Source organism: Megascapheus bottae, chromosome 3, assembly GCF_031878675.1.
Source record: "Megascapheus bottae isolate mThoBot1 chromosome 3, mThoBot2.hap1, whole genome shotgun sequence".
NCBI classification, from domain to species: Eukaryota; Metazoa; Chordata; class Mammalia; order Rodentia; family Geomyidae; genus Megascapheus; species Megascapheus bottae.
This window is the reverse complement of record NC_143511.1, coordinates 27,330,487-27,402,575: the sequence shown is the minus strand read 5'-3', so window position 1 is coordinate 27,402,575 and position 72,089 is coordinate 27,330,487. Positions and strand designations below refer to the sequence as shown.

At 39.8% G+C, this 72,089-nt stretch overlaps 1 protein-coding gene across 4 annotated transcripts; it reads right to left on the bottom strand.

Annotated features, from left to right (window-relative positions):
• Positions 1 to 40,451: 40,451 nt before the first annotated feature.
• Positions 40,452 to 71,789, bottom strand: Vldlr (very low density lipoprotein receptor). Of its 4 annotated transcripts, XM_090329699.1 has the most exons (19): positions 71,515 to 71,789; positions 57,700 to 57,819; positions 55,106 to 55,228; positions 53,656 to 53,778; positions 51,575 to 51,946; positions 51,367 to 51,489; positions 51,149 to 51,271; positions 50,590 to 50,709; positions 50,355 to 50,480; positions 49,716 to 49,887; positions 48,973 to 49,191; positions 48,098 to 48,216; positions 47,197 to 47,336; positions 46,763 to 46,904; positions 44,635 to 44,781; positions 43,635 to 43,718; positions 43,211 to 43,291; positions 42,281 to 42,450; positions 40,452 to 41,092 (listed from the first exon to the last, which is right to left on the bottom strand). In XM_090329699.1, exons 1-19 carry the CDS (start codon positions 71,594 to 71,596, stop codon positions 41,057 to 41,059), a joined length of 2,622 nt encoding a protein of 873 aa, XP_090185825.1. In that variant the 5' UTR covers positions 71,597 to 71,789; the 3' UTR covers positions 40,452 to 41,056. The 4 variants fall into 4 exon arrangements, with proteins under 4 accessions (XP_090185825.1, XP_090185827.1, XP_090185826.1 ...); XM_090329701.1 differs by lacking the exon at positions 53,656 to 53,778; XM_090329700.1 differs by lacking the exon at positions 43,635 to 43,718 and having other exon boundaries at positions 71,515 to 71,787.
• Positions 71,790 to 72,089: the final 300 nt, after the last annotated feature.

Sequence of the window (72,089 nt, the reverse complement as noted above, 5' to 3'; positions counted from 1 at the left end):
CTGTTTTAGTTTTTTTTTTTAAGGTACTGGGATACATAATATGCATATGATGTCATATGGCAGTACAGAAAATGGTAGTTTAGTATCTGCAGCTAGAGAGTCCAAGATGTGCTTACTCACATTACTGAGTAGCAGGAGATTTATCAGTGGTAATCCACTGGTCCACTATAATCTATATCTCACACTAACCAGTTAGCTTAGGAAGGCTCAGTGTACAGTTTATGCTGGTACTAGGGTTTGAAGTCGGGGCCCCATTGCTGGTACTCTACTACCTGACCTATGTCTTTACCTTCTTAAGAATTTGTCTTCCTGGGCTAGATGGGTTTATCTGCCCAAGGTGAATGGATTTTCTGAGCTAGATGGATTTGTCTGTCCAGGCTGCCTTCAAACCAGGCTTCACAGATCTCAGCCTCCTGAACAGCTAGGATTATAGGTACAAGCTACGGCACTCAACAAGTTCAGTGCTGTGTGTGTGTGTGTGTGTGTGTGTGTGTGTGTGTGTGTGTGTGCGAGAGAGAGAGAGAGAGAGAGAGAGAGAGAGAGAGAGAGAGAGAGAGAGAGAGAGAGAGAGAGAGAGAGAGAGAGAGATAAACCTTGGAACAGATGGATGGCTCAACTTTTGGTTTTCTTTTCTCATTTGTTTTACCACAGCTCTGTTAAGGTCAGTGTTTTACCAGAAAGGCAAGAGGATACAGAGTTATTAATAAAGCTGGGGTACAGGCTTTTCCACACATGAAATGGCTTTCCTAAGGAATTCTAAAATCCGATCTTCCCAATGACAAATCCATTGACCCTGCAAGAAATGATGACCAAGATTTGTTTTTTAAAGTACACTATCGTTTTGTTTATTAGTGTTTGGGTTTTAGCTCTGGGAACTTGCTAAGAGGATTACCAAATGACCTGAAATTTGCTTGCTTGATCTTTGTATGCAACATGTGACTAGCTCTTCACTTCTTCAGATCCTCCCACAAACCCAGGGCCCGGCGGCTACTTTTCATCATATGCAGGGTGGTTGCTCTGCCTCTGGTCTTTCTCCTGTCTTGCCTGGAAACAGTGGGTCTTCATGATGTTAAAGACTTCCCATCTGGACCAAAAGACTGATGTATTACTATATTCGTCTGTAGATTCCCCAGAGATCCAGTTGCCTATATGAGGGCCTGTGACTCAGACTCAGTTGTTCAAGTCTCTGAGTCACATTTCCTTTCTGGTTTCTGCATTTCCATGACCTCTATAGTGAATTTGCTCTTCATCCCTCTCACTAAATGGTGTCTATTTTACATGACATAGCTTACAGGAGTAAAAGATCTGTTGTGTTCCAGATGGTTCTGAAAAAATGAACAGTAGAATGTGACAGGCACTTCATTGTTTTACTTGCCTTGGAACCAACTGACCATTTTGTGCCAGGTAATTTCTCAAAATGTATCTTCTATGTACCTCTTTTTTTTTTCTCTCTCTCTCCTTCTTTCCGCCCTTTCTATTTGTCATTTTCTTTTCTATTTCAATTCATGGCTGTCTTCTTCACTTAACTCATCAGAGCACAAAATGAAATCCCTGTGTGATTCTAGTAGTTTTATATTTGTGGCATGAAGTTTTATGCTCTGACTTTAATATCAGTGTAATTTAAATTACATGATTAAATGATCACTCTTAAATGCCCTTTTTACAACCTCAGAAATGAGACAAATTCAATTAAAATCTATTTTCATTTTTCCACATCTCATTGTATAGATACTCTTCTAAGGATCAAGCAACTGGTGTCTTATGCATCTGCTGCTTGTACTAATGACTGCATTTTCTTTATGATAGATGGTCTCCCCAAAATACCAATTTCCCACTAGTTTCAGTTGTTAGAAATAAATGCTAGGAATCTGTAGATTTGTGATACTGCTTGTAAGTAGCAAATATCCCACATAGCCCATACATTGTGCAGCTGAATAGCTGAGCCCAAGAAGTGGCGGATATAAGCAAGGGATGCACAATAGATTTCACATGGAAATAGATGCTTTCCTTGAGTTGTAGTTTAATTGTTACCATGTTCTGAGGTAGATACTATTCACTGACAGGGAACTGAGGCCTGGAAATACTAAATGAATCACAATTCAAAGCAATATGGATATTTCTTAGCTCTAATGATGGAACAAAGTCACATGGCATTAAGTCAACGTACAAAGCAAAACAAAACAAAAAACCAATGTCAGATTTCAGAAAGCTTCAGATTTGTGTTTTCTTTTGTGGTACTGGCTTTGAACTCAGGGCCTTGACTGGTTAGACAGTGGTCTTTGTCACTTCTAGAAGATGTATATTTGTGACATAAAGTTTTATGCTCTGATTTGAAAGACAGTGTACCTTGAATCATTTTTAAAGATCTCCCTTTTTTCTCTTTGCCAGTTTCTGGGGCTTGAATTCAGGGCCTGGACACTATCCTTGAGCTTATTTTGCTACTGCTCTAGCACTTGAGCCACAGCACCACTTCAGGCTTTTTCTATGTATATGGCACCGAGAATCAGACCCAGAGCTTTGTGCATGCTAGGCAAGCACTCTACCACTAGGCAGCATTCCCAGTCCCTGTTCATCTTTTTTAGGTGGATTCTGTGCAACTTAAGAATGAAATGAGATCAACTGATGTCTATTTTTTATTTTCCAGAGTTCTTTGTGTACATCCTTAAATAGAGTTAAATAAGTCGTGCCCTGTGATTCTGCTTTCTTCTCTTTCTGCCTTTGTTATTTTTCAAATAAGATCTTGCTTTTGTTTTTGTTCAGGCCAATCTGAACCACAAGAAAATGGGCAGATTTTTTTCAGCCACACAACTTGAACATAGGATTTCATTTCTCATTGTGTCAGATGAGCCAATGTTAATCAAACCTAATGCAAATACATGTTTAATTCCTTTTTTTTTCTATTTTTTTTGCCAGTCCTGGGCCTTGAACTCAGGGCTTGGGCACTGTCCTTGGGCTCTTGGGTTTTCTCAAGGCTAGAGCTCTACCACTTTAGCCACAGCACCATTTCTGGCTTTTTTTCTATGTATGTGGTACCGAGGAATCAAACCCGGGTCTTCATGTATGCTAGGCATGCAGTCTACCATTAGGCTAAACTCCCGGACCCATGTTTAATTCCTTTTAAAGGACCTAGACTCTCTTCAAAGCAACAGCTTCATATGACCAGCCAGTTAATGGCAAAGTCATAAAGCCTAGGGAAATAGCAATATTCCATGAACATTTTCCTGGCCCAGGACATTGAAACATTGTTAATTCTGTCATTTAAGCCTTAAAGAAAAACAAGGCTGGAGTTGACCTGCAGCTGTTATTAGCTAAAGGAACTTGGGCTAATGATTGTACCTCTCTGAGCTAGGATAATAAAATCTATTACATGACATGAGATATGAAAATTCAATAAAGTAGCTCATGTCATCCTTGCTTGAACATTGCCTGACCCAAAGATGGGTCATGATTGATGTATGATCAAATTGCTTATCTTGAAATACTTCACCTGTTAATGACACTGATGATTATGTGTTACGCATTTTCTATGTTGTCAGAATTACCAATTACATTTTCCATACAATGTATAAAGAATCATTATGGTGATTTTTTTTTTTTGGCAGATGAGGAAACTGAATCTCAGAGAAGTTTTGTTGCAGCTTAAGTCACCACAATGCTTGAACTTGAATGCAGACTATGCATTCTCCCTCAACCTGTCTGTCAGCCAAAGTATTCTCCTCCCCTCCCTTCATTCTCAGTGCCAAATCTGACCTTACAAGAAGGCTATTAAAGATAAGATTTTCCCAGAAGCAAGGTGTTTATTTCTCAGTAAGGTGTAAGGGAGGATGTGAGGGGTGAGATACTCTAGTGTATATTTCTTCTCTTGCTCTACTCTTCTTTAGAAGAGAGATTATTAATGTTTATATCTTACTTCAGATTTCTGGTAGTTGTTTGTTCCCATCAACAAGTGCAATATTGTTAAATCACTGTCACTGAGGCTGTTGGGAGACCAATGTGGTAATGTTGAGCTTTTTCAACTGTGTCACTCCATCAGTTCCAAAGTGGGGCAGGCTAGAAAGCTTAATCAGGTGAGAGAACAGCACAGACAGAGAGGTTTAGAGGCAAGGATCTTTCTGGTATGTTTCCATGTGCCTGTTATCATAGGGGTGTGAGGTCTGGAAACTAAGCTTGTGACACCAAACTCACTCCTAAAGTCGGAATCCTTATCTAAATCTAAAACAGGGGACTGCAGTCTATTAAGTCTTAAATGTTTTTCCAGCATGAAACCTGATTAGATAATCTTTCTCAACAGTTTGTCCTATCTTTTGGTCTATCTATCTATCTATCTATCTATCTATCTATCTATCTATCTATGTATCATCTGTCTGTCAGCAGTCTTCCTTTTCCTTTAACCATGATCATTTTCTAAGACCCTTTGTTCCTACAGCTCTTTTGTTTTCTCAGCTTTAGAAAGTTCAAGAACTTGAATCACCACTTTGGGTTTGAGTCTTCTTAAATAGGACCAGATATTTTTTTTAATCCATATAATGTTCCTATCTTACAAGAAAACACACATTTTGAGTAATAATGGAGGGTAACCTCAACCAACTGAAATTATAGTGGGTATAACTTTGAAGAATTGCAATTAGCTCATGAAATATTGACTGGGTGAGGTATTACAGATTGGCAAAAATCTACCTAGAGAGATTACAGCAAAAGCAGGAAGAAAATTTACTTGTTAGTCTAACAAAACCGATATTAAAGTGGCTCATTAACATCAGGAGTTGTTGAGAAGAGAACATTTACTAGGTAGCACAGAAAATGTCATGGAAATGTATATTTCTTTCTAATGGCTGGAGTTTGGAGATTTTCCCAGAAATGGTGCTGTTTTCATGGAGTGACAGCTATTTCTCTGAAGCACACTAAACTGCCAAAAACAATCTGACTCACTGGTTAGACAGGAAGAAGACCCAGCCTCACACTGGCTAGTGAAAGGTTAATTCGAATCATGTAAATAGCAGCCATTAGTTTTCACTAAGAATACTGAGAACAAAGCATCGCCATTTTCACCGTATTCAACTTGTGTATTTCTAATGGAAGACATTGAGATAGAATATTAATAAAATCTATGAATTTATTCTGAATAGAAACCTGGAAATTAAAAAGAGAATTAGGGACTGAAGTTTACTGGGGGAATGTGTTAAGCATGCAAAAAAACCCCAAACTTGATCTCTAGAAGCCCGTTCTTTAAAGTAAGAATTGGATTTCATAGGCCGGTAGTAGAGTCTTCTTAGAAGAGAGCATACGATCAGAAAGTGACAGTTCCCAGTCAAATGCATTGTTTTTTCCACCAGTGATGAGATATTCAGCTTGGTATGACCACTGCATGTCCTTTACCAATCATTGTGATTAGGAATAAATCATCAATTGCATGTAGTTTTCATTACAATCATTTTGGTAAAGATTTTTTAAAATAGCTATTATAAAGGTGATATGCAGAGGTGTTACTATTTCCTAGGTCAGGTAATGAGTACATTTTTTTTAGGACAATGTCACCTCGTCCTTTGCTCTTTCCCTCCTGTCCTTAGGCACAAGTTGTATAATTCATTTTTTAACACAGTGTCTACTGACTGCTACTGCTGAATTTGTTCATCTTTTGTCCCACCACTTTTGTGTCACCCCCCTGACCCCCCCAAAATGTCAGACAAATGAACAAAGAAGAAAAAATAAAACAACATCAAAAACTCTCTTCCATATCCCAGAATTCATTTTGATAAACATTAGTTTATATGATCAGAGGCACGGCACCTTTGGGCTTCTCACCTAAAAGTTATCTTCCTTCGGCCTCCTAGAATCTTTTATAATTTACAGTGTTCTCGTGTATCTTAGGATAATTTGATTTCTTCTTTCCCTGTGAAAATTCCCCCCTCCCTTTTTTTTTTTTTTTTTTTTTTTTTTTTTGTAGGTCATGGGGCTTGAATAGGGCCTTTGCACCATCCCTGAATGCTTCAGCTCAAGGCTACCACCCTACCTTGGATTCAAGCCCCATTTCCCATTTTCTAGACGTTAATTGGAGATAAGAGTCTCAGGTCCTTTGTGCCTGGGCTGGCTTTGAACTTTGATTCTCAGATCACAGCCTCCTGAATAGCTAGGATAACAGGTGTGAGCCATTGAACCCAGCTGCAAATTCCTTTTCTGTTTTTTTCTTGCCTTGTTTCTCTGGCTAGGAATTCCAGAACTACATGGAAGAGGAGCGGAGGGAGTGGCCCTCTTTCCTTTCTTTCTGATTTTATAGCAAATAGTGTTTTCGTTTTTCACTCTTCAATATGATAAAGGCTATTAGGCTGTCACATATAGCCATTTTATCTTGAGGTATGTTCCTGCTATTCCTAGCTTTCCTACAGCTTCTAATATGAATGGATACTGGATTTTGTTAAGATGATCATGTGGTTTTTGTCTTGGCTCTGCTAATATGATGTATTACACTTACTGATTTATGTATGTTAAACCAGCCTTGAACTTCTGGGATAAAATCCACTTGATCACAATGCATAATTTGTTCAATTAGTTGCTGAATTCCGTTGGCAACTATTTTATTGAAGAATGGTCTGTAGTTCTCTGTTTTCATTGGATCCTTATCTAGTTTGGGGATGAATGTGATGTTGATTTCATAAAATGAATTTGAAATTAATATTTCCATTTCTTTCTTTTTTGTTTGGTGGGTCATGGGGCTTGTACTCTGGGCCTGGGCACTGTCCCTGAGCTCTTCAGCTCTGCCCTACCTCTAGCCACAGCCCTATTTCCTGTTTTCTAGTGATTAATTGGAGATAAGTCTCAGTCTTTAGTGCCCAGGTTGGCTTTGAACCGGAATCCTCAGATCTCAGCCTCCTGAGTAGGCAGGATTACAGGCGTGAGCCACAGTGCCTGGCTAATAGTTCCATTTCTATTTCACAAAAGTTTGATGAATGCCAGTGTTAGTTCAACTTTAAAAGTCTTCTACAATCCATCTGTCACTCCATGAATACCTGAGCTATTTCTTGTTGGAAGACTCTTAATTACTTCCTCAATCTCATTGCATACTATTGGCCTGTTTAACTGGTTCATATCTTCTTGGTTCAGCGTGGGCAGTTCGTAAGTCTCTAAGAATCTATCCATTTCTACTAGATTTTCCATCTTGAATATAGGTTTTTCATAATCTTTCATAATCTTTTGGTTTTCTTGGATGTTTCCTTTACAATTTCCTCTGGAACCTTTAATTTTGTTGATTTGAGTATCTTTTCTGCCTTTTTTAATCAATCAAAGAGCCAGCTTTTTGTTTTATTGATCTTATGTTCATATCTTTTAGTCTTTAGTTCTTTGATATCTGTCCTATTTTTAATGTTTCCATCTGGTAGTTTGTTCTTTAGTTTGGGGTTTGGTTTGTTCTTTTTTTTTTTCTCTACAGCTTCAGATGTATCATGCGGTTATGAGCTACTTCTGTTTTTTTTTTTTGTTTGTTTTTTTTTGTTTGTTTTTGTGTGTGTGTGTGTGTGTGTGTGTGTGTGTGTGTGTGTGTGTGTGTGTGTATGTGTGTGTTTTGCCAGTCCTGGGACTTGAACTCAGGGTCCTTAGACTTTCTCAAGGTTAGCACTCCACTACTTGAGCCTCTGTTCCACTTGAGGAATTGAACTTGGGTTTCGTGTATGCAAGGCAAACACTCTACTATTAGGCCAAACTGCCAGCCCTTGTTTTGTTTGTTAAATGTATGCCCTTGGAGCTATAACTTTCTCCTTAATATTACTATTACTGTATCCCAGATGTCCCAGTAAATGTGTTTCCATTTCATCCTTTGATTTCCTCCTTTATTCTTCAGTGATCTACCTGTTGTTCCGTGTGGTTTTCAGTCTCCATCTGTTTGAGTGCTTTCTGTAGTATCTTTTGTTGTTGATACTTTAATTCAATTGTGATCAGATAAGATGCAAAGAGTTATATTGCTCATTTGCTCAGGCTTATAGTATGTCCTAGGATATGACAAATTTTGGGATATATTCCCTGGGCTGCTGAGAAGAACATGAAATGTGTGGCTGTGTGGTTGTGGGGTGAACTACTCTGTGGATGTCTAGTAAGTCCATTTGTGTTATGGTATCATTTAATTCAGAGGTTTCTTTGCTATTTGTTTGGGTGACCTATCCTTTGGTGAGAGTGGAGTGTTGGAGACTACCATGTGTTTGTTTAATGTATTTAAGTGCTCCTTTGTTTAGTGCATTTTTTTTTGCCAGTCCCAGGCCTTGAACTCAGGGCCTGGCCACTGTCCTTGGGCTTTCTCAAGGCTAGAGCTCTACCATTTAAGCTGCAGCACCATTTCTGACTTTTTTCTATGTATGTGGTACAGAGGAATCTAACCTGGGTCTTAGTGCATGCTATACAAGCACTCTACCATTAGGCCAAACTCCCAGCCCCTGTTTAGTGTATATTTATTAACCACGGTGATTTCCTTATTATGAATCATTTCCTTTATTAATATGTAATGTCCTTGTCTCCTTTTACTGATTTTAATGAGAAATCTGTTTTATCAGATATCAGTGTGACTATTCCTGCCTTCTTGTAGGATGCATTTGTATGAAATATCTTTTTTTACATCCCTTCATTTGGAATTTGTGTTTATCTTTGGCTGTGTTTCTTCGAGGCAACAAATGGTTGGATCTTGTTCTGTGGTCCAATCTGCTGAAGTTGAGCCTGTTGATGCTTATCTTTACCATGGAGACATATGTCATGTTTCCTGCCATTTTGTTGTTTGTTTTTCTGTAGCTTGCTTTTCTCCTTTTCTTGTGCTTACCAAACTAGGCATCCAGTGATTTTTATTCAATGCTGTTTCCTTGACTGTCTTCTTCAGATAGTACGCTTCCCTTTCGTATCCTTTGTGGTGTTGATTTAGTGTTCAGTTTAGTATTTAGTTTTTGTTTTTAGTGTTGCTCTAATTTCTCCATCAATTGTAAATGTTAGCTTCATTGGGTACATTAGGTTAGGGATTTTTGTCATTTAGAGCTCCCTGGTTGCAGCGGTGTTGCAGACCGGCTATCTTTAGTAGCCTTGCTATTTTGGGGTTAGAAGCCCCATTGTATCCATTGTAGTATTAGGTGATCCTCTGAGTCCATTCGCCGACTTTTGCAGTTACTTCACTGGAGTCACTTTGTATTCTGAAAATGGAGTTCGTGGTCTCTCTGCTGTTGCTACCTTATCCAATGTCCAGATTCAGCTTTTGGACTCCAGGAATGTTGCTACTATCTGTTGATGATGTTGAGTTGCTGGAGGGTAGTGCGGGGTGGGAGTGGGGGTTGGGGAAAAGGAGGTGTAGAGAGGAAGAAGAGGGAAAATAATCACGATGGCTTTGTGGCTAGAGCCTGTGGCTATAGCACAGCTGTGCTGGGCAGCTGCTTTGGTTTCTCTGTGTTTGTCTCCCCTCTTGTAGATGCTTAAATTTGAATTTTCTTAGTTGATGCCAAACTCTGTTTCTAACGGTTTCATGTGCTTTCTTGAAGTGTATTTCCATGCTAGTGGCCCTGTTCGTCTGTTTGAACTGAGGCAGCTTCGGCACTATTCTGCCATCTTGATTTCTCTCAGTAAAGATTCCTTGTCACCATCATTAACCCTAATATTCACTCTTGATGTTGATTTAGGACTATTTGGAAAAGGCTCAGTCTACCTGATTTTCACAGAACCAAGAGATGTGGGCTCACTTATCCCAGCTTCCTTCCATCAGGAATTGTCAGAAAGCCTAATTGAACTAGCACTGCTTTGTGTCCTCTGGCAAGATACTACCAACATTTTCTATAGGCTAACCTATGTCTCTTTAGAATTTACATGCTGCAGTAGAACTGTGGCCACATTGGAAGACAGGACATTTGTATTATAATCCCTAAAGATACTATCTTGAATGCTGAAGATCAAAACCACAAAAGTGTAAGCATCACCGATGATCAAAACCATGAAAGTAAAATTCAGGAAAAATAATTTTAAAAAATGTCAATTTACACTTTCAAAAGAGAAAATGTACCATCATGGTAGAATACTTCAAAGCTCTCACACAATTGAAGGATAGAGGAGGAGCAAAAGTGGGAGAATGACATGGGAAAGGGTAACAATGGTAAAGAAGTCATGTACTGGCCTAGGAGTGCTTGCCTAGCATGCACGAAGACCCGGGTTCAATTCCTAGGTACTACATACATAGAAAAAAGCCAGAAGTGGGGCTGAGGCTGAAGTGGTAGAACTCGAACCTTGAGAAAGTCCAAGGATGCTGCTCAGGCCCGGAGCTCAAGCCTAAGACTGGCACAAAAAAAAAAAAAAAAAAAGTCATGTACTCACTACCTTACAAATGTAACTGTAACCCTTCTATACATCACCTGATGATCAAATAAAGTTAAGAAAAAAGAAAAACAAAACAATTAAAGGATAGATGCATATTGTGGAAACATCCACACTCAGCTATATTAATGAGAATAGCACATGAATACTAATTAGGAGCAGATAAAATGTGTGCTATAAAATAGGTCAAAAAGCAAATTGTATCAGTCTATATCACAAGTATTGATTTTAGGGCCCAGCTTTCATGTGCTTTTAAATTTTTTTTATGTATTTATGTATATATATATGTATTATCTGTTATTATCATTATGATAGTACTTTTGGTTTATTTGCTTTGTGGTTGTTTTGGGGGGGGGCAGAGGTGGTCTTCAAGCTTGCTAAGGAAGAACTCTAGTAATGAGAAAATCTCTACCTCCAATAATATACTTTTGCATAGTTAAAAAAACACATAAAATTAATTTGAAATCTCTAAGGGATGGTTCAAGTGGTAGAGTACCAGCCTTGAGAAGAAAATAATACTTGAAAATATAAAGCCCAGAATTCAAGCTCCAGTCCCAGCACAAAATAAATGAGTAAATGAATAAATAAATGTAAATGCCTTGGAAACGATGTAAAGTGAAATATACATCAGAGCACATGATTAAACATAATGCTGACGGGCCGGGAGTTTGGCCTAGTGGTTAAAGTGCTTGCCTAGCATGCATGAAGACCCGGTTTGATTCCTCGGTACCACATACATAGAAAAAAGCTGGAAGTGGTGCTGAGGCTCAAGTGGTAGAGCTCTAGCCTTGAGAAAATTCCAAGGACAGTGCTCAGGCCCTGAGCTCAAGCCCAGGACTGGCAAAAAAAAAAAAAAAAACATAATGCTGACAATTTAAAATAGTAAGAGACAGAGGCTTGGGTACTTGGCACTTGGTACTTGGGTACTTGGGTAGGGTTTGCTCATAGGAGCTATCCAGCTTCCATGATCATTAACCACATTTTAAAGTCTTGCCTTATGAAGAACAGTTGTTTCTTTATAATAGGACATGTTTTTCCCCCCTTACGGAATAAACTTACATTCATTGTCTCCATATTATCGTTATTTTTGGAATTATATACACCAGCACAAAATTCCCCATTCCCTTTTCAAGTCTTCCCTACCCTGTTACTGTGTTGTTTCGTATCATAGAAATCCACTGCACATACGCTCATATACAGATCACAGGTTGGACAGACACAATACTGGTGATTGATTGCACTTATATAACTGAAACACAGTTGTATCATCTTATTCTGTCATGCACATAATAATTTCTAAACCAGACCGCGACTTTACTGATTTATTTAGACATGTGTACCTTTAATTCATAAAAAAAAACCCAAACTCCTGAAATTTCAACAGGGAAGTAATGCCAATTCATACACATTTTAACTTGAAGTTGCCATGGTTGTTACATTGTGTGACAACCATGAATTATTCTAGAATTCCCAGAATTCTTCTTTCTAAAACCCTCTTATATTGTTACTTGTAGGAAATTGTTTTTGAGTGATTTCTATTTTCAATGTTTCAGTGTTCAGAATATTAATTGGGGAGATTGTAATTTTCTTGATCCTAGGCTTTAAAGTTACTAAACGTTAATGATTTTCGACTTTAAGAATTTTAATATTGGCAATTATTTTGCGTGGGATTGTGAATTGTGGGAATCATTGGTAGGAGTCTAAAGAGATAAAGTAAAATGAGGTCACTAAGTGGAAACTAACGGAATATAATGGATGAATTATAAAAAGGGAAGGTTAGGACAGAGACACAAAAAGAAGAAAGAAGATTGCATGAAGATAGAGGAAAAGATAGCTACAAAGCCAGGAGATAGGCCCCAGAAGACATCAGTCTTGCTGAAACCTTGACTTTGGACTTCTGTCTTCCTAAATTGTGAAAAAATTCATTTCTGTTGTTTAGGTGACCTAGTCTGTGATAACCTCAGGAGATTATTGTAGTGCTCTTACCACCACTCTGGACTCCTGAGTATTGAGACAAGAGAAATGTGTTTTTCAGATATAAAAAGACCAAACTTGATCCACGCTACGCCTAAATTTCTATTCCTCGTTTTCTCCATCCCCTTTCATGTTTCCCTCCCTCCTGCTCTGCACCCCAAGGCTTATCTCTGGCATGAGCTTCACATGACCTTACTGTCCTATTCTCTGCATATTCTCTAACCCCTTGTAATGCAAGCTTTCCTTTGTCTTCTTCCTTCTCAGCTAAGACCTAGCTCTTGACTATGGTCGAAGTTTTGTTTCCTCCATTCTAATACCCACTCTGCTTTATAATTGGTGTCACACAATTTCAGGATTAATTCCCCCATCTCTCTCTCTCTCTCTCTCTCTCTCTCTCTCTCTCTCTCTCTCTCTCTCTCTCTCTCTCTCTCTCTCTCTCTCTCTCTCTCTCTGTTTCTCTCTCTCTCTCTCTCTCTCTCTCTCTCTCTCTCTGTCTCTCTCCTTCTCTCTTTTTAGAATCTACTCAATAAAAACAACTTTCAGGCAGCTTGCATAAGTACATAAAATGTAGCGAGATAGCCTAATTTAGTGTAGGGGAAAGGCAAAACGACAATGAAGATACAAAATGAAGCTAGGAACATGGAAAAAAAAATACAACATCTGAAAGCTGACTAATCTTGCCAGAGATTTGGCTCACTTTTCAAGAAACCATCTGAAAATGGGAGCTTTACAATTCACACGGTGTACAAAATGGAAACTGATTGCTTAGGAACCTGTAACTATTCTTGGTATTGTCAATGAAACACCCATCTCCCGAGTGTGCTAAAACTGCTTTTGCTAATGAAAGGCATTTTCAGAATGCTGATGGTGATGAGATTCCATGGAAGTTCTCACAGCTTTATACAAAAGTTTCAATAAGGGAAGTTCCACAGATGCTTTTTAAGCTTTCCACTGCAGTGTCTGATATCTGAGAGAGGCAGCTGAATGGAGGAAAGCTTCATTTTAGCTTATGGATCCAGAAGTTTCAGTCTTTCATTGTTGGTTCCAATATTTCCGGGTCTGTGGTCAGACAGACCATCATGGCAGAAGGGTATGGTAACGCCCAGCTGTTCATCTCATGATAGGAAGCAGAAAAAGAAAGATCACTTGGCCAGGCATAAGGTATTTCTTTCCAGGGCATTTCCCAGTTCCTTCTTTCCTTCAAATAGGCCCCCTGATCTACTTATCACCACATCCCAATAATGCTGAGGATAAAGAGGAAGAAATATCCTTCTAAGGAGAATATGATTTTAGTCTTAAAACTTTGCCTTGACTTTGCTCAGTGTCACAGGGATATGAGGGCATTGAGGCCTCTTCTATTCTATGTAACGTGGAAACAATTTAATCCCTCAAAAATTACAGGGCTGCAGAAAATGTCAATTTCAGTAAGAGATATAGACATGTTAAAGGGGAAGCCTTCAATTGTCTTGTCCATTCTCCAGGCTCCTGTTCTAGGAGGAAGTTTCCTTAACACTTGCAGATTATATGCAAGGCTTTTTCATGTTTCTCTCTCTCTCTCTCTCTCTCTCTCTCTCTCTCTCTCTCTCTCTCTCTCTCTCTCACACACACACACACACACACACACACTATCTCTCTCTTTTTCTCTATTTCTCTCTCATCTATTTTTCTGTCTGTCTGTCTGTCTGTCTGTCTGTCTGTCTGTCTGTCTGTCAGATCATCTATCTCCTATATCTCCTTTCAAGATGGGTGCTGGGAACTCATGCCTGTAATCCTAGCTACTCAGACTGAGATGTAAGAATTGTGGTTTGAAGCCATCCCAGGAAGGTAAATCCGTTAGACTCATCTACAATTAATCATGAAGCAGCTGGAATTGAAGCTGTGGCTTAAGGTTTTAGCAAAAATGCTAACAGACAGCCCCTAGGCCATGAGTTCAAGCCCTAGTACTGGCACAAAAACAAAACAAAGCAAAAAACCCAACTCCTTTCAAAAAATAGTTACATTGCTCATGACTTAACAAAAATTGTCACTATGTATTTATTACAGAAAGTTTATGAACCAGAGAAGGAAAAAGTCTCTAATCATTCTGTTACTATTTTATTTTAATTACTATACTTCAATTACTCCTTCAATATTTATTTGTACACTTTAAAGCCATTTTAATCATGCTGTAGATAGTTTCATAACCCATGTTTTATTTTCTTATTTTTATCTTCAATCTACACTTTTTATGTAACTGTTTTAATGATTGTTTCAAATGCCTATACAAATGTTTCCTAATTTAGTTCTACTGATAGAAATGGGTAGCTTTTTAAATTTTTGTTTAAAATAATACTAAGATAAAGATAAATTGTGTAGACACCATAAATTCAGATTTCCTATAGTATTTTCTTGCTCTTTCTGCCATTATGAATAAATTTAACAAGCAAAATCTATTAAGATAGATAGCAATCTGGTAATCATCTTAGACTATGTATAACAATTGCAAACTTTATAAGCCACGTACAGAGATTACAGATCTGAGCAGTTTTACAAAGTGATTTATGAGGATAGTAAAATATTTCTTTTGTACAATGGACAACCTCTGATTGGTTATATTGACTTTTAATTTTTGATTTTTTTCTTTAAGGTCACAGGCAAAACAATCTCCTCCTATGTGTGTATATAATCTTTGGCAAGAACAAAATTCTGGCATTCATAATCAAATCAACAAATACAGACAAAGCACCCACAGCTGTGTCATTATCTTAAAAAGGAAGAAATTCCAATTCAGTATTTGTTTTGTATCCTACCCATAGGATGAAGTCCAGTGCTAGAAGTTCAGGCCTCTGTATGATTAGCTATAGCATTATGGGAACAAATTATAGGATTAGCTGAGGATAAACTATTATTAGACCTGTCAATATTTGTTCATTACTGGAGAGTATTGCTTAATGCAGTTTCTCTCTGCTTCAATATAGCATTTCTCTCAAGCACAAACATCACACACCACACACACACACACACACACACACACAACACACACGCACACACAGAGGCATATGCATACATGCACATATGCTTTGGATTTTGAAAACACTTGTCTAAAAGATTCCTCAAATTTAACTTGCAGTTTCATTGAAATTTTACATGATTTTGTGTACAGGTATCACTAACACTGCCCTAATTCCAGAGCAGTCTTTGTATGTAAAGAGCAACACAGAACTAAAAGCATATATCCCCAAAGTGGTGTGTGTGTGTGTGTGTGTGTGTGTGTGTGTGTGTGTGTGTGTGTGTGTGTGTGTGTGTGTGTGTATGTGTGATAGAAAAATAGAGCCACTAAATGATTGTTCTAAAAGAAAAGATCTTGGAAGCCTAGTTTCAGCAAAAGAGCCTTTCCACTGAATTATATCTTCATGATATATCTGATCTGAGCTATCTTAAACTTCTTGATACTATAACCAATATTATTTACCTCATTTGCTTTTCCTTTTCCTTATCAAGTCTTCTCACCATCCATATACTTTCTTCCTATTTCTTTTAGGTTTGAACAAGTGAAAATGACAAGAGTACAAAAGCTTTCCATAGATACAAAACCTGTCTCAATTGTAAAGACACTGATTCCAGACAATGATGAAGGGTGCATTTCATTCTCTTTAGGAAGATAGGAATAAGGATTACAAAGAGAGAAGAGGGCTTCAGGATACTCCTTACAACCAGGGCCAGGTAACTTACTGATTTTATTAGAGCTGGCTGTGGAGGATGAACATGGGTTTGTTAGCTTGACTGAAGGCACAGAATGGCCACACAGAATAATTGGGCTCATCCAGTAAAAGGAAGATCATCTTTACTGAACTTTTCTATTGCTGAAGGAGTTTCTCACTTTCCTTTATGCACATTTTTTTTATCATATTCCTTCTTACAAAAACAGAGTCTTAGGGGCTGGTAGGGTGCTTGCCTAGCATGTAGGAAGCCCTGGGTTTGATTCCTCAGTATCACACACACACAAATAGCCAGAAGTGGTACTGTGGCTCAAGTGGTAGAATGCTAGCCTTGAGAAAGCCCAGAGAGTGCTCAGGCTATGAGTTCAAGCCCAAAGACTGGCAAAAAAAATATGAGGGTATTATTTGAACATTTATATCATCAGCTTTCTCAAGGATAGTCCAGGCATTAAAATTATTTGCATATTCATTCATTGTTACCTGTCTAAGTGTCTTGCTAAGTTGGTATCTTAAACAACATTCATTTATCCTAGAAAATTAAGGCTACAGAGGTTTTTGACATTAGGGAATTTAGAAGGCTGAAGGAAAAAAAACAGCTAGGGACCTAGCTGTTTCCCAGACTTGAGGGTAATTTTAATAGATATTTTCAGCAGTGTTATGTTGGTAAACTTGCTTCCAGTTACTTGCTGAGGCTAATTTACCATCCAAGTTGTAGGTTAAATTAGCATATAACTCCTGACTAGTGGGCTTTCAGTGACACACTGGAATGTGTCACTAAATATAACCAGTCCTTTATTCCTTCTGCTCTTCTCTAAAATTGAGAAGCACATGTCTTTAAGATCAATTTTCAGTATCAATTTAATATGTCCATTTTCAGATCAAACTCATCTTGGTCAGAATTACACTTCTTCTTCCCCTCTTTCTTATTTTGACCTAGAAAGTGCACTTCTGTTCTTGTCATTCAATTCTAACTGGTGCTCTACACATGTTAAGAGACCTCGGGGCAGCTATTGTTTCGTTCAACCAAGACTTTATTTTCAGATGATGCTAGTTAATGAACCACAAACCCATGTCTTTGGGAGAAACCCAGTGCTCCACTTGGCAGAGGCACTGGTACTTTTGCAGTGGCTTTCTAAAGTGCTTGCAGATTTGACAACGTACAGTATCCAGTGATGCCAGAATTAAAAAAAAAATAACAACCTAGGAAAACATAGTAGGCTGTGCTTCATATGACACGAACTTGCATGAGTCATCTTTTCCAACTTGCAGAGATGCCAGACTTGCCTTAGTGTCCTCAGTGGGCTTGGAATCCAGCAGACAAGGACTGTCTGCCATCTGTTGTAGCAGTCAGTGAAAGTGGCAGGAAGGCCACTTTTCAAGTATCGGGATGAAAGGAGATGAATGCCCTCATTCCTTGTTCTTGAAATGGGACTTACCAAAGCAGATATGCCCATACTAGAACCAACTCCTGCTTTTTCTTCCTGCTTCTTTCTGCTGTTGATCTTCTTTCTGATGGGTGGGGTGGAGGCGGAGAAAGTAGGGAGGGAGCATCAAATAATCACTGATGGCCTTCTAAAGGGTTCTGAATCTTTCACAAAAGGGCTAGGGTTTCTATCTGTAGACCTTAGGAGTTGCATGTTTTTTTTTTAGGGGGGTGGGCGGGTCATGGGTCTTGGACTCAGGGCCTGGGTGCTATCCCACAGCTCTTTTTCTCAAGGCTAGTACTCGAACAGTTTGAGGCACTGAGCCACTTCTGGTTTTCTAATGGTCAATTGGAGATAAGAGTCTCATGGACTTTTCTGCCTTGGCTGGCTTTAACCTCAGTCCTAAGGTCTTAGCCTCCTGAGTAGATTGTATTACAAGTAAGTATGAGCCACCAGTGCCTGGCCAGAGTTGCTTTCTTGAATGACATATTCTTTACCTTCTCCTGTCCAATAAAAGTCAATCTTATGATCTGGAAGTATTATGGTAAAGCTGAATGAGCTAAAGTACAACAGGTAGAATGTAAATCGAATGATAGCAGAGCTCTTTGTTTTAAAAGAAGTATCTCAAGTTCTTAGAACAGTGTCAAGCATTCAAAAAGGAGCTAAAAAATTTGTTGAATGGAGTAAAAAAATGAGCAAAAAGAGGTAAGTATGCTGATCATTATTTAGACGTTCCAGAGTACAGTAGACTACTGGGAATATATATATGTATATATACATACATACATATATTTTATTTCCACAGGCTAAAGAGATTCTAAGTAGAGTATGGATTTAATTTAATAGGGAGAGAATTTCAGAAAACTTGGACTTTAAAAAATAAATAATAGGGCCGGGAGTTTGGCCTAGTGGTAGAGTGCCTGCCTAGCATGCACAGAGACCAGGGTTCGATTCCTTGGTACCACATACATAGCAAAAAGCCAGAAGTGGTGCTGTGGCTCAAGCGGTAGAGCCCTAGCCTTGAGAAAATCCAGGGACAGTGCTCAGGCCCTGAGCCCAAGCCCAGGACTGGCAAATAAATAAATAAATAAATAATAGGTGGGGTGCCATTGACTCACACCTTGCTATTCAGGGAACTGAGATCTGAGGAAGGAAGTTTGAAGCCAACTTGGACAGGAAAGTCCATGAGACTCTTATCTTCAGTTAAGCACCAAAAAAGAGCTAGACGTAGAGCTATGGCCCAGAGGTAGAGCACTAGCCTTGAGGGGAAAAAAAATAAATGGAAGCACTCCCAGAAAAGTGAAAGCTAAATGGAGGAAACGATCCAAATACCCATTAACAGATGAATACATAAGCTAATGTGTTAAATAGTTACTGTGGAATACTATTTAACCTTTAAAAGGAATGAAATTCTAGTATGTGCTTACAACATGGATAAACCCTAAAAATATTTTACTTAGTAAACCAGACACTTAAGGAAAAATATGTGATTTTATATATGTGAGGCAAATAGAATAGATAAACTTTTAGAGAGCAAAATAACAGTTTCTAAGACTGGGCACAAAAGTAGGGGGATTTATTGTTTAATTTGTGCAGATTTTCTGTGTTGCTTAATGAAACAGTTCTAGAAATGAGTAGTGGTGAGAGTATTACATGACTGTAAGCGCATTTAATACCACCACATTGTATGCTTAGAAATGGCTACAATGATAAACTTTTTGCAACATACATTCTAGCTCAAGATGCAAAAAAATCATATTTTATTTTTCCTCTCTGACTTTTTTCCTTTTGTTTCTGTCATGGCACAAAAGACTGTCTTCAGACAGATTTGGCAGAAATCATAGCCACATCTCTACCAGTGGTCTAGCTTTGAGTTAGTCTATTTCCAGGTTTTGCACTGGCAAATGGAGAAATACCTAATTATTATGATGTAAAAGATCACTCTGTATACAAAGTGATGAACCCAGTACCTGACACAGGCAAGCTATAAATTCAGTCCCCGCTACTTTCTTTAGCATCTCTATCCCTTCCCATTCATTACCTTGTGCATTATCATTTACCACTTCACAAAAATAGGGTCCTCTGAGCTACGACCTGTATCTCAGATGGAATTTTCTCTGACTGGACAACACACAATGCCCAGTTCTTGACCATGGTGTCTGCCTGGCAAACCTCTGTGCAGTGATTTGGACAAGAGCTCAAGTTTCTTTCCTTGTGTCTCTGGCATTGCTGAAGTATTCGCCACATTCCTCTGTGTAGAGTGGGATTCAGAGTCCCACTGTTTCTTAGAACATTGTTTTATCTTCCTTATACCAAAGCATATGGGAAGTTTCTCAACTCTAACGTGTTCACACTGTTGGAACCCATGCTTCATGCTTTTCTTTTAAAATTAAATCAGTAGGTACCATTTTTAAAAGTCAAGAGTTCTATGTTATATCATATATATATATAATAAGTCATTTCCTCTCACTTTATTCTTACCTCAATCCTAGCTACCCAGAGATGAATATTATTAACTCTCACTGATTTTCTTGTTAATAATTCATTTAACTTTAAAATGATGCAATATTACTGTTGTCTTTAAATTGAGCTTGCTATTATCGATTTTACCCACTTAAAGTTCCCCTCAACTCTCTACCTCTAAGTCTCCTTTTCCATCTCTACTTTACACAATTTTAGATTCTGTGAATAGTTATTGTTTGCATTTGGATGTTTATTACATTTTAAATCCTTTTCTCAATCGCTGTGGGGAAGAGCCCACTTTTATTTCCTTAGAAATAATAATACCCTAATATCTGAAGTCTTTTTGGTCTTACTAAGACCTTGAACATGTGAGAATATATTTGTCACCACCACATACATTCAATTAATAGGTTGATAGGTTATAACATATTAGGCTATACTAATCTTAAAGATTTGAAAATATTAAATAGTAACACCATTATTCCATTTTTTTTACAGTGTCTGCTTTTGTTGAAAAGTCCAATGACATTTTATCACTTGTCTTAACTTTGTCCTTGCATGAAGTGTTGTGATGATGTGTCTTGGGGGAAGGAGGGTAACTATTTTGCTGGACTGTCATTGTTCCTTTTCCACCTGGAAACTTCTTTCACTTCCAGTACATTCTCACAGGATTTTGTTTCTCTTGTCAGTCGTCATGTGGCTTGAACTCAGGGTCTGTGTGCTGTCTATGAGCTTTTTTTTTTTTTTTTTGCCAGTCCTGGGGCTTGAACTCGGGGCCTGAGCACTACCCTTGGGTTTTCCTCAAGGTTTGTGCTCTAGCACGTGAGTCACAGCACTACTTCCAGCTTTTTCTATGTATGTGGTTCTGATGAATCAAACCTGGGTTTTGTGCATGATAGGCCAAACTCCCAGCCCTGTCAATGAGCTCTTTAGCTCAACGTTAGTTACCACTTACAGCCATAGCACCACTTCTGGTTTTCTGATGGTTTATTGGAGGTAAGTGTTTCATGGACTTTTCTGCCTGAGTTGGCTCTGAACCTTAATCCTTAGTTCTCAGCCTCCTGAGTAGCTACAATTACAGGCATGATTTCTCTGACCTCTTTCTCGAAGGCTCTCTTTGCGTACTGACTCTCTTAGATTAATCTATTAGTTATTAGATAATGACCAATTTTCTCCTTTATCGTTCGTTCTTACTTTTCAGAATTGATTTTTTTTGCAGTTTTGTCTCTGAACTGTATTAATGACCTTTTCATTTTTGATTAGAGTGTTTTTAAGTTTTAAAACAGTTTTCTCATTCTTGGGATTTTCCTTTTCTATAGTAATCTACTATTGTTTCATATAATCAGTCTCTTGTATCTTAAAACTAGAAATTAATTTAGACATTTCTTCTGTTTCCTCAATTGACATAGAATCTTCTGAAGTTTTACCTTTAGTCTAGTTTTTATGCTAAAAGACTTTAAAAATATTGAATAATCTGTCTGCTACTAGGTAAGAATGAGGGACTTCAACAATGATTAGAAATCTGTATGTGAGTAGAACTTACTGACAGGTCATTTATCTTGATCATAGCAAAGCATCTAATCCTCTGGTTGTATATAGATGGGAAAAAAAGCCCGGCTGAATCATACTGGGAACTTAAGGAATTGGGATTCTGAAAATTAATACTGATGCGCAATTTGATCATATAGTTTTCATTCTAGAGTCTACTGTTTATTTCTTCTAAAGTGTACGCATGAAACCCTCTGTTTTGATTAGGGAAAGAATAGTCTGGTTATGAATAAAATCTAAGGGACTTTCTGTTTGCTATGTTCATAGGAGAGGGTAGGAGTATTCCTGAAAATGCAAGTTTGGAAAAATTAATGACAGAAGGGATGCCCATCAATAGAAATGAAATTATATTATGACATAACAGCCTGTAAAATAAATATTTAGATAAGCATTGGCAACACTGGAAAATGTCACAATGGAAAGATATAAATGTCATAATAAGACTAACTGGCATAATGCAGGTTATACAATATGTATAATATAATATTTGTTAAAAATCTCTCAAACTGCATGGTAATATTGCATTCCTATAAATACTTAAAGCTCAAGATAAAGGCTATTTTAAGATAAGTCAGATGACAGTTCTTTAAAATTATTTTTTTCTTTAAAAATATCAAATTTGATAAAACTATAGAGGAAATCGTTTTTTCAATTCATTTGGCCTTTTGGTTTCTGCTTCTAATCAGTATGACTCATTGATGATATCTTCATGCTCCTTTGGCCAGATTGGAAAAGCAAGTATAAATTCTCTGTTATAAAATATTATTGTATTCTATAGCAACTAGCTCTGACATTGAACTATCAAGAGGTAGGCTCTTGATACAATGTGAAGAATAAAAAGTAAACAAGCTACAAATATCTTTGGATAAATCAGTTCTTTTATTTTATTGAGGGTTTCAGAAGGAATGCTTCTAGTGTATTTCTTTTGTTAAATTTCACTTCTATTATATTTCTTTACATACAGAAATTGCCTGAGACTGCTAAAAAGAGTGTTCTTATAATCTGGATTTTTTTTTACTGAGTTGTTATTTAAAATTGTCTATTGAATTTTGCAGAGTATCATTTAGATCTTCTGAAAAAGTTATAAGGTTTGTCATAGTTGATCCATTGATATGCTATATTCAATTGCTATATTAAATGTTTCTGTGAGCGCTTTAGATTTATGACTTGCCCTCGATGGGTTATGTTCTTTTTGATATCTTTGAATTTGATTTGATAGCACTAGAGTTAAGATTTTTCTTTTCCATTTGTATTAATAAATGATAAAGATTTATAGGTATATGTGTGTGTTTATGATTGTGTATGTGCACAAGCTATCACTGTCAGATATGGCATTCTAGCTACAAGTAGAGATGTAACAGACGATCCAAATTTATAGTTAGAGATTTCAATATTTCTGTCTCAGTAACTGAATAAATAAGTAGATACAAAATATGCAAGGTTATAAAAATACTAACAGCACTATCAGCCTTATTGACGTTTATGTAACACTCCATTCAGTCACAGAAGGATACTTTAAAGTTGCACATGTGGCATTTATAAAGATAGACTGTATTCTTGTGTTCAGGTCCTCTTATCATTTGTTAGATTTATATTCTGTATTTTTTTCCTACTCGTAATTGACTCTATAGCTTTATCTTTTCTAAATTTTATTTTATTATCAGAGTGATGGATTAAGGGGTTACAGTTACATTGGTAAAGTAGTGAGTATATTACTTCTTAAACATTGTTACCCCTTCCCATGTTTTGCTCCCTCTTTACCCTCCCCCTCCCCCTGCCCAAGTTGTAGAGTACATTTCCAATATAATGTCTTGTGAATATTGCTGTTATACTGGCTTATCCTTTGTCCTTTGTCTCTTCTTGTTTTTCTCCTTCCCTTCCCTGACTCAGATAAACAAATAAATGAATATGTAATACACTAAGTACCAAAAGTCAGATACTGAAACAACAGAGGATAAACCACAAGTGAAACAAAACAGAAAAAGAGAAAAAAAGAAAAAAAAAGAGTAAATAAATAACTTTACATAGCACATTAAAAACAACAACTGCAAGGCTAAATCTCTTGCTTCCCTCTCCTAGTGTTCGATTTGCTTAGCCTCATCCTGTATTGACATACGTACATAGCTTTTGAGCTATTGCTCTCCCTGCTAGGAAAAATCCTAGATGCATACTGATTATTCCAAATTAGGGAAACCATGGAGCCTATGATCCTTTGGGTCTGGAGATATTTTTGATGATACAAAAGGTTTTGTTGTTTTGTTACAGTTTCAAATTGTGGTTGAGCTTAAAGAAAAAAAAGATAAGTATTTGTACATTGCATTTGTGCTCCATAATTGCTAAATCATCTCCTTACATCTGAAGGCTTTCTTTTGTAGATTTCCTGTTATCTGTGATGTTAGCATTCCCTGACCATCACAAAAATACTTGAGATATTTTACTTAGAAAGAAAAGAAGTTTATTTTGCTTATAGTTCTGGAAATTTCAGTTCAAGGTCTATAGATCTCTTTATTTGGGCCTCTGGTGGACATGTTGGGTGGCCACAGCTGGGAGCACAGGTAGAGAAACTGTGTCACCTCACTGCATTATCCCAATGACCTAAAGACCGCCCCCCCACCCCAGCCCCAGCTAGTCTCTTTTGCTCAAGATTAGTGCTGTACCACGTTGAACCACAGCTCCTCTCCCAGTTTTCTGGTGGTTTACTGGAGATATGAGTCTCACTAACTTTCCTGCCTGGATTGGCTTTGAAGTATGATCCTCAGATCTCAGCCTTCTGAGTAGCTAGTATTATAGGTGTGAGCTACCAGTGTTGGTCCCTTCCTTCCTTCCTTCCTTCCTTCCTTCCTTCCTTCCTTCCTTCCTTCCTTCCTTCCTTCCTTCCTTCCTTCCTTTGTTTCTTCCTTCCTTTTTCCTTTCCTTCCTTTTTTATACCAGTCTTCAGGCTTGAACTCAAGTCCTGAGCCTGGCTCAGGCTAAAGGCTAGTGCTCTATCACTGATCTGTGTGTGTGTGTGTGTGTGTGTGTGTGTGTGTGTGTGTGTGTGTGTGTGATAATTGGAGATAAAATCCTTACAGACTTTCCTGCCCAGGCTGGCTTCAAACTTCAGCCTTCAATTCTCAGCCTCCATTGTAGCTAGTATTATAGGCTTGAGACCCAGGCATGCAGCTTTACGTTGGTTAATTTCCAAGTTTTAAACCAATCTTGTATTTTTAGGATAAATCCTCTTTCCTGGTCGCGTGCTCTCTCTCTCTCTCTCTCTCTCTCTCTCTCTCTCTCTCTCTCTCTCTCTCTCTCTCTCTCTCTCTCTCTTTCTCTCTCTCTCTCTCTCTCTCTTTCTCTCTCTCTCTCTCTCATTCTCTCTCTCTCTCATTCTCTGTCTCTGTCTCTCTCTGTCTCTGTCTCTGTCTCTGTCTCTGTCTCTCTCTCTCTCTCTCTCTCTCTCTCTCTCTCTCTCTCTCTCTCTCTCTCTGCCTTTCCATTCTGTGTGTGTGTGTTCACATATTTTTGGATTTCATTTGCTAGTTTTAATTATGGGTGCTGGGGTACATACCTCTAGTCCTAGATACTTGGAAAGCTGAAAGTATTGAAGTAATGGTTCAAAGCTGGCCCAGGCAGAAAAAAAAAATGTTTGTAAGACTCCCCCTCCCTCAATAAACAACTGGATGCAGCTTTGCATACTTATGACCCTGTCTACTCAAATCCTGTTAGATCATGTTCAGACTTGCTCTCTGGCAGGCAGCTGGTTATCTCAAACATAAGGAGCAGAAAGTTGGCTGAAAATTGGCTGGGTCTGAGAGTGCCTCACTAGTAAGCATACAGCCCTGAGTTTGAACCCCAGTATTACCAAACATGAAAAAAAGAAAAATTTTATATCTATGATTATGATAAATAGGAGTCTATTTTGTTGTAATGTTTTATGAAGTTTTGATATCAGAATAGTGCAGGTTTCTTGAAATAGGTTGGGAAAGATTTGATGATCTTTATTTTTTCCTGCATGAGAATAAATATCCATTTTCATAAAATTTTGATAAATATTTGGTAAATTCAAACTTTGCCAGCTTTAAAAGTTTGGACAATGCTTTGTAGCCACCAGTATTCCCCACAGCAAAAAAAAAAAAAAAGAGATGATTTTGCAAAGTTTGTTTTAGGAAGATGAATCTGATAGCTGTGATTAGTGGGGGACAGGGTAAGTTTTGAAAACGTATTATATTTTGATAGCCCAGGTTCTTGCCCGTAAAGTTTCTGTTTAATATTTTTTAAAGTCTTGGAAGAATTCCTAATAGAAAAGAGAAAGCAACCCCTTTTTGATGAAAACTGCAAGTAATCTGCAGGAAAGATTTCTTCATAGAAAGGCTATGAGGGAGCAGCCAGGGTCACTAAAAAAAATATGACTCTTGGAGCCTAGGGTTTCTAATCCAGCTACATAAATCCAGCCTGGCTCGGTACTTGCTTTATGAAGTCCTCAGGCTAGAGTTAGATGGAAGTATTTTTAAGTGACTGGAATTTTCGTTTTAGGAGACCATTTCAGATTTTCTTTCCATTATATGTTTAAACATTTGTAAAGGGAAACAGATATCACAAGGAGTTATTCATAACACAGCTCTGTAAAGCTGGAGATTTGTCATTTTGAACAAACACAATCCCCTTTTCTGGGCATCCTGTCCAGTATATTTCCTTCTGTACTGTTTATTATTTAAGAGAACAGTTATGCAATTTGATCTATCTGATTGCCACGTCCACGCACGTGGAGTTTCACGGGGTTGCATCAGCAGCTCTCGGGATAGAACAGAGCCAAATAAAAAGCTTCAAAGCAGCCCACACTGTAACCATGATGAGACCTTGTTTTTTTAAGATTTAACCATTATATTTTTATGAGCCCTTTATAGCTCATGAAACTATTTCCCCAGATATAACATTGGTAAGAGGATCTCTTGTCACTTCCTTCTGCTCTACAGCTCAAAAACAGAAAAGCATGTACACATTCCTATTAGAATGCAGGACTGTTGACATCAGTGGAAGATCTGCTGGATGAGAAATAGTTCTCACTGGCATTAGTGTCGGTGACTTCGCCTTGTCAATATGGATGGCATTATTTTAACCATAGAACATCCTGTTTAGTGACTGTCATTGTAAACCTAAAGTTCATAATGTCAGACTTCAGTAAAAATTCCTATGGGGAAGTGAACCTGCACAATGTACATATGGCAAGTGTCTTTCATTCAAACAGCTCTGGGGAAAAAATGAAAGAAAGCCTCACATTTGAATAGTACACATCTGTTTCCCCAGATGGTCTTCATAAAAACCACGTGACATAACTAAGTCACACTTTATCATTGGCTCATTTTAAGAAAGAAAATGAAGGCTTAGAATGGAAGGCACTAGAGTGTATGGAACTGGAAACCAAGATTAGGACTCAAAGCTTTTTAACTCTCGTGCTTTCCCCATTACATAGCACTATATGTCTCCACAGTCAAAACACAGGTATGGTGATAAAGTGACCTCTAATTTGGAGGATCAAAATAGGCACATATGTATTAACTGAGTGTGGTATTTGCCTGTGAGAACTCAAATAGTGTAAAATGAACAATCCAAAAAAAATGAATACCTGGAAGGTATGTGGGGAAAGTCAAGGAGAGAGGGGTAGATTAATAAAGAATACATTTTATTTTATTATTTATTATATTATATTATATACAGTATATGCTATATCATATGTCATATATACTATATAGTATAACATATTATAGTAATATATTATATAATTTGTTATAAACAAATATTTTATTCAAATAGAATTAATATAAAACACAACTGGTGCATAACACAAAGTCAGTATTATATCTCTGGAATCAACTGTTTTGCCTATAAAGTTACACATGTTATAAATCCAGAGGAAGGACTTTTATATTTTGTTTTCAAATAGGGCAACTCTGTCATTCATTCTGTTCATTTCAGAGAACCTATATATAGGAATTTGGGGATGAGGAAACAGTAATAGAAAACAGGGATTTATTTAACTGTACAAATAAGAGAATTCTAACCTGAGAATTAAGGACATCTTTATGTGCTATACATTGGCATCAGGAGATATGGGAATCCTTGAAATTAAGCATGAATTTGTGAATGAAGTCATCTTTTGATATCCATTGGCAATTGGCTCCAGGACCACTATAGACACCAAACTCTGAAGATGCTCCAGTTCCTTATATAAAATGGGGTAGTACTTGCATAAAATAAGGCTGGCTTTGAATCACTATCCTCAGATCTGAGCTTCCTGAGTGGCTAGAATTATAGGCAGGAGCCTCTGATGCTAGCTTTTCCAATCTTTTGTTAAAGTAAGGTTGAAGGGCTATGAACGGATTACTATTCAACATGTCAATTTATAAGTACAATGCATCTCCATCAAAGCCACTCCTTTCATCATTCTACCCTATTTCTCCTAACTTCATGTACTGGATATTCTTCCTGACCTGATTCTTTATAAAATGAAAATGCCTCAAGTATCTGTAGCCCACTCCCCAAACTCAGCTGAGGATCTCTAGAAACTTCAAAGATTTGTTTTCCCTTTCTTTATGGAAATAAAGAACTTGCCTTTCCCTTTGGACATTTCCATAGCTTTCACCAAAGCAAGAGAAAATAGTTGGTTTGGATCTTAAACAATATACCTTAATTTCTCTGGATTTCTGAAAGCCTGAGGTGGCACACAAATTGACATACCACTTCTGGCGACTTAACACTATTAATTGGGCCCACTGAAATCTTGATCTGTCTCCATGAGGAGATAGAGTTCACAGAGTGCTGGGAACACAGTGTCTGTGGCAGGGGAGGGGCTGTGAAGAGAAATGCACGTAGCCTCTATTCTCAGCACCATCCTTCCTGGAGGTTGCCAGATTCTGAGATATGGAAGGCAGGTTTGCTTTTCTGAGTGCAAACAGATATTGGGGTTAATGTGTGAGAAGAGGTTGTTTTCTGCTTCATTTGGCTTCTCTTCTGTGACATGCACAGATGTAGTTCAGAAAAGTCACCATTGATTAGCACCTTACAAATATATCATTCTCTCAAATATTTGGTCCCAGGAGGTCTTTGTCTAGAACAATAAGACCCTTTTCAGTTTTGTTGAAGAGTCAAGAGCTGACTGGGTGCTGGTGGCTCATGCCTGTAAATCCTCGTTATGGAAGAGGCTGAGATCTCAGGACCACAGTTCAGAACTAACCCAGGCAGGAAAATATGTGATGCTCTTATCTCCAATTAGCTACCAGAAAATTGGAAGTTGAGCTCTGGTTTGACATGGAAGAGTGCTAGCCTTGAGAGAAAGAGTTCAGGGACAGTGCCCAAGCCCTGAGTTCAAGCCCCACAACCAACAACAATTACAAAAATCACAAATTGTCATTAAGCTAAAGGCTTTTGATTGAGAGTCATTCTGTGGTCTAGAGCAGAAATGCTGTCTAATGAATAGCCCACCATTCCCTGCTTTCTCAGTTGAGGCCATTACCTCCTCTTCTGGGCAAAGATTCAGACTCTGTGGGCTTTGAGATATATAATAAGCAGCAGGGAAGTATAAAACAGTTGGATAGCAAAAAAAAATGTCTAAAGCCAGTACATTTTTAAAAAAGTAGCACCTCTAGAAAAACATCCTCGTAGAGACCATTGCTTAATAGCTCTGCTCCAATTCAAATGGCTCTGCCAAGCTGTGCAGTGGAAAGACTTCCTTTGGAGGATAGAAAAGGACTGACAGAAAGAGTTAAGCCCTTTCATTCTTGTGGGCCAGCGTTGCTTCAAGTTCTTTTCTTCTCCATCTGCTTTGGGTTAGAGAGGAGCAGGACTCCTTTAATTCCAGTTGCCATCAAGTTTTGTGAGTTTTCTCACTTATTCTTGGGTTCTCACTGTTGTCTCTGCTCAATCAGAAAAAAAAGCAGCCCAACTAGATTTTGTAGGAAAAGGGCACAGCTGAGAAAAGAACCCGTTAGACACCCCAGAGTGAAGAGACAGCCACTGTGACACATTCTCAATTCCAGGGACACACTGTAGTCTAACACACACCTACCTCATGTGATGGACTAGTGTTGGGGTCCTTCTTGGACTTCTTTGAGGGGGGTAAAATGGTGGTGGAGCCCATGAATAATCCCAGGAACACAGACTCAGGAGACCAGACTCTCGGTGCAGGGGGCTCCTGCTCCAGGCAGGAGGGGCCAGAGGCCTCTGGCTCCAGACTGCTTGCATCTCTGGATGTGCCCAGGAGCATAAGTGCCTCTTGGCACAGAGTCACGGAAGCACAGATTGCAACCTGGGTTTCTACGCTGCTAGCTAGGAGTCCTCACAGTTCCCCCTTTTTCTTTATTTATGGACACTCCTAGCCGATTGCACGATGGGGCCCAAACAGTGCACAAAAACATTAGTTAGAGGGCATCCAGGCAAGCCTGGTAAACAGCAACCAATTTAGCTAAAGCTAACACGGGTCTGTCCTGCTGCTGTGGAAATGATTGTGGTGGGCCAAAGAGGACTAGGGCTTGGTAGGTTTCTGATGGGATTGGGGTAAATGGGAATCATGAAACCCTGTTAAAGGCATAGCCCCCATGTCCTCCCCAACATGCTTTGAGGGAAGACAATAGACTGCAATTCCCGTGATTGTATTGTTCATAATCATATCATGGTCCCATGCCTGGGGGCCAAGTTTATTACTCCAGGTCTCCACAGACTAGATTGAGGGTATCTTTCTTCCAGTCCCACCAGCTCATGGTAAGCCATGGTCATCTCCTAGCCAGGTACCATAATCACCAGCTTGCCTTACTACGTGTCATAATGAGGGAACATTTGAAAAATGGTTATCACCAACAATGAGAAGAACAAGCCTAAATCAAGGAATTGACTCCTTTTGTAATAGCCTTAAAAAAAATCTGGGAATTAACAACCAAAAAGATGAAAGACTTCTATAATGAAAACTTTAAAAACTTGAAAAAGGAAATTAAAGCAGATCTAAGAAAGTGGAAAAACCTCCCATGCTTCCGGATTGGAAGGATCAACATCATGAAAATGACAATGACAATACTGCCAAAGGCTATCTACAAACTCAATGCAATACCCATCAATATACCAACATCATTCTTTAAGGAACTAGAAGAAGCAACCCAAAAATTCATAGGGAAAAATAAAGCCCCTGTGTAGCAAAGATAATCCTTAGCAGAAAGAACAGTGCTGGAAGAATATCAATACCAAACTTCAGACTCTATTACAAAGCCAGAGTAATAAAAAAAAAAAACAGTGTGGAACAAGAACAGGCCTGAGGACTAATGGGATAGAACTGAAGACCCAGAAGTCAACCCACAGACCTATTGCCACCTAATTTTCGATAAGGGAGCCCAAAAACGGGCCAGAAGAAAGACAGCTTCTTCAACAAATAGGGCTGGCAGACTTGGCTATACACGCATAGAACACTGAAGTTAGGTCCTTATATATCACCCTGCACCAGAATCAATTTCAAATGAATCAAAGACCTTAAGGTAAAAGAAGATACCCTGAAAATACTACAGGAAGGAATAGAAGAAACACAAGGGTTCCCTGGCACAGGTCAAAACTTTCTTATTAAAGACCCAGAAATACAGCAAGTCAAAGAAAGGTTGGATAAATGGGATTACATTAAACTGAAGAGCTTCTTCATGGCAAAGGATATAGATAGCAAGATAAATAGGAAGCCCACAGGGTGGGAGAAATAAAAAATCTACTGACAGCTCAAAAAATTACATCAAAAACAAATCCTCTAAGAAACAACCACCTCAGTAACAAGTGAGCTAAAGACCTAAAGAGAGACTCCTCTGAAGAGGAAATAAGCATGGGCCAATAGACACATGAAGAAATGCTTGACATCTCTGGCCATAAAAGAAATGCAAATCAAAGCAACGTTGAGATTCCACCTCACTCCAGTTAGAATGGCCATGATCAAGAAATCTCATAACAACAGATGCTGGTAGGGATGTGGCCAAAGGAGAACACTACTACACTGTTGTTAGGTGTGCAAACTTGTTCAACCACTATGGAAAGCAGTATGGCGGTTTCTCAAAAGACTAAAAGATCTCCCCTTCTTCCCAGCAGTCCCACTACTGCACATTTACTCAAATAACCAGCACAACTATGCAGGAGCACCTTGACTTGGCTGCAGAGTTAGCTTGCCCCTGACTCAGGATTATGCCTGGCTACTTACTCCCTGTGTGGGCCTACCCCTGTGCTTTCTTCAGATTCTCTGCTCCGGTCACCTTCTATGAGAACTCACTGGACCACGCTAGCTAAAGTATCATGGTCTACCATTCTCTATAACCTGCTTTGTTTTGCTTCATTGTTCTTACTGTCACAAATATTAATGGTTCATAGGGACCGGCTCCCAGCTACACTGAACTCCATAAAGGATGGAACTTTGCTTCATCCTGTTTTAACTGGTTCTCTGGAAACTATCATAATGCTCTGGGGAATAGGACTTGCCGAACAAATGAAAGAGGACACTAAGGAGAGGCAGATACCAGTTATGGGGTGTGTGTGTATACATGATGCGGTTAGTCCATATATTCTTGTTCAACTTCATTAAAAATTGAAGAACTCTTTGCATTCTCTTTTTATGTTTTGCCTTGCCTACATCTATTACAACACATTCTCAGAACCTTTTACTTGCTGTTGGTCCTCTGAAGCCTGAGAAGAAATGCCAGTTACTAAGGAGTCATTTCCAGCATGTGGGAGTCCCTTTTAGGAAACCACCGGCCTACTCATTTGGGATCAGGCTAAGTGACAAATTTCCTTTCAGTTTTAAGGAACTAATCTTTAGCAAATTGCACATGTAAGCAGATGAATTTAGGAAAACATAAACAATGACTAAGGGTTTCAAACCTACGCTCCTGCTCCGCTTCAGCATTAGCTATTCAGACCTGATAGTTTTCTCCATTTCCTAGATCTGGGCTAGCCAGATGCACTGGGAACAATAAATCCAAAGACTGTGCTAAGCTTACCTTCCTAAGTGGTACAAAGTACAGCCCATCTTCTTCCACTGATTAAAAAGATATCGCTATGTAATGGGTGACCTTAAGCCAACTGCCTGTACAGTTTAATCAGAAGAAGGTCACACACAAGAGGCTTTCTGCATAGATAGTAGGTACCAGACAATTCTTCATCTTGATTTTTTTGGAATTGAAAAAAAAAAAGAACATCATTGCAAGAATTTCAAGGAAAGACTTAATAAGGAACATTTGCAAGCAGGATGGTAAATCAAGTGCAGATCAAAATAAGATTTTTCAAATGAATGTAAAAGATTTGAGCCACTTTTTAAAAAATATGTCGTCATTTTCTGAAGCTAGAGAAATAGTGGTGATCTGAGCAATCACTTTGAATGTGCTCCTTTGTTGTCTTGTGCAATCCCTGTGAAGGATTAGAAAGGTGTCATTTTCAGAAATGGGGAGGAACGCAGCGCTGGCCACAATGGGTTAAATAGTCAAGGATCCTCCACATGGATTTCTGCCTTACTGCAAAGCTGAGAGCTTAGCACACCATGCATTGAGGACTGGCTATTAAGTCATGTAGGCGTTCAAATTCTTTTATTGATGGCACTGGGGACTCATACCTGTAAATCTTAGATACTCAGAAGGCTGAGATTTGAAGATCAAGATTAGAAGCCAGATTGGGTAGATAAATCAGAGAGACTTTAAACTCTAACTAGCAGAAAGCCAGAAGTGGAGGCTCAAGTGGTAGAGAGTACAAGCCCCAGTACTGGCACAAAAGTAACATTCTTTTATTTCCTTTTCTTTTCTTCCTTTCTCCTTCCTTCCTCCCTTCCTTTCTCCTTCCTTCCTCCCTTCCTTCCTTCTTCCCTTCCTTCCTTCCTTCCTTCCTTCCTTCCTTCCTTGTTTCCTTCCTTCCTTCCTTCCTTCCATCTTTCCCCTCCTCTCTTTTGCCCTCTCCTCCCTTCCCCTCCCCTTCATTTCCCTATCTATCTATCTATCTATCTATCTATCTATCTATCTATCTATCTTCTATTTATATCTATCGTTTTCCTTTCCTCCACTGCTTAGTTTCTTCTATTTATCTTTTAGATTATGAGTCAATCTCCAGGTTTTCCACTCAATGTATTTCAAACTATCAGAGACCATTGCTTGACAATATTTTAGGTAGAACAATTCCATGGCTCACAAAGATTTAGCCTTATCATAAATGAACTTCACATAGCTCTTGTAAGAATTGATGAAAGCAAAGCATCAAAATGTTTTCCTATAGGGTTCTGGTAGCTCAGGGCTCTAATTCCAGTTACTCAGAAGACTGAGATCTGAGGATTGTGGTTCAAAGTTAGCCTATGCCTAAGACTTTTATCTTTGACTACCAAAAGGCTGAAAGCAGAGCTGTGGCTCAAGTGGTAAAGTGCTAGTCTTGAGCACAAAAGCTCAGGGACAGTACCCGGGCCCTGAGTTCAAGCCCCATCTCTCTGTCTCTCTGTCTCTGTCTCTGTCTCTGTCTCTCTCTCTCTCTCACACACACACACACTTCATTACTGGCTTGTCAAGACCTTACTTGTCTGCTTCTGAGGCATGTTGTCTGTGACTAGGTTCAGCATGTTCTCAGTCCTTCTAACATTCTTAGTCCTTCTTCCTTAGTAATAATGCCTTTGAATTTTGTTTTTTTCACAGGAGGGGTCAAAAGTGGAGGAAGGTAGACAAATTAACACAGTAACAATAAATGTCCTAATATGATAAGACAGAGACATTTCTCTCACCCTGACATTCAGACATGAATGGCTCCAGTAATATCTCTGGAATGGTGATGATGTCATCTTCAGAAATTTAGCTGAGAAAAGGAGAAAGTTGTTGAGCACTATCAGAGATCTCTAGAGAAAAGAAAGACAGGCAAGAACTATCTCAAAAATAAACTTTTATTTAAGATAAGAATACAGCTCATTAATAAAAGAAAAAATGGTTTATCTACAAGTCAGTCAGACTGGATGCATTCCAACATGTGCCTTTAGGATGAATTCTGAAGATCCTGAGTATAAAAATCCCATTGTATGCACTGGGCTGAGGAATCACAGGCTGTGAAATCACATTTTACTGTCAAGTGTAGTATTTTTAAAGAGCAACATAGTTTTGTCAAGGCTAGTCATTTTGTTTAAAAAAAATCATTTTGTCCCTATGCATACAGGTTAAGAAAACCCAAATCACTGTCTAGTTTCTAGAATACTCAAGATTCAGTTCTGGAATGACAGCATCATCAATTCAGGCCCCAAGCCACAATTCTTCCATCTTTTGGCATATTCTTCCCTGTAGCAGACCCTCAAAACTCGCAATATTGTGTTTTAGCTTATTTTCATGAATGTCTTACATTCAGGAATGATGTTATTCATCTACACATTTCTTTAAAGAATTTTATCTTATTTTCAATCCAATCAGATATTTCTACTTAGATGGCCAAGGAAAATAATTCTGGAATGTCTGGCACATGGAAGGCAAGACATAACCAAATTATTTTGTGCTATTATGGATGTATTAGTGATTGTTTTTTATTTCTATATACCAATACCTCAGTACTGAGATACCTAGGAAATGAAAGCATCCCAATATCAGGAAGAAAAGAGACCGAGCAAACACCCAATATGACCTCATATCAACTTACCCTTTGCATGGTTTATCTCTTTTAAGAATAGATGGAAGTAAGCTCACATGGTTTTGTAACATCTCATATCTGTAAAACAGAGGGAATACTTGCCCATTTATATTGTTGTGAACCAAGCACTAGTGGTTCATAACTGTAATCCTAGCTATTCAAGACACTGAGATTTGAGGATCATGGTTTAACAATAGCCCAGTTAGAAAAAGTCCACGAGAGTATTATCTACAATTAACACCTAAAAAGCTAGAAATGGAATGGTGACTCAGCTTTGATCAAAAAAGCTAAGGGAGGGGCCAGGAGCATGGCCTAGTGGAAGAGTGCCTGAATGAAGCCTTGGGTTCCATTCCTGGGTACCACATACATAGAAAAAGCCAGAATTGGTGCTGTGGCTCAATTGGTAGAGTGCTAGCCTTGAGAAAGCCCAAGGACAGTTACCAGACTGTGAATTCAAGCCTCGGGACTGGCAGAAAGAAAAGAAATTAAAGAAAAGAAAAGAAAAGAAAAGAAAAGAAAAGAAAAGAAAGGAAGACAGTCCCCCAGGCCCTGAGTTTATGTCCCAGTATTGGCACACATACACAAGAAAAGAGGATTGTTGTGAAGATCTAATAAAAGACATGACAGCATTGCTTTAACACAATATTAAGCACATAGTAAGAAAAGAAGGGCAATCTAAATTGCTTCGGTGGCCATCTAAAGACTATGCAGGTCTCAAATATTTGCTTTCATGTCTCAGGCAGTGAAGTCAGTGAAGATTGAGACAGACACATACCAGCTGAGCTGCTGGGGCTATAAACTATGTGCCCTTAAGGGTTCTGATCTACAGGAGGTGATTTCACTATCTAGATTTCAGAACTGATCTCATTCTAAAGGTGTGGTGGAGAACATCTGATTCAGGGCCAAAATGAACATCACACTTAAAAGCCACCTGGTAAACTTTCCAGTACCTAGATGGTGCTACAATAAATAGAGAGAGGCTAGACATCGTTGTTGTAATGTTTGCCAAGCACATACTAAATGCCAGACAATGCTGAATTCCTGAAGTGCTTCTGTCCTAATGTTTGAATGTCCCAGTGAGATAGTCCAGATCACCTCCATTTTACGAAGGTGATAAACAAGTTGCCCAAGACACTATGTACAAGACACCACAGAAGTGTGTGTTGTTGATTTACTGCCTAGAGCTTCTGAACAGAACCACCTTCTTCTAGTCTGCCTTCCTTACACACAGTGTAGAAGAAAACTTTTTTTTTTAAGTATGAAGCTCTGAATCAAGGACTTGTACTTAAGTAGGCCAGGGGTTCTACTACTTAGGCTCTTTCTTTTTTCTTTTTCTCATTTTTGTGAATAAAAACATTCAGCCAGCTTTTTTGCTGAAGTTATTTTTCATTTAGGGTCTTGCTTGGTTCTTTGGCCAGCCAAGATTATGATTCTTCTAATCCTCCTGGGTAGCTAAGGTTAAAGGCATGAGCCTCTGTTTGTGAAACTTCAGAGCAATCTCAGAGCCCATCCCTTCCATCTCCAACCTGCCTATCCTTGCCTCAGTGTCTCTGGAGGGAGGGCGCTTTAGAGGGGACACTGTGTTATTGATCTCACTTGATTCCTGTGTAGGAAATTGGCTGATAAATACTAACACCAGATTAAGGAAATATTGTATGCAGTGGGCTGCATGGACAGATCTGAAACTTTACACCTGGGACTCACTACTATTTTACATATACTTTTCCACTCGTGCAGATAGGTATGAGTGAAGTATGCACACAGTGAATTATCCTTCATATGAAACTATTTTGTGCTAAGACCCCTTATACTGTGTTTTAGAGAAATAAAGAACAAATGAACAAAATCTAACCAATATGGTTTTATCTTCAATTATCTGTCTACCTCTATTTGAAATGAAGATTTTTTTCTATTTTTGTATATTATAAGACTTCCACAGTTTATGTCTTATAATATGGCTAATATAGAGGAATGTAATTCTTCATCTTCCCAATCAATAAGGCTAAAATGCTAGATCATGCTCCACATGCAGGGATTATGATTTGCCAGGGATATTACATGTTCATGAACCTAAGTTAACAAATGGATCTGTGGGGTTTTTTTTTTATGTGTTCAACCATTTAAAAAGAGGAAATAAGCAATGGCGGAGGGGTAGCATGGTGGTAAAACACGTGCCTAGCATGTGCAAGGCCCAGGGTTCTGTCTAGAGCATTGCAAAGAAAAAAAGAGGAAAGAAAGACAGAAAAAAGAAACAGACATTTGGGTTTAAAGCAACAAACTGTTCCGTTAGGAAATTTTTCATTAGATAAGAATTCTAAAAAAAAAGTCATTCTAGTTAGACCCACTATAATCTTTTTGGTTGGGATGAAGACTGTTAAAAAGCTATCCTTTAGGTTGATCATGAATTTTTAGTGCTCTTAACAGTAGTTATCCTTTCAAATGTCATTGGGAAGGATTTTTGGCTTCCAGTGATATAAGGAACAAAAAACAAGTGCCAAAGTTGAGGCTTCAACTTCTGAAGAGCCAATTCACAGAAGCCAAAAAATAAAAAAATTAAAAAAGCCTTAATGTTCATCAAGACTTGAAGGCTTATAAACGGTATCAAATCTTTAAAGTAGTTCTAAGAATGTGTTAAAGGAGCCAACAATCAACTAGGATTAGTTCTTGCCAGATACTTTATAGCTTGCCATGGCCACTTAAAAATTTGGCCTCTCGAAAATCAGAAGTGGCTCAAAGTGGTATCAATGTATGTGAATTAATGCACCTTTTATCTGGCAAATATCATGTAACCCTTCTATTAATTACAATAAAAATATATGAAAAAAGAAATATGATGTAAAAATCAATGTTAATAAATTCTTTAATTAAAAAAAAGAATAGTTAAAAAAAATTGGCCTCTCAGACTTGGCTGAATGTCTTTATAAGAAACCATAGATCTGTTGATCTATCTATCCTTAAAACCTCAGTGGTCCCACTTTTAGTTGTCTCAGGTAACAGGCTCTTTTTACTCTAAATATCCTGTTAGGGTTTGATATGCTTCCTATTTAATCAATGTTTTTCTCCCACATTAAACTTTAAAGACACAGCAAACTTAGGCATACAAATCTCACACAGGATTCTTTAAGTTCTTGTTTGGAATGTAAAAGTCAGCTCTGCTCTATTATGAACTATTTTGACATGCTGAATTGACTAGTAGTCCAGTGATGTAATTATTCTAATCTCAATAGAAGTATGGAGCTACTTCACCTTGGCCCATGAGTCTCTATCCTACTTTTGGTATGATAAACTATGTATTATATTTTTATAGGGGAGGATACAGATGAAATTGAGATGACTTTTTTCCTTTAGGATTAGAAATTCAAATCTAGAGCCTGAAAGAATACACCAGGGGTTGGAATCTTAAAGATGGTGGATGGTTTATTTTCTTTGCAAATCTGTTTGATAGATGCTATAAATCTTTATGATAGGGGAAAACATTGGTATCTTTAAGTTAATGAGAATTCTGTATTACTTCAATTAAAAACATAGTTCTTTATGTATTAGAGCGGGGTCAAAGTACCAAACAAAGGGGCTTCCAAGTTGAAATGTGGTAAATGCTGATCTACTTACCAGATAGGCACTTTTGTTACTTCCTATTGATAGACCATGTTCAATCAGGTCACTTCTTCTTTAGGATGGCTATTTGTAGAGTAGAAAACAAGGGGATAACAGCCAGTCCTACCTTCATAATGACAGCCTTTCCCTTCTGCATGCTTGACTTCCTCCATGCTTCACACAAAACAACGTCCAAACCCATCCTTTCTCTTTTATTTGTTGGACCAAGATCACATCAAAGCATCTGTGAGATGAGAATCAGCTTATCCTTATTCTACAATTATGGACTTTTCTGTTTAAGCCAGAAAGAAAGATGGTCACTGCATTGTATCCCATACACCAATGAAATATGAGTTAGTCAGTACCGCTCCATTTGGCTTACTGAAGTATCTTCTGTTCAACCTCTTGCTGCTTCATTTGTCATTCCATCCCCCAAACATCGCTCGACTTTTTTTCCAGCCGACTGCCTGCCTCGTGTTGGACTTGAAACATCATTTCCAGCAGCTTCCTTTGCTTCCAGGCTTCATAACACGTGAAAGGGAATTCTGGCCAGTCCTGCAGCCACTATTATTCTTTTGCTTAAATTCTTTATCTCCTTTGCATCCTAAAATATCCAAAATTATCCACAGAAGGAATCCATCCTCCTCATGCAGTGATGCTGAGCATTTTGAAGAGGTTACACTTGAGATGCTTCAGGAAGTAACACTTCAAACATTCAGTGAGTTATGTCAGTAGCATCTATAGGGATTCTGGAAACTTAAGATCTCTAGGCCCTAACCACTGGATTTCTCATTCAGCATGACTAGGGTCAGGGCTGTGGTCTGTGCATCTATCATTTTCCTAGCTGATTTTAGGTGCCGTGATTCCATAAATACCTTCTAAGTTTATTCAATGATGAAGAAAACTTTTTTTTTTAATGCCAGTACAGGAACTTGAATCAGTGCCTTGTGTTCTCTTTTGGCATTTTCATTCAAGGCTGGCATTCTACTACTTGAGTCACATCTCCAGTTCCAGCTTTCTGCTGATTAATTTGAGCTAAGAGTCTTATGAATTCATCTGCTCTGGCTGGTTATCCTCTGATCTCAGCCTCCTGTGTAGCCAGAATTATAGGCATGAGCCATCAACCCCTGGCGCCATTTTTAAATTCTTATTTATCTTCTTGGTAAGTTAATCCAAATGAGGAAAGCCCTTCCCCTGCCTTAGAAGGCACTTGTCCTATCAAGGGGAAGGAGGTAGGCAAATGAAGAGGAGAAGGAAAAGGGATGCGGTCAATAATTCAATGTATATATCACAAAATTAAGAAAAGTGATGGGTGAGGTGGGTTGAGAGACACTGGAAAGGATGGGTGAGAATGTTGAAAGAGATGATTTTGATCAAATGCATGTATTCATAAAATGCTTTGTTAAATGATAATTCTTTTGTACAACCACTTATGTATAATAATAATAATAAAAATAGAAGGCACTTTTCTTTGACCTACATATAAGCACAGAACACAGACATAAGTATGAAGTAGGAAAATTCATTGAAACCTTAGTATATATTTCTAGATCAGGAAATAAATGAGACAAGAAAGCAATAGGAAGCAATAGGAATCCTGGGTAAAGATGAAGGCCGCTTCTTTTCCAAAGTAAATACTTGTAAGAACAAATGCTAGAACCTTGCACTTTAGTCCTTTGTTGGAAGAGAAACTATCCTGATTATAGACTTAGCTATCCAATATCAATTACTGTAGTTGATACATTTAGTCAGAACATTTAACTCTACTCAGCCCAGCATGGCAGTTCATCTTGGAGAAACAGGCACAAACCATGGTTAAGCTGCTTAGTTTAATTTTTGTGTTTTTAGCACTTGAAAAAAAATGTACAGTAGTTTGAACACTCAGTCTCTGCAAACCTCCACTGAGGTTTCATTCATACGTACAAAATTAGTTTACAAATTTTTTTGGCAATTTTATCTTAGTAACCCGTTTTATCCTATTGCCATTGTCCCAACCATTGAAAAAAAGTTTACAATAATTTACATAGAAATATTTTCAAAGTGCTTAAGAATAGTGATTGTTCTCTGGGGGTATTTACAAGGGACCTATACAAGTATGTACAGGTGGTACATTTTCATTGCTGGAATATGGCTTTCTAGGGAAAGTGCATATTTGGCCAGAGGTGGCAATACTGTCTAAAAATTCAAGGATTACACATAGTTGGTAACCGCATCCAAAGCTGAAGTAGAACGCAGACAAGAATATTTACAAAAGTTATATAAAAAACGGTCAAGTACACAAGCTTGATCCACGCAAATATATCTTGACGTTCTTCCAAATGAGAGGAAGAAAGAGACTTCAGCGCTGGCTCGGTTACCATTGCGAACTGGGGTATTATTGGTTTACACTTCAAAGGTCAAGACTTGTCTCTGAGGTCAAGCTAGATCATCATCTGTGCTGACAATTGATATCTGTGGAAAAGAGAAAAAAATAGAATTATTTGGGGGGTGATTGCTTACTACTGGCAGCTCCTAGTCTCTAAAATAGACTGCACTGAATTCAGTTATTCCAAGACCTGAAGCGTTCAAATGGGAAGTCGGATACAAAACATTGTTGACCTGCAGTATTTGTGCATTTAACTAGAGCTCACCTTACCAGTTGGAAGTCTGAAATAGTTCAAGGTCTGAAATTTTATGAGCATCAACATGACACTCTGAATGAAAAATTTCATAACTTGACGCCAAGTTGTAGGCCATAGTCAGAACAAATGCATGTTAAAATATATGCAGTTACCTCCAGACTCCCAGAGTAAGGTGTATACAGAATATAAATGAATTTGTGTTTAGTCTTGACCAGCTCCCCAATGTACCTGATTATGCATATGCAAATAGTATATAATTCCCCCTAAATCCAAAGTCTGCAGTGCTTCCAGTCGCAAGTTTTTGGGGTAAGGGATACTTATACAAAAACTGGACTTACTTGCTACAGTGAAAACTCTGTGACTGACTTTACCTGTTTTACTTTAAGGATCACTAGCCATGGAGAAATATGTGAAAAGATACATGTGTTTATGTGCCATAAATGAACACTATTCTACTTTTCATCAGAGAATTTGTAAGGTAAAAATAAAAACAACAAAAACCCTCAACTTGGGTTTTTCTCAGGCTGGGGAGTTTATATATAGGACAAATGTCTATTTCCACTGCTGGAAGAAAAGCTAACTATACTGGGTTGTAGGTAGAGCATTTCGGCTAAATAAATCTTACCCAAAACATTGACTTGTAGCTGATTCCTCAATACCAAACAGCTACATGTTGATTTACTTTTAGGTATCCAGTTAGGTGAGAGATTTAACAGCTCAAAAAGAAGCTACTTGACTCACAATAATATATAGCTTGCTATTTGTTCCCATGATCCAAACTATTTCAAACAGTGCAGTGATAATGTTAACTACTACTTGCCATTCTTATGTGGGCAAGGTGCTTATGAACTGGATGACATAAGCCCTGACAAGCTGCATATCTAATATCCAGGCAGTTGATAAAATGGTTTGGTGACTTCCAGGTCCTAAGAATTCTTTTTAACCCAAATAAGTATAGATTGAGTTAGTGATTCTAAAATGTCTCATCCCACGGCCATGGTATCTAAAGATGACTTACTGCTGGATATGTGTGTCCAACAGAAGCACTGTGTCTACCAATGTCTATGGAGAGGTCCTCTTCAGTTGTCTTCAAGTACACAGGATTGTCAAAGTTCATGCTTTTCATATTCTTGTGTTGCCAGTTTCGCCACATCAAATAGCCACCTACTGCTGCCATTACTAACAGCACTGGAAAAGCCAGAGGGGTCTAGTTACATAATATACAAAACAAGTAATGTTTTAGGGATCCACACTTACAACAGAAGACAGAATACAGAGCCAGAAGGAAGCTCAGCTCACCCACTGTTTCTGTCATTGTTGCATTAAAGCCACATCCATTTGGGAAGGTGTAGTATTTTGAGCCCCAGCACTAGGTTGAAGGAGTTAAAACTAAAAGAAGGTTCTGGAGTGCTATATAGGTAGTCCTGGTGTTCTAGTTTAAGCCAAGACTCCAGTAATTTAGCACACAGAAAAAACCATTAACACAAAGTGCCTTTAAGATTTCTATGTCTCATAACAGCTTTAGAAGCTATTGTCCCTGTGTTTGAAAAATCCTCAACTCCTTTTTGTATACCCTGGACAAGTCCTGCAACTCCTTTAGAAAACTTGTAAGCATTTGTGTCTCTCCTCTTCAAGAAACACTGAACACATTTCCCAGGGGTAAAAAGAACAGAAACATGTTAGTATATATGCATTGAGTCTAATAGTTGTAAAGTAGAAAGCATTTAGCGTCTATTATGTATTTAATACACATAAACCATTGCCTATTGCCATGCTAAGTAAAGGGTACTGCTGAGAAGAAAATATGGGTGCTTAGCATATCGTGTGAATGCGGGAGGGAATGTAATTCATTGTCATGAGTGCTATGACAATACATAAGATGGAAAGGTAGTTATAAAGGATCTAGAAATATCCAACTGATATCCACATGTGCGATGAATTTACTTACAGAGAGGAAGGATGGCCCAGGCAGCAGAAGTCCCTTTGGGGGAAACACTGACTTCTGAGACTGCTGTGGTCACGTTGATCTCTATGGGGGAATAAAAGGAATCGGTGTAGAATGAATTGATTCCAACTTAACACTATCTACTCATCATCAGGCAAGAGAGTCTCACATCTTTTCACCCAATAGCAACCTTCAGTCTCTCCTACCATTGTATACCAGTAGCTGCAGAGGTGTTTGCAGGACATATTCTCATAGTCATTTCACCAACAGTTTTGCAACAGAAACTTTAGTAAGTCAGATCAATGTTGGTGTTTACATATAGGTTACCAATCAGGGTAGAACTAGTAGCTAAAGGTTTCATTAATTGTTTATGCTATAAAACTGTGGCTGTTAGTGGAGATTAAGTTTGCAGCATTGAAACCAATACCTCCAGGAACTAGTCCACTAGTTGCTGGAATTTCTGTTGTGTTGGTATCTTTTGTCTCACCGTAAGCCACGGTAGTTGTAGTACCTGGATCGTAAAAACCAAGAACCTGGTTAATGCCAAGGTTCTCGAATGGCTAGCTAATGTCTAGTCCAGACAAGCCATGCAAAGGATTATTGTAACACCAGGTGAAGCAGACAAACCACTGTTGCCCAGGTGGTGTATGCTTCAAATGGAAAGAAACAGCAGTTAGACACAGGAAACTTCAGACAAAGAAGTCAGCATGGGAAATTTGGCAAACCAAAAGGTGTAACCACACTTCATTCTTCTCAAAAGTTTCCAGGCTCCCAGAAGTTACAAGAAATGTTCTCAAGACGCTCTGTGTACCGGGCCTATTAGATGGCCGGCAATTACTCTCTCAGTAAATGGAGCAAATCTGTCCTGACCCAGAGTTAAGCTAATAAAAGCCTCACCATAGGAGTTTCTTGTTTACAAGAAGCAAGTTTATTTTCCTGCGAATAATAATAATAATAATAATAATAATAATTTTTTTCAAAAAAGCTAAGAAGAGAAGATTTGAAAGCAAGTTTGGTTTAAACATGGGTTTAAAGCTGTGTTCCCCCACTGAGGCCATGAAGTTTCTTGCAAGCGTGGCCTTCTGCATGCATAAATTCAGTCTATGTGCCATAGAGGGAAATGTTAACTTTTATTTAATTACCTGCAAGTTGGCTAGTTCAGTGCTATTATAGGGCTAACTCATTATAAATTAGTATGAGGCACAATGACACTTTAATCACCAATGTTAAAATGGGTTGCGAATCAGTTCTGAAGTATTGACAGGAACACCTGGTATGCAACCATAAGCACCAAATGAACCAGTGTGTTCTGAAATTTATTTCCAGAGTTAGCTGAAGTAGAATTTCTAAAGCCCAGGCAGTGTTTTTTTTTTTTTTATAGCTAGTGTCTTCTACTGAAATCTTGTTTGTGATTAGAAAAGTCTTACTTTGGCACCCTCTCTCATTGTCTTCAAGATTGTACCCATTGGGGCAAGAACAGGTGTATTTTGGAGAGTGATCACTAATCTGTGGTGCTGGTAGGCAGAGGTATTCACACCCTCCATTCTCCATGTCTTCTTCGCACCAATTTTTACCTGGTCAGAAAACAGATTATTTTAAATAGGTAATTTAAATAGGCCTTTTAGTGCTGATTACATATAAAGCCTTATTTTTTTGTAAAGCCCTTTTCCCCCCATTTCTGGGGCTTGAACTCTGGGCCAAGGTGCTGTCTCTGAGCTTCTTTTACTCAAGGCCAGTGCTCTACCACTTGAGCCACAGAGCCACTCCAGCTTTTGCTGAGTATTTTATTGGAGATAAGAGTCTTATAGATTTCCTGCCCGAGCTGGCTTTGAACTACAGTCCTCAGAGTCACCAGTGTCTGGCTTATAAGAAAAAGCCTTTTGATTACAGGAAGCCTAAGCTTGGTTACTCTGTCAGACCTTCAAGTGAGACGAACATCAGTGAAAAAGAGGGATCAAGGGGCCAGCAGCATGCTGGAAGGATATCAGATTCAAAGATATTTTTTTGAAGAAAATCAAAATTAAAAAAAAATAAAAAAAACCCTCAAAATAAATAGAAAAGAAATGTGTCCTTAGGGGCCAGGAGTTTGGCCTAGTGGTAGAGTGCTTGCCTAGCATGCATGAAGGCCTGGGTTCGATTCCTCGGAAACACATACATAGAAAAAAGCTGGAAGTGGTGCTATGGCTTAAGTGGTAGAGCTCTAGCCTTGAGAAAAGCGCTCAGGCCCTGAGTTCAAGCCCCATGACAGGTAAAAAAAAGAAAGAAAGAAAAAGAAATGTGTCTTTAACAGACAGATTGTCAGAGAAGAAGGTAAGGAATAGTAGAGATCTCCACTTCGTAGAGGTGTGAAAGTTTCATGCATTTAGGCCAGTTGAGTAGTTTAGCAAGATAAACCATGACCAAATACATTTGGAGAATCACACGATCCTGTCTCCCAGATATGTCATGCAGGAAGGCAAAGCATGTGTACAAAATCCATATGTTAAAATGCTAATTACATAATTATCTCAGAGAAGGATCTTGTGTGGAGATAGAGTCTTCCTAGAGATGAGTGAAAAGGAAGTCATTAAAGTAGGCCCTAATTCAAATGACTGGTGTCCTTAGAAGAGGAAAATTGAATATAAGTATATTAATATATGTATCTACATCTACTCACATAGATATAGACAGATAGACAAAGACATAAGGAAATATCAGACAGACAGACAGCTAGACAGAAACAGAGAAGGACAAAGAGAGAGAGACTTAAAAAGAGATATACAAGTTGCAAACAGACACAGAAGAAGATGAGAAGGTGGCTATCTACAAGCTAAGGAGAAGGCTGGGACAGATTCTTATCTCATGGTCCTCAAAAGGAACCAACCTTGCCAACACTTTGATTTTGAACTTTTCACCTATAGAATTGTGAGACAATCAATCTCCACTGTTTAAGGCACACAAGTCATAGCATTTTGCTATGGCAATCCTAGGAAACCAATTGTAGGGAATATTTGTGGCACTATAGCTACTGTGGAGGCCAACGTAACAGGCTTAGCAAGAGGAACTGAGGACTGGAGACACATGGGAGAAATGGAAACAAAAGCTCTGATGGTGACAGTTAACAGCAAGTTAAGATTTGATATTCTGTAGCCATTTGCTAAGGCAGCAGAAATGAGATATCAGACTTCAATGGTGAGGTATTTGGAGTATGTTTAGGAGGACAAAAGTTCCATCTTAAAGAAAGTTGAATAGCTAAAAAGCTACTGACACTTGGCAGGTTCTGAGTCTGCCTTTAATTATGGATATTAAGCTGGGTGTTGGTGGCTCATGCCTATAGTCCTAGCTGCTCAGGAGGCTGAGATCTGAGGACCATGGATTGAAGCAAGCCTGAACAGGAAAGTCCATGAGAGTCTCATCACCAATTAACCACCAGAAAACCAGAAGTAGTGCTGTGGCACTGGCTGTGAATGCTAGCCTTGAACAAGAAGAGTTAGAGACAGTGTCCAGACCCTGAGTTCAAGCCCCATGAATAAAACAAAAAAAAATTGGCTATTAAAAACAGCTTCCTCATGTTACCTGATGGTTGTACAAGTTCATGATAGACAATGATGTCTTGGGCATCATTAAGATTGTTGACCAGAGTAGCTAGTTCAGAGCCAGTAAATTTATTGGCACCATACACGGCTTCATTTTCACCATCTATCCAGTAGACACGATCCTAAAACAGAGTGACAATTAGCATGTGTAGCCAAGATTAACATAAGTCAGGGTCTAAAGTCATCTCTATTTACTGGCCATTTAATGGACTGAATTACTAAATGCTGCTTGGGGAATTAGAGGTAAAACCACAAGAAGCATGTTCAGGTTTCTTGAACTACTTTAAGAAATTAGTGTCAAATTTGGACCAGGCTTTTGGTAAAAGCCATTTTTCCAGTTGTCATTTCTATTCCTGTACCTGTTCTTTTTCTACATAGTAACTTAGCAGTATACAACTGTGAAGCACATCTTACCTCAAATATTGTTAATGCAAGAGGATGCGCCAGAAACTCCTGAGATTTTAGTACTATCCTACGATCTTGGCCATTCAAGTCCACACTAGATAGCATGTGCAACTTGGAATCAAGCCAATAGAGGCGGCTTTTTATAAGATCTAGAAAAAGAATTGATATTATATGGTGAGTTGTTACTGCTGTGATTTCCATTTAAACCATTTGTGGAATCTGCTATGAAAATCAGTTTGGAGGTTCCACAGTAAACTAAAGACAGAACTATTCGATGCCATCTTTTGGGCATACATCTGGGAGGAGGAAAATGGAAGAGGTAGAAGGATGGAGGATGTGACTGTGATTGCATTATGTACATAAATGCACGTGTTAAAATACCCCCTTTGTACAAGTAATTGTTGCTAATACCAATACTTTAAAATAAACAATATCTGTGTAACTTAATGCTTCATGCTTGCTGCTCCTTCTCCAGCAGGGTTCTTCATGAGGATTCCATAAAACTTGTAAATCAGCATACATAATATATATATACATTTCTACTTTTGAGGACTTAATGATGTTTCTAAGATTCTCAGAGTAACTGTTTAAAACTGTTCGAATAAACAAAAGGCTGCAAACAAGCAATCTTTCACGAGTGTATAATTCATGAAATGCTAAGGCATCTATGCTAGGAGTGTTTTGTATGAAAATCCCCAAGGCCCAAAATATTCACTGCATTCATGTCACAAAGTAGGACAAAGAGACAACGAGTATATGTGATTTGTTAATTCTGTCATTCCAATTGTGTTATTTAGTTACTATCATCCAAGTCCTTGCTATAGAAGGAATCAGAAGAATTTGCTATGGAGATAATAAAACACTAGGAAAACAGATGTGTCATTGGGCAAGGAATGAGAAACATACATACCAAGTGTAATTCCATTAGGCCATTGGATATCCAACGTTACCAGAGGACATCTATCAAATCCATTCATTCCTGCTTTTTCTATTTTAGCTGGTTCACCCCAGTCTGACCAGTAAACAAAGCTGAGAAGAATTAAATTGGAAATATGCCTCAGTGGCTTAGAAGGAATCAAGTTGTTGCTTGAAGCCAAAGCTTAAAAAGAAGTGAACGGAAAAACTAGGGTTTGTGTTCTAGAGACAAATCTAGTGGTGTCTAAGTGTGCCAACTACCTTCTGGCTAAATAAACTTTACACCTAGAATTTAGAAAGGTAGAGATATAACTCAGTGGCCAATTTCCTGGTTAGCATTTAGGAGCTCTTTAGTAACTATATCCATCTATATCAGTCTGACATTTAAATTCAAGCCCAAAGTCACAGTTATACATTTCCTTTGTAACTGGCAAATGCTTTCATACGAGTGAAAGACTATCCTTTAAGTGTGACAGGAGGAACTGATTTATTATATTCTAATGATACTTGGTGGGTGACAGCTATGATGATTACTGAAGTCACATTTAGCCTGGAGTATCCAGAGATACTCAACCAACCCAAGCGTTCAGAACAACAACAAAACTCATTTGCAAAGAGACTGGGTGGGTTAACAGTTCAGATACAGCTTCTGATCTATGTGATATCAGAAACCAGAATATTATTTCATCCAGGACAACAGTCAGACAGGCAGGAAGTAGACAGGGAGAGCCTGTTATTCATAAGGAGCCATTGAAAGTTTGCCCCAACATCACACCACTGACCCCATGCACTGGATACCTCTGTTAGGGAAGCCCCTAAACCTACCCACCCAACACAGCATCCAAAAAGCTAAGGTGATAGAAAACAAACCCAGACAGTGGGTCCACAGCTATGGAGGCAGGCTCTTTCAAGTCAGAGTTAAACAGGAACTTCCTCTTGGTACCATCTAGGGTAGCAACTGAAATAGTCTTAGAAGCTGCATCAGTCCAGTAGATGGTCTTGTACACCCAATCAACAGCAATGGCTGCAGGATTATAGACATTGTCGATCATTTTAACATGTCTACCAACCTTGTCATCAATTGAGGCACTGAAACAGAATAGGTCACAAGAAATTCAAGAGTTTGTCACTGTGAGAACCTGGAGAATGGACTTTCTGCTTCTAAAAGAATCAAGGACTTTATGGAGAAAGGACTCTTGTCACACTGTAGCTCACCACTCAAATAATCCAACCATGGGTGTTCACTGATGCTAAATTAGGAATTCAGGTCATCTAGCTCTTGAAGTGACCGTGTACATAAATTAAAACCATTAAGAAACACTAGTCCTATTTCTATATGTAACAACAATGAATAGTTCCCAATTAACTGTACAGGGAGGAGAGAAAATAGGAAGAATTAAGATGTCATCCGCTACACCTTAAAGCTGTGGTGGCCACCTTTGACTTCAAAGACAATAGTTTCTAATTTTGAATTAGCAACTCATAATAATTTAATAGTTAAAGAATCAGCTTCCTAGCTAATGAGATGCTAGATAAGAGAAACACCTCCAAATCTTTCCCCAGGCCCAGTGGCAGTGACTCAATCACAGACCAGAAATGGAACCGGAAGTCACCTGAAGATGGCCTTTTGACTTAGATCAGCCCAGTATAGTTTCTGTGCAGCAATGTCAGCATCAAGAGCCACAGTGTTTCGTAGTTGTTCAACTAGCTGGATGTACTCTTTCCTTTCTAAACCAATCTTCCTGATGTCTCTTCGATTAGTGAAGATCAGACTTGGCTCTTTACCTGCAAGACATGAGTCAGGTAGACTTAGTTTTGCTCTAATGAAGTCTTCTCTCTATAGAGAAGCACTAACAAAGTAAAGGCCCTGTTGGATGTCCCAGGAGAATCTGAGCCCAGAGTTCCTGCCCCTGAAACCTACCAAGTGCTTGCCATTATTTAGAAAGGCAATTCTGGGGTTACCACATTCTAAAACAAAACTGGCTGATACACAAATGACTTATTTGAATTGTATTCTGTTTCAGAAGCAGGATGTAAGAAAATTTAGTAAGCATTCAAATCTAGTAAGTGATTTTTTAAAAGGAAAGACCAAAGCTGATGTGCTGGAAGGTGGTCTATTACATCAATCTTTAATGTGCTCTGGAATACTACTTAAATGCAGATTTACTTTGACGGTTGCAATTACTGGCTGTACCTTTTATAAGCACTTACTCATAAAGGTACCAGAGTAATACCAGTCCAGGTCCATTTACCTACTGCTTTGCACACGCCAGTGGCAAGATCCATTTGATAGCCACGACTACATTCACACTTGTAACCGCCTTTTAAGTTGATACAAATTTGGCTGCAGATTCCTGGATTTTGGCATTCGTCAATATCTAGGAGGGAAATTAGAATTAGTCTTGCTGTTTCCTAGACCTTTTGAGAGATGCACACTGCCCTTTCCTAAAATATCCCCCAGAGGCTAGGTCCCCTTCTGTCACTCACCTCCACAGGTTTTCCTATCTATCAGTTCAAACCCAGCTGCACAGTCGCATTCATAGCCTATCACTAGGTCTTTGCAGATATGAGAGCATCCACCGTTATTTATTAAGCATTCATTGACGTCTGGAATATAAATGAGGCAAAGTCACTTGGTAGCTGATTCCCAATTCACATTTGTTTTATTCACCTTTAAATTAAAGACTGCGTCAATTTATCTAGTTGGTCTCATCAAACCCATGGCTTTTAAAATCATTAGTTTTATAGATATGAATATCAGGGCAGATGAGGAGAATAGCAAACCCCATCTCCTTGGCAAGTGTTCAGTTGGTTAAGCAGTATTTAGCCAAGTTGCTCCATTGCTAACCCATTATCTTTGAGTAGGCTGAATTATGAAATTGTTTGTCACTGCCTGGAAATCTGAGCCATAAAATTTTATTCTCAAGCCCAACAATTAAATTTTAATTCATTCAGTGTTAAACCAGGCATCGAGGAGGATTCAAACAGCATTAGCTATGGTGAATTAAACTTTCCAGCTCTGTCCTCAAGCAACCCCTTTACTTACGACATTCTTTCAGGGGTTCATCACTCCAGTCTCGGCAGTCTTGCTCCTGGTTACACACTTTGAGGATATCTATACATTCCCCACTTCTGCACTTGAACTTTCCAGGGCCCAAACACTGATTGACTAACAAAGTGAAAGATTAATAAAAAAAAAAAGGTTATATTAGTGTGTCTGGTCAGACCGATCCCTTGTCTTAACCAATGCAGAAAGATGCTCACCATTTTTGCAGTTGACTTCGTCAGAGCCATCGACACAATCTCGGATGCCATTACACTGTCTGCTCCCATGGATGCAGCTACCATCCTCACATTCAAATTGATCAGGCCGGCAGGTTCGGGAAGCTATGAAGGGAGGAAGTATCATGGAACCGAAGCCAGTCAGGCGCTTCTCAGTGGATCTGCGATACAGCACTGGAGAATTACTTACGGCAGTTGACTTCATCACTACCATCCTTGCAGTCTGGATCCCCATCACATCGCCACTTCTTATGGATACACTCGCCGGAGCCACACTGGATCTCGCTGGCTGGGCACTTGGTGTGTATCACTGGCTGGCGGCCACACTGCTCCAGGGACTCATCTGACTGGTCTGAGCAGTCTGCGTCATCATCACACACCCAGCTGAGGGGGATGCAGGAGGAAGTGCTACACTGGAACTCGTGTGCCCCGCAGGTCGGTGGGGTGCAGTCAAACTCGTCACTGCCATCGTTACAGTCATCCTGGCCATTGCACACAAAGTTCTTGGAGATGCAGCGGCCGCTGGAGCAAGTGAACTCGAGAGGGCTACAGGTGATGTTGCCTATCGAGAGACGATACCCCATTGAAAGTATATCGGCATTGAGTTAGTTTTTTTTTCTTACCAGATTCTTGTTCCTCAAATTGAATACACTGTCCCTTGGTCATTCATTTTAACTTTCTAGGTTAACTTAAAAGCTATCGTGGTGTTATATCCAAAGAGCTTCCTGAAATATGAAGAAATAATCTCACTGCGTTAAAAATACAGCTGTGCTATGAATAAAAGCAGAGACGAAGCACCAAGAAAACAGTTGAAAATACGAAAGAAAATAATCTGAGAAAACTATCATTGACACCTAATGGGACAGTGTTCAATCACTTTAACTTCTCTAAGGGATGAATTTTTGGAAGGCGGAACTGAGTTATGTACTTAAGTCAACATATTTCATCTGAAGACATATTGCTCACTGCCTGAGAATATCATGCATGAGACATACAGACAATGCACTGTAATAAGCATGAAAACACTATCACACAAAAGAAGCAAACCATATACCATTATACATGGTTCCTTCTTTTTTGATCCTGTAAATGAGGATCAAGAACAAGTTTGAAAACACTTTACAATTGTAAAGAGTCACAGCGAGGACAAGAATCACAATCTAGCCAGCAGGTATGTTAATAAGATAAGCACCTGGTCAACATTAGCCAGTTTGTACTTTGACTTAAATTCCTGCCAAACATATTATAGTCCGGATTTGGCAGTAAGTGGAAGGGGAGACCACGACTCTCTTGGGAAGCAAAATGTAGATTGATGTGGGAAAGGTTTGGCAGCTCCAGGGCTTACCAATAAATAAAGTTCAAATCTGATATTGACTCATGAAAACTCATTGGACTAGGTGCAGAGGAATTGACCTCAGGAGGCGACTGCTATGTGTTAAGACTGGCATTTCAAATGTAAGATCCTGAGTTTTCTTGAACACTAGTGTAGTATGAAGTCAGGCTCATCAGGCTTGGGAGCTGGTGGTTTTAGAGGACCTATAAAAAGGGCGGCAGCTTGAAAGAACACTCAAAGCAATGTTTGTTCAACCTAGAGATTTTCTCAGGGCCTCACTTTTAACATGGAGGATTTTATTGCAGATTTTCCAAGAATAAAAACATGAAAGAATAAGAAAACAGAGCTAGCTTTCAGAGATAGGAACGCAACAGGACACAAAGATTGGATCGTTTTTTTTTTTTTTTTTTTTTTCTTGAAGCATTTGCTAGGAACATGTTAATTCAGGCTTCTATGCTGGTTGAACTTTTAGAAAGGGTATAATAGAAACTAGCTTGAGGAGGAGAGATGTATAATTCTCCAGTAATTTATTCTAATAAGCAAATCTAGTTAAGACCCATGAATGTGTTTGCTGGCCCTAATCACTTTCTGGTTTTATTGAGCAAAAATGAGAAAGGCTCATGAACTACTGTCATATCAGAGACAATAACTCACACAATTGCTGCTTCACTGAACTACCGCTAAAATTAACTGCCCTGAATAACTTACCTTCTTAGTTCTATATGCCTAGAGGAAACATCAAGAAACGGTCTATTACCACTTCAGAGTCTTTAAGAGTTTTAGGGCAGTGAGGAAGAACAAGTATGGAGCAGACAGTGAAGTCACCAAAAAAGTGAGTCAATGTAACTGCATCTTCGTGCTTAAAATTGTTTCCCTAGCCCACCCTCCTTTGAGGAAAGGGGTCTTTGGGATATGCCACTCCACACTGATCTTCTTACCACAGTTTTCTTCATCTTCTCCACTGTCACAATCATTTTCACCATCACATCTCCAGGATACTGGGATACACTGAGTAGAACGGGCGCCACAGCTGATTTCATTTATGCGGCATGTTCTCATATCTGTTGATGATATACAATCTCAAAAGAGCCTCAGAACTGATCAGTGCAAAGCTGCTGCGGCTGCTGCTCCTGTGCTGCCTGGAAGTGTGACATCTGGGACTCAGTGGCTTGGCACACTGGGGTAGACTGATAAGTGGGAGCCTGGGTGGATCCTTGGCCAGTTCCAGTCCTTAGAAGCCAGGCCAATCAACACAGTGCCTCTGACAGCCTTGGCTATGCCACTCTTCAAGGTTTCCATGGCCTACTCACTTCAGGCTTTTGTTTTACTTGGCATGATTAAGTTGATTGGCCAGCCTGCTCCTATATCAAACATCATCACCCAATCCTGACTTCATCCAATTCCCGATCTGCTAACCCCCGTCACCCAGATTCCTTTACAGACCTTCTTCTTTACAGACCCTCCTGGAAGGTCTCTGTATCTTGTAAAGCAGGAACAGGCACTAACTCTTGAGTTTCCCAGACCATCCTCCACTAAAACTTGGGGCTGGATCTTCATAAAAATCTGCCAATAACTCAACAAGTTTTCGATCTACTTTAACTAGTACTATCACTATTCTACTCACGTCTTGACTAAAGAATGGCAAGTTCCTGCTCTATTGGTTTGTTTTTTTCTTCTTTTTCATAAAGTTTATGCGAGTCCTTTGTCTGCATGAGCAGACCTCTACTGCCTTACAATGAATTTGCAGACTTTCTTTACCTGACATTCAAATAACCCCAAATCATTACCCTGTATGGTTTCAAAGCCTTTTACCCCCCACAAAGGAGCCTAGGTTCAGGGATGTATGTTCACATACCTATTTAGTGTCTCTTATTTAAGATTGCTGCACTGGTAAAATGTAGATTATGTACTTGTGGAAAAAAATATCACAAACTATACTACTAGTCACTTTACTCTTTAAGTAATAGCTCTCTTTGTTCCTACTATGAAAAGCTGTACATCTAAAAGCCTCTACTTGGTCCATGAGAGGCCTTGCATCTTGTCTTAACTTCCAGGACTAGAGGACCATGTGCTTAGAGTCATTAGAAAACATTTGAAATCTATGCACCTAGTCAAGGAGTTCATAATCAAATCTACTGGCTTCCACTTAAGCATTCAATGGTAAAGCTACCCAAGAGAATGTCAGTCTTGTTTAGAACAGGAAGAACTTTTCTTTAAAGGAGAGTGATTGACTATTTATAACTTTACTGACCTTGCAGTCAGTTGACCTGAACTTTTTAAAGCAGGCAAAGGAAAATGAATACCAAACAATAGATTAAGCGTTACATAGAACTTGTGAGACTCAGAAATGGCTTGGAAAAATTCAAGCCCATAGCAAATCACACTCACGGCACTGTTCTGGGCTTTCATCAGAACCATCTTCACAGTCAGGATCACCATCACACTGCCATCGATTCGGAACACATTGACCATTATTGCACACAAAGTCGGATTCAGCACATGTCTTCTTTACTATGAAAGGATAATCACAGGGTTAGAGACAGTCATTTTTCCAAGATCTCGCTCTTCATATCGTGTTTTAATATATCTTTATGAAGTGGTATCAGTTGACACTCAACCATCAACATCCTTAGTAACTTTGGAAAAAGTTTCCCTCCCTCCACTCCCAGTGGAAAATGTTCACTCGAGAGACTTAGAGGTAACTGAAGTCAAGAAAAGTCTACAAGGTTGGTTGCATGTAGTTAGTTCAATTCATAATCCTCTTCGGTAGTTGCAATGAGAGGAAGTAGTGAAATAGTCATATGCAAGTTTAGGATTTTAAGAAGAAAATGTCGTGATGATATAAAAAAATAAGCGTGTAAGCAAAGTTTGAATATAAATATTGAACATAATGATTATAGACTACATCTCTCTCCACTCTGAGCATTCATTGGCAGGGTAAAGAGGATATCTGAATCAGATCCTGAGCCATAGAGAGAAACTGAATGGGCCAATAGGAGGAAGAGCTAGAACTGACCTATCTCCTGGATCAGTAGGAATTCATGGCTCAGGAAATAGGAACTTAAGTTGACCATACTAATTGTCACACTTGAATAAAAGAGCTCAGATAGAGATTATAATCAAGTTTCATATCAAAAGGTTTGACAGAAAATCAGGAGCTGTCTTTGGAAGTGTTAAATGAGTGGGAAGTTTTTCCCTGTGATAAGGAGTATTTCAAAGCAGCTTCTCTGAGTGATATTCTACTTTCTTTATCTTCCTACTTGGGAGGCAGCAATCTACAAGGACCAAGTGTCCACTGAATTTTTCATACCTCAGATAATCTCAAGTCACTATAATAAACTGTTCATCTACCTCTTTCCCTGTCCCAAACCTTCCCTCCATGTGACTGAGAGGGTATTTATAAGGAAGTTAGTTTAGGGAAAGCTAGTGATTAGCCTTCATGATCCAGGCTTCTTTCTGCTGAGTTAGATGAAAGACGTCTAGAACAGGAAGAAAATGATGACCACTTAAGAAAAAAATGCAATAGGTTTTGCTCAATATTCAGTGTAGGATAGAGGAAAAGGTGCCACTTACACCAATAGATTAACTATTTATAACTTGACTGGCCTTGAAGTCAGCTGATCTGAACTTTAAGGCAGACAAAGGAAAATGAATACCAAACAGGAGGGAGATTAAGCATTATGTAGAAGTATGAGACTCAGAAGAAATGGCTTGGAAACGTTCAAATCCAGAGCCATGGTACTGTTCTGAAAACATGAGGTCTTTCTAGTAAGATATTTGCTGAGAATTATATTCCATGGATAGCCCAGAAATAGCAAAATATTCAATGTCTTGTGGTGGTGGATATGGAAATATTAATGTTAATCAAGTGATTAAAACCTGTAGTACAGGAGAAATGGTCTTCATTTGATCCTGAAGATAATTTTTTTTTGAGGTTTCAGCATGGATTTTCTATGGAGCTACTGCCCTACTCTTTGACCTAAAAATACCTATGACATCCCTTAGAGAGTGAGCTAAGGACAATGTCTGCCACCATATTTGTTTAGTAATGATGCATAGAGAAGAGATTAGGACATCATAAGGTGGCAGTCAGTTACCTTCATCAAGCCCACCTACAATTCTTATTTTTCTTCTGTATTTCTAGTTTCTATAGGGAAAAAGTCTATAACATCTTTTGAAAGACAAATAACAGTGGGAGCAGTGATAGTCACACAGAGCCTTGCTTCAGAGATTTTATAACACAGGACAAAGGAACAAAAAGCAAAGCTTCATCATGTATTCATGGTACCTCTGTATCATACTGACATGTAATTCCCAGCTGTTCTGTTTGACATGAGATTACGGAGACTGCACACACAGGCACTTCTCACAATGATCTTTTGAGAGATACTGATCAATGGTCTAATGCCATATCCCCATTCTTTTGGGGAAAGAATGTCTTCCTCCCTGCCTAATACTTTAGGATTAGTAACTATTGTGGGCAGAGAACTAGAAAAGCATCCTTATCTACTCTTTCATCTGTGCTAGCTTGGCATTTCTTTGCCAGGAGGTTAACTCACTCCCTGAAACTTCAGGGGATTTTGTAGTGTCTACAGATTTCTTTTCTTTCTTTTTTTTTCTGGGATCATAGTCATTTGAGAATGCTCCTAGTTAGGTTTCCTCTCTGCCTCTATTTCTGGTACTCCTGTTCCTTTCCTCAGTTCCTGGACCATATATTTGTTGATGTAAGACGAAAGAAGTTCCATCATTTGAAAGGAACTCTATTGTATCTTTACCATATTTAAGTTGATAAGTCTATGTCAAGTATTATTTCTTTAGACCTGGATCCAGGAAGTGTACATTCTTTGGATTCTGTTCTGAAGCCATTGTTTGGAGTGAATCTCCACACATTTGCAGAAAATAAGGTAAAATATGCATTTATGTTAAGAAACTACGCAAATCCAAATGAGGCGGCAAGTGAGGTTATGAAACTCTTCACTTACCACAATTCCTTTCATCGCTGCCATCTGTACAGTCTTCATCCCCATCACATTTCCAAAGCAGAGTAATACAGCGACCATTTGTACACTGGAATTGGGAGGGATCACATTTGGCTTTTCTCCCTAGGATCAGGAGGGAGTATTTAGCAAAGCAAAGGTGATAAACTAGAGATGCAAATTCCTCAAAATGCAAGGACAAGGACCCTCATAGAAGACCCACTGCTGATTCAACAGGGTATATAGCATTCTATGGATAAGAACTTGATGGGTCCCAGAGAGTGACTGGAAGTAGCAAAGTGTTTAGCTAGACACATACTAAAGCTAAATGCTATGTTTTCAGTTGCTCTCATAGGGAAGCATTGTCATGATAATTAATTCTGGCTAATGGAGTATGACTAGAAATGGTCACACAGTTGCTAAGAAATGCCATCATGTGCCACATGACACTATTTTCATCAATATACACAATATATATTACAGTGATCCAGTAAGATTTTAGGAACTAAAAATATTTAGGAACTATAATATTATGAACAGATAGCTGTAAAAAAGACACAAGTAAAGAAAACTGCAAAGGAGAAAGAAGAACCTCTAAAAAATAAATCCAGTGAGTGGTTAGCAGGTTTTGCAGACTTTTTTAAACCACTTAAAGCATTTGAAGGTTCTTGTTAACAGAGAAGAGTGTTGATGGAGCATTATCTGAGTATAAGGAAATATATGATTGCAAAAAAGGAACAACTTAAATAAACTGCCAAGGTCTTATTTCTGAAAAGAATGGAGAAAGGAAGAACTTGCCTCAAAGAGGGTCTTTGGCCTTCCAGCGGGATTCTAATCAGCCTAGATGCCCAATGCCAAATGAATGGACAAAGAAAATGTTGCACATGTATACAATGGAATGTTGTTCAGCCATAAAGAATATTGAAAAGATATCATTTTCAGGAAAATGGAGGGAACTGGATGGAAATCATCACGTTCAGTGTGAGAAACTAAGATCAGAGAGATAAATATGGCATGTTATGTTCATATGCAGAACCATTAAAAATTACATGAGTTTAAAAGGGGAGGACTCTTTGGGGAGACCCAGTAGAGGAGAGGAAAAGGGTGACATGGGGAGGTTAATATGACTAAAGTACCTCATATATGTATATATACATGTGTGTGAAAATAGTATACCCACCAAATACTTATTTTATAAAGGAGAATGGAGTGGGAGTTAAGAAAGGTTAAGTGAATGGAACTTAAGTTTATAAAGCAAGACAATTATAGCAAGAATCAAGGATACCACTTGGTGGTAGGACCTCCCCTTAGCATGCTTAAAGTTCTTGGATAGTAACAACCACTTTTAAAAGAACAGCAAACTGGGGGCCGGGAGTTTAGCCTAGTGGTAGAGTGCCTGCCTAGCATGCACGAAGACCCGGGCTCGATTCCTCGGTACCACATACATAGAAAAAAGCCAGAAGTGGTGCTAAGGCTCAAGTGGTAGAGCTCTAGTCTTGAGAAAGTCCAAGGACAGTGCTCAGGCCCTGAGCTCCAGCCCAGGACTGGCAAAAAAAAAAAAAAAAAAAAAAAAAAGAACAGCAAACTGGGGATGGGAGCTTTGCCTAGTGGTAGAGTGCTTGCCTAGCATGCACAAAGACATGGGTTCAATTCCTTGGTACCACATGCATAGAAAAAGCCAGAAGTGGTACTGTGGCTCAAGTGGTAGGGTTCTAGCCTTGTGAAAAATCCTGAGCTCAATCCCAGGACTGGCAAAAAAAAAAAAAAAAAAAGAACGGTATATCTTCTGATATGTTTAGAAACTTAACACTATTGTGTTACAGTCACCAACCATGCTGCACAGGTTTATAGCCTAGGAAAAATAAGCTATCTCATACCAAAGTGGCCATAGCAAGCTAGACTATCTAGGTTTATGTAAGACAATAATGCTATAATGTTAGCACAGAAAAAAAAGACCTAAGAGAGTCCTCACTGATCAATGGTCTAAAATGCCATATCTCTGGAGATTATTGAGCAGTGCATGATTCTATGATGAAGAAGATGGAAAACTTATTTCCCATTCCTCAATTCCTGTTTCATACCTGAGAATTGCAAATGGTAGCTGGAATAGCAACCTTTGGAAAATGGAACTATGTCAAGATTTTAAGTAATCTAGACTGCCCAGAGATATAAGGGGTATCACACTGCCTCTGAACTCACTCTTTTCATTTATTTAAGTCATATCTCAAATCATAGAGCCAAATCCTAATGCTTTATTGAATTTCTTTTTTTTTTTTTTTTGCCAGTCCCGGGCTTGAACTCAGGGCCTGAGCACTGTCCTTGGATTTTTTTTTCTCAAGGCCAGAGCTCTACCACTTGAGCCCACAGCTCCACTTCTGGCTTTTTCTGTGTATGTGGTACTGAGGAATTGAACCCGGGTCTTCGTGCATGCTAGGCAAGCACTCTACCACTAGGCCAAACTCCCAGCCCCTTTATTGAATTTCTTACCCATATCCATACTATAGTAGGCAAAGTGGGATTCAGAAGAGTAGCAAGGAGAGGGTGGAAATAGAGGTTTCATAGAAGTAGACGTTCCTTTCTTAGAAGTTGGGCACTCAATGGAAAAATGCATGTTTACAAGGCAAAAATAGGTGAAAGTATGGATAGGAAGCCAAAGGATCTGGTTTTTAACTTGGCGATGATAGAAAAGAAAAGGGAAGGACAGCCACAGACCTATTCTCCATTTCTCTGAGCTCAGTTCTCCTGGGCTCAGCATCTGGATATTAAACTCACAGCAATATAAAGTAAGACTCAAAGGAGGGCACTGAGCTTTTTGCCTAATACAGCACAGCTGGTGTACAGGTATTTCCTATGATTAGCCGTTCCGTGCTTATGTAGGATATTATTGTTTTCAGTTAAGCACAGATTTGGTCCCTGAAATCCTACAATGAAGAAAACCAGAGGCAAGAGAGGGAGGAAGGGTACAACAAATGCAATTATGCTATTAAGTATAGACTATGTGGGAAATGACCTATGTAACTTACGACAAGGATGAAAAGGAGAAAGTGGGGGACAGTTAAAAAAAAGGGGGGACATTATCCAAAAAAAGAGAGATGTATTCATCACTTGATTTATGAAATGGTATCCCCTCTATACAACACAGTAATACTAACAATAACATTATGTTTTTAAAGCAAGAAAACCAGAGGAATCATACAAAGCATACAGATTCCTGGGGGAGGGAGGTTCCAAGCAGAAAGCTTCAAATTTCTTACTGCCTCTCAGTACTCACAGCTGGGGCATACTGGCATAAGAGCAGATAAGACAGAGACAGCACAGCCTGGGACGCTTGTGTACTGCACACAATGCTGTAGTTGGTCTCACCATTATCAACGTCTCCCTGCTCTTAGGGGAAATTCTACACATGGTAGCTGATACTCAGGGAGATTAAAAGTTGGTTCAAGTAAAAAGGACCACATGGATGTGGTTACTTTCATATAGTAACGGTACAAGGCTTTTAATGCTATATCCACCACTCTCTAGAGCCTAGCAAAGGATGGCACGGCTACAGAGCAATATGATTTAATGACACATCCTGCCATTGGTTTATAATATTTATTCATTCTACAAATGTTTTATTGGATGTAAAGTACTAGGGAGCTACAAAAGGGAACAGGAGAAGGGGAGAGACTTGTCAGGGAGTCTCATCTATGTGTTTTTATACTGCTAAGCCAGGTGTGAAGTACCTGGCTACCTCCTTCTCTGGCCTCCGTGGCTTTTGCATACTGAGAAAGAATATTCTCAACATTTCTCAATGGCCGCTAGCTGTAGCTCCTGATTCCTACTGCCTTCGAGGACTGTGGGAGTTGTGAGAGCTATTCTGAGTACTTTATTTGAAAAAGCAGGAGAAGAACAAATTGCAGTCAGACAGCAAATATCCTTGAAATGTGACGTTTCAATTAGGATATAGTGAAGATGGAAAAGAGTTAAAGTTTTTAAGGGCTTTAGTTACCAAAAGTTGGATCTAAATGCTGTTAAGAACAGTGACAGTGAAATATGTATAGGCAGAATGATAAGCTTTTATCAGTCTTGGATAGGGACTGTGTGTGTGTGTGTGTGTGTGTGTGTGTGTGTGTGTGTGTGTGTGTGCGTGTGTGTGTGTGTTTTACTGGGGATTGAATCCAGAGACTCCTGAGAAATGAATTTAAAATATGTCATCAAAAGATAGTTTTCCACTTCAGGGTTTGGTACCTGGATGAAAACTTCTATACAAATAAGTTTTAAAGCTATACGTTTTGTAAGTACTGAAGTTAGTCTGGAGTGAAAACGTAGCACATGATACTCTGATTTAGTTCACAATCACCTTTTAAGGGAGGTCTATGAATTTGGTTGTAGCATAAAAGCTATCAGCAATAATCAGTTATATTCAAGACCTAGCAACTCAACAACCACATATATGGAAAAGAATACTAAAGGACATAAGCATTCTTTCCTGTTCATTGCAATGAACAGGATGAAAAGAGTCTAATTTCTACTGTTCTCATTCCAGATGTGTCTACTTCATCCACGCCTCTGCCTGCTTGTCACAAAGCTCTGTTTACCATGGCACATGCAACAAACACTTCATTAGGAAGGAGGGAATCTTGGCATTGGAAATATCATGTGCTTCTCAAATTGCCTCCTGACCCCACCTGCTAGTGTAGATGAGGAGAGAGACCATCAGAGACTGCTTGCTGAAGAGTCCTCTAAACTGAGGCAAATACGACCTTAAGCTTTATGGGCTTGCCTCCTGTTTAGTTTCCTAATCACTTTGTGTGGAGAGCCTGCTACTAGCAAAAATTGTTTTGCCAAGTTCTGTTTCATTTTTTGCTGCTTGATGGGAAGAGCTCAGATGCTAAATTGAATGCACAGATCTCAGCTACCTAATTGGGAATGCTGTGGCTTTTCTCTCTGAGATCCAGAAAGATTTTCTTTTTACTTCTCCATCTCTGGTACTCAACTAAAACTGCTGCTGTTTCACAGGCCTGCAGTTTTAAGGCCTACAATGAGTTAAGAAGCTTTTGGTTTGCAAAGCTTTGGCGGATTATAGGATTGCAGACCTATAGTCTATTTCCATCCCAGGAAAGTTAAATCTCAAGTTCAGTATTATATTTTTATAAAAGGGAACAGGCTGAGCTTGAAATTATCTGCACCCAAAGTTCTTTCAATTCTTCAGCTAAGCTAAAGCCAATGAGTAGGGAGTAGAGGTAGTTGGCGTTTTCTTAACATCTATCTACCTAGAAAGGCAAAATTCTAGAGCAGAATGCATTTTTTAATGGGTTCCTCAAGGCCCAGGGAAAGGCCACGGATGTGCCATCTCTGTTTCAACCTGGAAGACTTTCATTTGAGTATTGAAGTTTGCTGGAGGAATTTGAGAAGGGTTCTCTTACTTGAAGAAATTAAACTTGTCTAGCTTTCCTTCTCACTCTGACAGATGAATCCCTTTGTCTTTTTAGGTCAACAACTGGCAGTCATTTTTACCTACTCACTTATATGGCTATGTAAATGAGTCATGAATGAATTCCTCAAAGTGTCAAGGAACTACCTGCTTTTATTGTCACTTCTATAGATGGAATCAGACTATGCAAACTTACTTTAGGATGCCCATGTGGCAAGTACCTTGCTCACTTCAATAGTCACACGTTGACTGTTCAGTGACTTTAAGAGATAGGTTAAATGAAAGAAGAATATACAGGTTTCCATAAAAATTATATGGCCAAGTGTCAGTAATCCATGCCAATAATCCTAGCTATTCAGAAAGTGAGATCTGAGGATCGTGATTCAAAATCATCCAGGAAGGGAAAGTCCATGAGACTCTTACCTCCAATAAATTACTCAAAAATGTTGGAAATAGAGCTGTGGCTCAAGTGGTAGAAAACTAGCTTGAATAAAATGAAGCGCAGGGACAATTCCCAGGCCCTGAGTTTAAACCCAGGATTGTCACAAACAGCAACAACAAAGAAAGGGGGGAAGGGATGAAGGCAAGAAAAGAAAGGAAAAACAAGAAAGCAAAGCAAAGAAAAACAGCCAGATGCTGGTAGCTCACACCTATAGTCCAAACTACTCAGGGGCTGAGATCTGTGGATCATGGTTCGAAGACAGCAGGGGAGAAAAAAATAAAAGTCTGTGAGACTCTTTTTTTTTTTTTTTTTGCCAGTCCTGGGCTTGAGCTCAGGGCCTGAGCACTGTCCTTGGACTTTCTCAAGGCTAGAGCTCTACCACTTGAGCCTCAGCACCACTTCCGGCTTTTTTCTACGTATGTGGTACCGAGGAATCGAACCCGGGTCTTCATGCATGCTAGGCAAGCACTTTAACCACTAGGCCAAACTCCCGGCCTCTGTGAGACTCTTATCTCCAGTAAACCACCAGAAAACCAGAAGCAGTACTGTGGCTTAAAGTAGTAGAGTGCTAGACTTGAGCAAAAGGGATTAGAGACAGTGCCCAGATTCTAAATTCAAGCCACAACAACAACGCAACAGAAGATCACACACTGTATATACCTTACAGTAATTGTCAAGTCTTCAGGATGGAGGATAGATTTCCTGGTAGGCATTCTGGGCATTCCCACATGAATAAAAAGGAAGTGTCTCTAAGTATCAGGCCTGGAGTAGCTTTGAATTTGCACAGTGGGCCCATGATGTCATATTTTGGTGCTGCCAAGGCCAAGAATGAATTTCTTTCGCCTTTCCTTGTGGTGTAAGTATAGGGATGTTATGTGCTCCAATTTCTTCAGTCCATTTGTCTGGCACTTCTGGGGCCACCAAAGGTATTTATTTTTAGTTAGCTCACATCTATGGCTTGCTAGTATAATGCCTATTTTTCTATTCATAGGCTAAAACTCCTCTTAGGATACACAGATTTCTCAGTCAGCAAATAACTTTTCCTACACAGAAGGAGTATCTGCCCAGCCCAAACCTTGCAACAAGGCATTAAAAAAGAGGGTCTGAGTCACAAGTGTAAAGATTTTTTTTTTTCCTGAAAGTCTCCCTTGAGATCTACAAGCACCAATGCAGGGACAACTAACTAAAAGCTATTAAACTTAGATTAATCCATCTGATTTACTGGCATAAGTGAGCTTTATTGTTTAATTGTCTAAATAAAATTCCCATTACAGATAAAGAACTGAATGCTTTTTTATTTTGGGGGAGGGGCAACCAAACATTGGTCCATGAGTTCATTTTCTTAATCTTCAGTCCATGTGGTTAGCGATATTGTCTCCCCTTTACATTTCAAAAAACTTAGTGGAGAAGGGAAATACAGTACCTGGATTATGAGTACTCCAGGCAGAGACAGGATTTTAACCCAAATACTCTAGCTCAAGGTACCATATTACTGAGCACACATTCAGTCCAGTCAAGACTATACACTTCTAGAACATTCTGTAGACTTGAAATTTGATAGTAAACCTCACTTAAATTAACCCAGAATTAGGTGGTTTCACTCGTCAGAATGATACTTTCCTAGTACAGTTGTCTTATTGAGATCAAACTCTACCTTCCTTTTCCACGCTGGTTCCTAAAAAACACCACTAGAATTTCCTTAACAGTCTTTTTTCTAGAAAGACTTTTTCTTTTGGTTTTCTGTTTGAGGGCACAAGAACAACCTGATCTACCCTAGGAAGTATTAGCTTCAACGGGTAGCAAACTAAGTCTCTGATACTCAGGTTCTAATGTACATCAGAATCCCTGGAAGTCTTACTAACACACTGAATGCTAGATTGGCCCCTAGCTTGTGCTTGTGAAGCTTTAATATCTGATCCTTAGTCCTAAAGAAAATGTAAATCAAAATGTCACCAAGTTTCCCTCTCAGCAAAGTCAGTATGGCTATCATCAAAAAAACAGACAACAACAGATGCTGGGAAGAATGGGAAGGAAAAGGAACCTTTAATATACCATCTGTAGGAATATAAATTAGAGTAGCCACTATGGAAATCAATATGGAGGTGATATATCACCGCTGGGCATATGTCCAAAGAAATGTGAGCCTGAATCCACTGAAGATACCTGTACATCCATGTTCATTGTGTCACTGTTCACAACCAACTGTGAGATCAGCACAGGTGCGCGGCCCATTAGTTGACAATATTTTTAAAATGTGGAATAGTCACAATAAAGCATTGTGCAGCCATAGGAGAATGAGACTATATGCTTTGAATAAAATAGAACTGGAATAAATAACCCAGACTAAAAAGAAATAAAAACCAGAACACATATGTTCTTATATGTGAAATCTAGAGTTTAAAAACAAACAGGAGTGTAAAATGGGACTGTTTGGGAGTGAGAACTAGGTGACACAGAGAAGAAGAAAGGAAAAGTGAGGGTGTGTGTGTGTGTGTGTGTGTGTGTGTGTGTGTGTGTGCCGGCACGAGGTAGCATGAATATGATTAAAGTATTTTAGATACCCGTGTAAAAATAGAATAATGACTAATAACTAAAAATGTCCCAGAAAGAGAAGTAGCGAGAAAATGGGAAAGATTAATGGAGGAATTTAATCAAAGTAGATTGTATGCTTATATGGAAACATTACAATAGGTCCTTTTTGTATAATTAACACATACTACTAATTTTTTTAGGTTAATTTTGATCATGCTAGTCTCTGACTATGCTTGAGGTCATCATGCTAAACTTAGAAGCTATAGATGCTATACTTCATGGAGAGGCTATCTCATTTCCAAGGTTTTTACAAAGGCTTTGCACATTATTATTCCCCATAAGTTTTCTTGTGTTCTTTGCAGGATGCTAGTGTTTTAAAACAGACATACTGGTGACAACCTGAGTAAAGCTCTTGAGCCCATTATGTAGGTAAAACTTATTTGGATGTCTTAAGAGTTATGCATGGCAAAATGCTTCTTCTAATATCTATCTTCCTATCTTCCTGTGTCCTAATTTTAACTGACCCCAACACTTAATCTAAATGAGTAGCCAGGTAACCAGTCCAGACTTATCCCTCTGGTCATTTGGCCATCAAGCACAGGATAAATCGATGTCCCAGCTCACACTTGATCTAAATTTAAATCACCTCTTCCTCTGCTTCCAGGCTGTTGGATTCTCTATCCAAATCAAGACAGTGATTTAAGCTACCGAATGGCGAATGGCCTGAGAGTCATTTCCTGGCTTCCCACTGTCACTAGGCTTGAGTAGGCACTCCCTACCAATTTCCTCTCAGAGTTTTTCCTCTTGGTCATTACTCACCATCTGCTCAGGCTACATCACTAGGCTAACAGCTCTAAAGAGGCCTTCCTCACTTCCCAGGCCTCTGCTACCCACCCTCACAGATGTTTTGTCATCAATAACCAACACTGTGGTCACAGTGATGTTCCTTGTGCCTACTATCTAGTAATACATAAGTGCATTCTCTCTTCATTTGTCTATCCCTCTCCCTTTGGCCCTACCTCCCTTCTGGCAAGTACATTTCTTAGTTCATTTTTTTATTGACTCTTTGCCTTAGAAATAGTTTACATTACTATGACTTAAATACTCTCTAGAGATTAATGTAATTAGGTATTTTTAATCTATCTGCTAATTATGTGAAGGGAAGTTGTCTAGGCCCACCATGAGCTGATCTCAGGTATATGATTATATACCATTAAAATCTTTATTATAATTACCTGGTGATGGTGGCTCATGCCTGCAATCCTAACTACTCAGGAGGCTGAGACCTGAGGATCATGATTCAAAGCCAGCCTAGGCAGGAAAGTCTATGAGACTCTAAATCTCCAATTAGATACCAAAAAGCCAAAAGTAGAGCTGTGATTCAAGTGGTAGCATACTCACTTTGAGCATAAAAGCTCAGGGACAGCCCCCAGGCACGGAGTTCTGCCCTAAGACTGGCACACACACACACACACACACACACACACACACACACACACACACGTAATAAAATAAAATACTGGATTTACAAACAGAGAAAAGGAAAAACAACAACCCCAAACCCCCACTTTATTAGCCCTAATGTACTTAATTTCTTATAGGCTAGCATGAAGTTAGTTTCCAAAAGAAGATTGGTATCCAAAGTGGAGCTAATTGTGACTTGACTAGGTCACTGTTTCATCTTGTCACTGTTTCTTTTACAGAGAAGAAAAACTCCTTTGCAATCCATGAGAAATAGAAAACACTCTAGATCTTTACTACATGTTATCTATATTTCCACGCTACATACTAAGTCTTATTTTTATTTTTTGGCTCAAAACCTCAAGCCATATAGTTAGGAACTGTCTGTGCCTTTGCTCTATTAACCTTCACACCCTTCTTGGATATTAAATTCAGGCTTGCTAGGCAAATGCTCTATCACTTGAGCCATACCTACCTGTCCCTATAGTCCTGTGCCTTTAATTTTAAGGCCACATTACTCTGAGTATTCGGTCTCACAAGTTTGATACCCCTTTCTTGAACAGAAGGATCTGGTGACTACTTTTCACTTCTTATAAAAATTATAACAACAGCAGCAGCAATCCTCAACAAAAACCCTACTCCAGCGAAGTATGTATGGTTATTTAATTTTAAAAGGATTAGAAACTTTTTTTTCCCAGATGGAGGTCACTATCTTTGATAATAATGAATAGTGTTTAAATATGCAATTAGTTGTACGGAAGTCTTAACATTTAACAGCCCTGCTGAAGTCAGCCTTTATATGAATGCCTTAGGTATCTGGAGACTTAGGAAATAAAAGCAAAGAATCAAAATACACAGGACAGGCCCTAGGGATAAGTGATACATGGAGTATGAGGAGAAAAGAAAAAGTTGTTCTAAGCTTCAAGGCACTATCATTGGCCAGTGACCCTTTTCCAAAATGCTGCTCAAATGTTCATTCTTGGATTGGAAGAGGAATTTAGCATTACCATACTTTTTTAGTTTTAGTTTTCTGGATGAGCCTGGTATAATTCCCTCTTATCTTCCAGTTCCCTACTGTAATGCCTGTCAGATCAACCCATTCCCTGAAATAAAACTTTTCTCTTATTTTTATAGTTGCTGGCCCTATGTGACTAGCTCTCACAAAAGGTGTCATATCTAAAGCTAAATGCCAGTAGTTTACACTTGTAATCCTAGTTATTCAGGGGGCTGAGATTTGAGGATTGCAGCTCAAAGCCAACCTGGGCAGAAAAGTCATGAAACTCATATTTCCAACTAACCACCAAAAAACTGGAAGTGGATGGGTGGCTCAAGCATCAGTCTCAAGCAAAAAAGCCAAGTGTGAAGGTAAACTCCGGTTAAGTGTTTGTGCTCAAGCCCCAGTTCTAGTGCATGTACACACACACACACACACACACACACACACACACACACACACATGCCCTCTGTTAGACTCTAGCCTTCAAGAATATATTATACCCCAGATCTTTAAACTGTACCTCAGCTGAAGGAAAATTTCATTAGTAAGCCTGGCTATTTTTCAATTAGGTGTTTTAGCCTCTCCAATAAATCTGACTTTACTCAACAACTCTTAACCCACACCTGCCCTGCCCTATAGAAATTTAGCCCAGCACAGTGAGTGTGTGTATTGGATAGGGATGGCTGGAGAGAAAGGGCAGTAGGCATAGAGGAACAAAACCAGACAAGTCAGCTCACATGTCCTGGGACTTTGAACTTAAGGCAGCAGTTGGTCTAGGTTGACAGAGGGTCAACCTCCAAATCTGCTCCAGTTCAGAAAAGAGCTGCATTCTTTCCTTAGGTTCACAGGGGCTTCTGTTTTCATTCAGTTCACACATGACAAAAGAAAAGCAAAGGCATTACAATATCCCACAGGGAAAGCTTAGCCTCTGGAAGAGAGGTCTTCAGGGGCAAGAGTATGCAGGTATGTGTGTGTGTGACATGGGACCAAAATGAAGGCTTTCTCCTTCCTCCGCGGGAAATGGCAAAACTTGATGTTTTGAAATACTGCCCAAAATAAAATAAACATATAACGGAAGCCATGGCATCATTCTAAGGGGCTGTTTAACAGGTCAGCATCGCTGATTTAACGCCAGCCTCTGAAGATTCTTTTACCACACACTCAGTGTCTGGTTTATTTATTTTTTTTTTTAATTTATCTATTTATTTATTTATTTTTGTAGGGAACACTCCCACTAGCTCCTAAAACCGTCCAGTCTTCCTCTGAATCCTCACCCTTCTCTGGCTGCTAAATTAAGAATCCGCGGGGTCACGTGACCAAGCTTTTTTTTTTCAAAAAGGGGAAGAAAAACCACGTGATCCCGCCGTCCACCAATCAGAGAGCGCAGAAGAGCCCGGCCCAGCTTCTCACGCTCCGCTCGGGACTGTGGAACCCAAGGGCGGGCGAGGCGAGGCGGGGCGGGCGAGCGGTGTGGGGGGGTAGGGGAGGGAAAGGGGGTCGGACACCCGGAGCCGCCCCCAGTACCCACGCTCCGAGGATCGCTGGACGGGCGGCGCGTCCGCCGCGCGCTTCCCCCCACCCCACCCCACCCCGGGGAAGTTCACTCGCGCTCACTTCAGCACACACGCAGGCCTCTTCTTTCTTAAAATTAATAATAATCCTAATATAAAGAAAGCCACCAAAGCCACCAAGCCAGAAAGGAGGTGACAGGTCCGAACCCCCCGAGCGGGGACAGTCTCCGGTTCCAGGTCTCCAGGTGTCCCCGGGGCTGTCACCCTTCTCAGAAGAAGCTTTCGGTCTCCAGCCCAGAAAAAAAAAAAAGTTGTGCGGCTCAAGTAGGAGAGGGGGGTGGGGATGGGGGGGAGAGAGCCCCGGGGACGCGTGCTGTTGGGGGGTGGGGGCGGAGATGCTTCAGGATCGTCACCCCCCCTCTCCACCTCCCTTCTCCACAAGCCACAGCCACACACCAGGTCTCCCCCCCTTCCCCCCCTCCAGTACCCCTGCGCTCCATTGTTCGTCATGACAGGGACTAGATGGAGAATTCAGATCCGGGATCTCTAGAGAGAGCTTCCTCCGGGAGCCACGACGGACAAACCAACCTCCCCTCCCCACCCCACCTGGTCCCCGCCGCCCCATCTGCCACCTGGGAGACCCGGGAGGTCCATCGACCCCTCCCCGGGCTGGCGTGTGGGGAGGGGAGGAGGAGGAGCGGGGGAGGGAAGCTCCGCCAGCCTGCCGATCGAAGCGAAGACTTCCCAAACCCGCCGGTCCAACGCGCCCCGGGAAGGGGAGTCGCGGTCCCGGCGCGCGGGCGGCGCGGTGCCTCCGGGGCTGCCACCCGCGGAACGTGCGCCGGCTCACGGCGGCGGCCGGGGGAGGACGGGGGGCGGAGGGACACCCTGATCCCCCCCCCACAACTCCACGTCCCTCCGAGGCGCCCACCTTCACCAGCCTCTAGTCCCAGAGGCGCCCTGGCACCCCAGGACGCGCCCCGCAGGCCAGGCCAGGCTTCTGCCCCCCTCCTGCCACTCCGCCTGGCACAGGAAGGCAGAACCATTGTTCACCGGCTCAGAAGCGCACATTTTCCCAGCCCCTGATGAGTGTGTGCGTGTGTGTGTGTGTGTGTGTGTATGTGGAGGGGGCGGGGGGACCCCAACACACCGGCACGAATCAGGGGTTCTGCGAGCGCGCGTGTGTGTGTCGGGGAGGGGGGGGGAGCGAGTGAAGATCCGCTTCGGGACCACGGTCAACCTCCCCGTCCTCCCCAGCAGCCTCCAAGCCCCGGCGCTGACAGCTCAGAGGCGCCACCAGGGTGGGGAGGGGGGGGGAAGGCGGGCGGCGCGGAAGGGGGTGGTGGGGTGGGGCGAGCGTCTCCCGGGGGTCGGGGTGGGGGGGCGAGCCCTCCTCAGACACAGAGACCAGACACACAGACAGACCCCCCCTCCCCGCCCCGGCGGGCGCGTCCGCACTCACCGGTGGCCGTGGCCCCGCTGTCCCCGGGCGCCCAGCACAGCGCGAGCAGCAGCCAGAGCGCCCAGCGCGCGGACGTGCCCATGGTGCCCGCCCGGAGCGTGCCGCCGCCGCCGCCGCTCGCCCGCTCCTCACCACAAGTTACCAGTCCTGGCGGAGACGAGGAAGGAGGTGGGGGCGGGGAGGGGGAGGAGGGGGGGAAGGAGTTCTCCGGGAGTGGGAAGGGGGCGGGGTAGAAGAGGGCACCCTCTCCTTCTCCCCTACAACTTGCACGACCTCCTCCCTCCCTACCAGCCCACCCACCCACCCACCCACCTCCCCCCCGGGACTGCCAGCCACAAGCAGGAGCGGCAGCGGTGCCAGTCGTGCCCGACAGGCAGAAAAATAATGCAGGCTGCAGGGGAGGGGAGGGGAGAGGAGCGGGGGGGAGGGGGTGTTGTGTGTGTAGAGCGGTGGAGGGGGGTCGGTAGGGGGACCGGAGAGCGGCGGCGGCGGAGACCGAAGAGGAGCGGAGCGCGCGGCCGAGCACCCACCGCGGCGGCGGCGGCGGCGGCGGCTGGAGCGCGGGGTGAGAAGCC

Excerpts from the sequence above, each read along its gene's own strand:
- Vldlr (XM_090329699.1), bottom strand. The coding sequence starts at position 71,596 with ATGGGCACGTCCGCGCGCTGGGCGCTCTGGCTGCTGCTCGCGCTGTGC. Across the intron at positions 51,490-51,574 it reads TAGTGATGAAGTCAACTGCC|CTTCCCGAACCTGCCGGCCT; the intron begins GTAAGTAATTCT and ends CTCCCTTCATAG. Across the intron at positions 49,888-50,354 it reads TGGCGTGTGCAAAGCAGTAG|GTAAAGAGCCAAGTCTGATC; the intron begins GTAAATGGACCT and ends CATGTCTTGCAG.